This window comes from Epinephelus moara, chromosome 16, assembly GCF_006386435.1.
Source record: "Epinephelus moara isolate mb chromosome 16, YSFRI_EMoa_1.0, whole genome shotgun sequence".
Lineage (NCBI taxonomy): Eukaryota > Metazoa > Chordata > Actinopteri > Perciformes > Serranidae > Epinephelus > Epinephelus moara.
The window spans coordinates 23,471,887-23,543,975 of NC_065521.1; the positions used below are offsets into that span (position 1 = coordinate 23,471,887).

The 72,089-nt window shown below is 40.5% G+C and overlaps 4 protein-coding genes across 4 annotated transcripts in view; 1 reads left to right on the forward strand and 3 right to left on the reverse strand.

Annotated features, from left to right (window-relative positions):
* The window catches only part of ampd2b (adenosine monophosphate deaminase 2b), a 26,580-nt gene extending 20,293 nt beyond the window's left edge, over positions 1–6,287 (reverse strand). Inside the window, exon 1 of the mRNA XM_050065860.1 lies at positions 6,167–6,287. Within this exon, the coding sequence (XP_049921817.1) occupies positions 6,167–6,266 (100 nt within the window). The 5' untranslated portion in view covers positions 6,267–6,287. The remainder of the gene's footprint in view (positions 1–6,166) is intronic.
* A 14,103-nt stretch (positions 6,288–20,390) lies between these two features.
* Positions 20,391–29,667, forward strand: gnat2 (guanine nucleotide binding protein (G protein), alpha transducing activity polypeptide 2). The gene is made up of 9 exons (XM_050065691.1): positions 20,391–20,703; positions 24,206–24,248; positions 25,470–25,611; positions 25,749–25,906; positions 26,034–26,162; positions 26,268–26,397; positions 26,490–26,643; positions 27,070–27,281; positions 28,858–29,667. The coding sequence occupies exons 1-8, from the start codon at positions 20,598–20,600 to the stop codon at positions 27,258–27,260; spliced, it is 1,053 nt and encodes a 350-aa protein (XP_049921648.1). The 5' UTR covers positions 20,391–20,597; the 3' UTR covers positions 27,261–27,281; positions 28,858–29,667.
* A 2,459-nt stretch (positions 29,668–32,126) lies between these two features.
* gnai3 (guanine nucleotide binding protein (G protein), alpha inhibiting activity polypeptide 3) lies at positions 32,127–58,627 on the reverse strand. Its single transcript, XM_050065168.1, has 9 exons — positions 58,012–58,627; positions 45,982–46,024; positions 45,341–45,482; positions 43,766–43,923; positions 41,234–41,362; positions 38,306–38,435; positions 37,651–37,804; positions 35,331–35,538; positions 32,127–33,221 (listed from the first exon to the last, which is right to left on the reverse strand). Exons 1-8 carry the CDS (start codon positions 58,127–58,129, stop codon positions 35,348–35,350), a joined length of 1,065 nt encoding a protein of 354 aa, XP_049921125.1. The 5' UTR covers positions 58,130–58,627; the 3' UTR covers positions 32,127–33,221; positions 35,331–35,347.
* A 4,108-nt stretch (positions 58,628–62,735) lies between these two features.
* On the reverse strand, positions 62,736–69,956 carry gpr61 (G protein-coupled receptor 61). Its single transcript, XM_050066255.1, has 2 exons — positions 69,355–69,956; positions 62,736–67,290 (listed from the first exon to the last, which is right to left on the reverse strand). Exon 2 carries the CDS (start codon positions 67,036–67,038, stop codon positions 65,620–65,622), a length of 1,419 nt encoding a protein of 472 aa, XP_049922212.1. The 5' UTR covers positions 67,039–67,290; positions 69,355–69,956; the 3' UTR covers positions 62,736–65,619.
* Positions 69,957–72,089: the final 2,133 nt, after the last annotated feature.

Sequence of the window (72,089 nt, forward strand, 5' to 3'; positions counted from 1 at the left end):
CCTTACAAGCTTATGGAGAGAGCTGCTTTTTAAACAGGAGCAATCCAGTTTGAAAATCACTGCTGACAAACTGGACAGAAAAAACTATGAGCACCGCAGAGAGTCAAATGCAATTTGGCTATGAGCAAATTACCGCTCTGCCTATCAAGGTGAAATTACTGTGTTTCTTTCCAAGGCACTTAAAGCTCAAGTAGCTTTCAAGAGAACTAATCAAATATATGTGGCCCCGAGAGGAGCACAATAAACGTGACTGCTGTTCACTGATTTATCAGCTGCATTTATTCAGACCAGGCTCCATCTGATGGACGAACGCTGCATCACACACAAATCAACACGAGCTCGTCATGGTGTTAGGGACTCAGTCAATAAAGTAGTTTAGAGTTTAAAGTAGCAACAAATGCAAATACTCACAATATAGGTACAGTACCTAAAAACTTTAGGCGACTTAAAGGGGACCTATTATGCTCATTTTTTGGTTCATAATTGCATTTAAGGTTTCTACTAGAGCACATTAACATGGTTTAATGTTTTTTTAAAAAAAAATGTTTTCCTCATACTCTCTATGCTGAAACAGCTATATTCACATTCTGTCTGAGACGCTCCATTTTTTTTGTGCCTGTCCCTTTAAGGCCCCACTTCCAAAAAAGCCCTGTCTGCTGTTATTGGTCAGTGCTTCTGGGTCTTGCCCACCTCCCCAGCCGGGGAATGACTGTAATGAGAATAGCAGCACTTTTTAGCGTGAGAAATCACCAATAAAGCTTCTAAACACAACCCAACATGTTCTCACAGGAATGTGATGCGAAATTGGGAAGAAATTTATAACATCGGCAACCAAGATTACCTGTTTTCCTAACGTTAGCATGTGGCTTCATGTAGCAGTCTAATCTATGTAATGTAAACTTGCATCACGAGCTGAAGTCAGCTTGTCCCAAAAGTAGAAAAACGTGTAAAAAGAGTATTCAGAATGGTCTGAAACCTGAGGTTTTTGCCCACAGGGATTTCATCTATATACGTTTACCTTACTATTTGAAACTTTGGTCACATTTGATATGAACATCTGACATTATAGTGTTATGGCCTATACTGTATATGTCAGAAAATAAGAAAAGCACAATAGGTCCCATTTAAATGCTGTACTTAAGTAAATGTACCAAGTTACTTTCCCCTACAGATTAAAAGGAGCCGATAGATAAAACACTGCAGTATTTCAATCACTAGATATTTGCTTTAATTTCAGATAATGGCCGTGGCAGCATGCACTCTACCTTTCAAACAAGGCTCTGGCTCTCCACAGTTCAGTGTGTTGCAGCAGCAGCTGGCAGCAGCTTTCTTTGAAACCTCTGCATCACCACACCATAAATATAAGCAACAATACAATCAGAGGTGGTCCCACCCACAGGACACAAGTCCATGAGACCTCTAACAGGCTAGATGTAGGTTCATAGGGGCAGCAGAGACACAGACTACTATACAACAGTACGCAATGCAGATGCACACAAGGAGTGACTCAGCAAAGGTTATCGAAAGAGGGTGTGTTGGGGTGAAAATGCAGGTGCTTGGTCAATCATTATTTGCACAGATTGCATTACTGAGGGGAGTGACAGGAAACCTAATTATTACTGCTGCATTCATGACAAAGACTCCAACATGTGTGGCCACATAATGATGACAAAGAATGACACAAACCAAAGGAGGCGTGAACAAGATGTGGGCGAAGTACAGTGTGTTCAAAGGTCCGTCATCAGCTTCCTGTTCTGTATAAATGATCATTATGAATAACTAATTGAAAGCTATTTCATATTTTATGTTATGACCGTATTGCTTCCTGTAGAGGTGGAAAATACTTCTATTAAATACTGTACTTTTTACTTTACTAGGTTTATCTGACAGCCATAATAACTTCTTACTTTGCAGATTACAACTGATGATCAATCAATACCTTTACTGATACTTTCAGTACTTTATTTATGTTGGTACTTGTGTACTTTTACCTTAGATTTTAAATGCAGGACTTTTACTTGTACCAGTAAAGAGGGGTGTAACGATACATCAGTCTAGATCAATATATCCATTTAATGATCAAGGATTCAATATTATCAATGCACAGTGAGAACATCAGTATATATATTTTGTCATTTTTAAGATAGGACTTTATTTTTAATTTCCCATGGCACATCTGTGTCTCCATTTCTTCTCAAGCACACCGTTTTCCTAAACATTCAAACAGACAATGACAAGCAGCCAAGAAAAACGACAATGAGGATATTTACTGACATCGTCTCTTATCGATCACAAACTGAACTGAATCAAATCAAAATCATATCGCGGCATTTCCTGATATCAGCAAATACTCTATTGTTGTCCAAATAATCAATAGCATATCATGATGAAACTTGTGATTTACACCCCTACTTGTAATGTAGTATGAGTATTTTTCTACATTTATTTAAGTTCAGGATCTGAATACTGCACATTTCTGTTTCAGAAATGAGAGAATCCACATTAAAGTATTAAAGAAACAACAGATGTATTTTAAAAATGTATATATTTTACTCTTGAAAAGAATTTATCGTGTATTTCATGCGCTCTCATGAGCAGTCATTATCTGCTTATGTATCTGTAAAGTACTTTGTAAATTTGTTTGCAAAGTTCTATTTACATTATAAAGTTATTTGTTATAATAACTTTAATAACTATTATATCTTCAAACAGATTGGGTGTTTTTGCTATTGCTGAATCTAATAATGGCTGTTTATGACATTGTACAAAGCTAGCAAAGCAAGCAAATATACTGCTACATAAAGTTGTTCTCACATAAAATAATACATGATCAGTTTATGAAACATGAAGGATTTTTACAGGTTTAACTAATTAACTGCATATAAAGCGATACCATTTTAATGCTGCTTAAGCATTAATGCATCAGTTATAGTAATCTAATAATATAATATCTTATAGTTTAACACTGGAAGGAGCACCACCTCCTGTATAATGAGTATATTTACTTTATTTAAAATCAGGAATATTTGTATTCAATTTTAACAGGATTACACGATTCATAATTACAAAAGGTATCAAACTTAAAGCATATATATGATGGTAACAGCATGAAATCAAATCACAATCCTCCCCATTCCACTAACAGCTCGAATAATGTCCTCCATGTCCTGAATAGTACAAAAAATGTCAGATGAGCTGAGAGTCAGGCTCAATATTAAAAGAGAGAAGGAGAGATGGCTATGTAAAAGGCAGGTTCAGTGACAAAAAGAACCAAGACCAAGACACAAACACAAAATCTTCAGTTTAACTGACAGCTCCAGTTTATGAGTTACAAATTGAGTAGCGTATCTTTTCAAGATTAAGGCAGGACATAATGTCCCTCAGCCACTGGGCATAGGTGGGTGCGGCAGCATCCCTACATCTGATTAGAACTGCCTGTCTGGCCAGCAGAGAGGCAAAAGACAGTGTGCTGCGTTGGATCGGAGTCAGGTGTACATCATCCTCTCACACAATACCAAAGAGGGCAACCAGTGGGTTGGCTTTTGATACTTAAAGCACTTTTTGTGATGGTACTTGTGTACTTTTACTGTAAATTCGGTACTTTTACTTGTAATGGAGTATTATCTATATTTGCCTAGGCAAAGAATCTGAAAGTCACACACTGCTGTGCTAGAAATGAGAGAACACGTATTTTACAAATATCAAGTTTTAAAGAAACAACATATACATTTTTACATCTGTGAATTACTTTGTAAATGTGTTTGCAAAGTGCTAATACAGTTTATAATTATTATGATTATAGACGGTGTTAGTCTTTGATATCACTGAGGGTAATACTGGCTGTGCAAATACACTGCTACATAAAGTTCTTGTCATTTGTCCTGATTTAAGTGGTTCAACAAGTGTAAAACAGCACGATGAACAGAATAGGCTAACTGGTGAGTGGGTGGCGCTCTAATCTGAGAACTACCTTCTCACAGCCAGAGAAGTGATTCACACACTGCCGTTCTCTTCAGAGTTCACTCCACAAAGCCTGCAATAACGTGCTAAATATGGACAACACTGTGCCTCAGCGCTTCACATGAAACCGCACAAGACAGAGAGGAGCTGCAGCAGTATATTATGTGCACCAGGGGTCCATAACCTTTTAAAGAAAGCTGGGAGGGATTCAAACTCATTTAATGTTGATTAGATGCTGCTGTGGCCTTCCACATCTATTCCACTCTGCTGTGCTGTTCGATCGGTTCATTAGACTGGATCGAAAGTTCAGGATTCTTACTGAAACAATCTAATACGATAAAGCTCCTCAGGCGCCCAATTGTCGATTAAGACAATCACAAGGCAGACGAGTGAAATAAAAGTGTCAGACGTTAAATAATTTATGCTCCTGTTATGAGTGATTGCAGCAGAATCAATAATAGCAATCATTTTATTAAATATTCATCGAGCACTTAAAGACATGATACTGGCAATAATTCAGATAGTCCGTCTAATACAATCTGTGTACTGTATCTACAGCCTGTTTTCCCTGCACGTATTACTGTTTACACAGGCCACACTGTATTATCTGTCCAAAACTAGATTAGTGCCCTTTTAAAAAAACAAAACAAAAGACAATGAGTCATCTAAATGTCATCTTTGCCTACTCAGATGGTTCCCTGGATGCTTTAACAACATAAAATACGAATGTTATCTTACTGTGCCTCTGCAGGGACTTTCTAAATCACACCCCGGAGACAGAATCTGTGCACAGTCCTTCATGTCTAGAAAATGGAAAAAGAACTCTGTCTGTCGAATACAATAGCCAAGACTGCCTCTCATTATTCCAGAGACTATTTACTCCTACAGAGCAATCTTTGTAATAACCACCATCAGCTACGGAGCGAGCTATAAATGAGGGTAATCACAGAGAGCATCCAGATCGGAGGGAGGGGGGCTGGTGAATCACTCAGACCTCCAGCTGTTGCATTTATTGTCAGGGTTCAAAATTAATCTCTGAACATCTTGACAGTCACCGTAATGCCACGGCATGTCACTATCGGTCTCCCTAGTGGGAGCATGACCTGGGTGATTTTTAAAGATACAGCATATTTTTAAGGTTTGCATGTGTTATGTAATTATAATATTTAAAAAAAAAACTGCCAATAGAGGGAGATTATATCATCTGCTCCCAACACAAATAGATCCAAGATATGAAGATTTCAAGATATCAAGATTTAAGTGTCACTTCCTTCACACAAGTACACCAATATCTCTCATTAAATGCAGGATATTAATGTAACCTGAATGAACCTGTGAGAAAATGCATTTAGCTTGGGAGATGACACTGAATGAAGGGAGGAGGGGGTATTTAAATGGCTGATATTTCGTCATACGGTCATTCTACGCTCTTTGTAGTTTGGATGAAAGGCTGACCAGTGTGTGCATACATCAGAGTGGAGGCTAATCCTCTCATTCAGTGGGGGATCAAGTCCCTGAGGTACCAACCTACATATTCTCTCCAGGCCACACACTGCCATCAGGCTGAAAGAAAAACACTGTCATCACATTTGTCTAAGCAACACATGGCTGCTCTCAAGGGAAAAGCCCGTGTATATAGCACCCTGCAAAATGTTTTGAAGGGGTGTCACCAGCACATGGATCCTTCAAGTTAAGACATGAAAACTTACAATGTTTGAGTTTTCACCTCACATCAACAAGTTGTGCTACATTCCAGCAACATCAAAATGGTTGCATGCAGCATTGGCTGATCATACTGCAAATCAATATCTGTATGTATGCATGTTTTGTCATTTGTAAAAGTAAGCATGACAATAAGGGATGAAAGTAAAAGCAAAAAGCCAGCACACTGGCATGAAACTGCAGGGTGTGAATCCTCCACAGAGAGCATCTTCTGCTACTCCTCCCCAATCAACAGGTTTTCATTTCCCCAAACTACTTACAGAGAGAAAGTATTGCACCCTCTTCTGATGAGTGTTTTCTTTCACTGATAAATAATCAGTAATATAATGGTTCAAAAAGTCAGAATTCACATAACAACAACAACAACAGTCAAGAGCCACAGCACCCCGGGCTCATTTCATTTTATGTGACATTCCTCCTTCTGTTACAGGACCAACACACTCAAGCCGTCCTTCCTCTTCAACCCCGTACTCCCTCCACTCACCTGTGCTGGCTGCATACTGCAGGCTGCCCCGCTTCCTGAAGGGGGAGAGGGGTTTGCTTTTGGCGCCAGCTGCAGTCCCTGGGGGCAGGTTGGAGGACATGATCCCAGGTTGTGCGGTAAAGCTTGGCACGGATGGCAAAAGGAGAGCTGAGTGAGTCAGATCTGCGGAGGACGGAGCGTCGGAGAGCTACGGAGTGAGAGAGGAGGAGGAGGAGGAGAAATGAGAGGAGAGGGAAGAGATGAAGCACAGATGCTGGCAGCTTGAGGGGCTTCGATTGCAGTCGGCGCGAGTGTGTGTATGGGAGCGTGCGCGTATGTGAGCGTGTATGCTACGTGCCTGTAAGCGGGTATTGGTTGGTCCAGCGTGGGGCTGTGGAGCATCCCTCTGCAGCGAAACAGACCCCGCCCCCTCAGAGAGCCTCTCTCGTGCCTGAGCTGCAACGCTGATGGAGGGGCTCGGCTTCCCCCCTGCCACACACACACACACACACAGTGTATAAAATACACATACACAGCAGCCGCAGTTCTGCTGTTGCCATGACAACCACAAATCTATGTGTGGGCCAGCCAATGGGGAGAAAAGTTGTGATTACAGTAGAAGTGATAGTACAGTTGAATGCTACAAAGAAATTTGGCAAAAATGTTTGTGAGCAATAGACTTATGCAATAAAAAATACAGATAATAATAATCATTATTATAATAATACACAGCAAATAATTGAAGACACCAAAACACTGGAATTTGTAGCCATGCTAGAAGCATTTACTTATGGCAGTGTCAGTCTGTTGGTCGACCACTTTCATCCAGACAAAAAAATCTCAACAACCATTGGTTTACCATGAAATGTTACAGCCTACAGACATTCATTGTGCCAAGAGGATGAATCCAACTGACTTTGGTGATCTGCTGACTTTTCATCTAGCACCACCACAAGGGGAAAATACCTTAAATTAAGAATATGTTACTTCTACTGCCTAGGGCCAATCAATATTTCTGAACTTGAGCTACTCTATCTCAAAGCCAGAAACCAGAAAAGTAAGTCTCAAACTTGTGTCTCAAGGCAATTGAATCGAACGCAACTGGACTTGGTTTTGTCTTAGAAGACGTTTCACCTCTTATCCAAGAGGCTTCATCAGTTCATGCTTGTCTGACTAGGCTGGAACTAGTCTGACAAACTGGTGTGGAAGCACCCAGGTATTTAACCTCTGGGGGTCTTCACAAGGCCAATGATGTCACTGGTTTGTTAGTGCTCCAATGGTGTGTCAACGACAGTCTTTGAAACTCCTGCTGCAACGCTGCAATTGGAGTCGTTAGAGTCACATGAGGCCATTTGTGAACGACCATTGTTTTTAGAGGTTAAGTTGTTAAACCTCCTGGGCAAGGATGAAAGGACAGCATTATAGGTGGGGGATAGGTGGTGTCGCAGACCTCCTCCTCTATTGAGAGATGGCTTTTCCAGTTTCACATAGATGGCTTCTTTTACACCTCTTTCAAACCATCTGTCTTCCCTGTCCAAAATGTGCACATTGCTGTCTTCGAAGGAGTGTACTTTCTCCTTGAGGTGTAGATAGACAGCTGAGTCTTGCCCTGACGAGTTAGCCCTTCTGTGTTGGGCCAACCACTTAACAAACGCATGGCCCACTCCTTCGAAGACAGCAATGACATTTGTCGTTTTGACTTGAGTATCTCAACTACAGTTACTTGATAGATTGCCAATAAATTTAGTACAAACCTTCATGTCCCCCTCAGGAAGAGGTCTGATGATCCTCTGATTGTTCATCAAGCTCCATCATCAGGTCAAAATGTGTTTAATACTTTGATTTATGACCGAAAAACAACTGCAAAACTAACGTTCATGATATTTCCCATCAGCCTCAGCTGTGCTTCTTAAAAGCTAACGGCTAGCCTGACGTTAGCGCTAAGGCGTTTGTATGCTAACACGATAGTTTATAGCATAAAAAATGACGTCCTCCTTAATTAGAAGGACACTCTGTTTTTATAGTTTAAGTTGGTGAACAGGGTAGATATTATATCGGTAACTCCTACAAATTAGCGTGTTATCATGGCCATGGTAAGCAGGATAGCATGCTAATGTTAGCATTTAGCTCAATGTTACTCTGTCCTCAAGTTCAGCCGGTTGCTTATTGTGCCATTCATAAAATAAATAAATAAACCAGAAAATAAACGATTAAAGGGAAAGCCAGCTCACTGACATGAAACTGCAGAGTGTGAATGTCGAAATCCTCCGCAGAGAGCATGATCTTGCTGTGTGTGGCTCTCCTAGTTTCGCTAGGTGATGGAAGAAAAACTAAATGAGGAAGCACTTGGATCTGACAGGAAGGTAGCTAATGAAACACTAAATCTAATATTCTCTTTTCTATTATCATGTGGAAGTGGTGAATTATTAACTGACAAAAGCTAGATTAACGAGACAAATATACATTCAAAATACAATTAAAATTCAAAACTGTCAATCACTGTAAATTCAAGGTTGATAGCATTAAAAATAGCTTGACATAGGCTACATATATTTGTCATTTATGTACTATTTTTTGGTGTGCAACTGACAAAGAATTTCATTAACATTTAATAGTTTGGTCTGCAACATGTCAGAAACAGTAAAATTCTTCACAATCCCAATTTTTATAAATTCTTAACCAACAAAATTACAATATGTAAATCAATTAGTCATGCCATGTTACCTGGAGTTCATGAAGAAAACTTGCTTCCAGGGAAAACAGTGAACATTTAAATTCATTTAGGAGATTGATTGGGGACCACCTTGAACAACAGCAAAACTACATCAAAACATTGGTTTACAAACTCTCAGACAACTCCCCCAGTATAATCCAAGTCTCATTTATCGAGTTGTGTGTTCAGTGTTTCCCAAACACATGCATCTTTGCTAAAAAGCCGTAATATTGGAGTCTGGTTTTGAAGAAGAGAGCATAGATAAGTTGTTCTTTCAGTTCATTTTTAAATAGTAATATTCCAGCAAAAATGTTTGGAAAGTAATGAGCACACCACTGGATAAATTAAACTTGGGTTATATGGCAAGAGTACCTAAGCATCAACCTCCAGGGCTGAAAAATGAAGCCAACACTGAAGTGCCAAAAAATGCAGTTCATTGAAAGGCCACTTGAGGCTGGCTCTAAAATCCAGTCAATCCCCATAGACCACCATGTTAAAATGCCCAACTTTACAGCAGAAATAAACATTTTACAGTCTAGTACCAAAGCGGTTTTGGTCTCTATAGCTAGTTTCAACATTAAGCTTAACAGGGGGGGGGATTTCAATGTAACTCATCCATTTAGATTTTATCAAAGCTTGAAGTTGCGCAAAATAAAGGGTTGGCCACTTTGAGTGACAGGCCGTCTGCTGATAGTGTCCTCAGCTTCGCAGTCAGATCCACCCCTCACTCCTCCACAGGCCAGCCACTTGTCTCATCCAGATTTGGTCACCTCTGGCTCCAAAAAACAAGATGGCGATGGCTGAAATGCTGAACTCAAGGCTTCAAAACAGTCACGGTAGCTGTGTCTTTTATTTTTACAGTCCATACACACTAGTTGTGTGAGAGTTTGCAAACTGATGTTTTGATATAGTTTCCTGTCGTTAAATGTGGTCCCTAATCAATCAATAAATCAATACGCTCCCGTTCACCATTTTTTGTGGAGGTATGTGAGAAAAACAATGTTTTCTTCACAATCCTCAAGGTAACATGGCATCACTGACTGACATACAAATGGTCATTTTGTGGGTAAGGTATTTCTTTAAAGCTACGTTGGGTTTCAAATGTCTTTATATTGCATTTTTGTGCGACTAACAGTCCAAAATTAACAAAATCAACTAAATGATAAATCCACTCATCTCAGCTTCAATAAATGACAGTGTATTATAAAAATCCACTTTGTTCCACCCCTTCTGTGGGGCTCACCCTGAATGATGGCTATTGTGTGAAATGCAGACTCTTTAACATCACAGTCATTCTTATTATTTGATTATTGTGCCTTCTCATAAGCCTGTGAGAGGAGAGACAGTGTGATGAGGGAGGACAGTAGTGACACAGCAGCCTGCGGTGTAAAATATTCTTGGAAAACAACTCAACTGGGCTGAAAAATCTCAGAGGGGGAAAGAGGAATGACGAGAGGGAGAGAGGCTGAGTAGACTTTAAATCATTATAATCAAATTAAATAACACATTTACTAGTGAGCCAAACACCACTGGAGATGTAACAAAACAAATATTTGCTGCAGAATTTAAGGACTCAAGTATTATTAAAATGATGCCAATGCAGGTTGTGTAGAAATGCACTTATTATTCCACAGAGACAATCTGCAGTTGGGAACACAACTCAGTCCAACATCCCTCTTTCCTCTCTGCAGGATTTACAGGCTTTATATCACAATGCCTTTGTGATGCCAGACTAGAAGCTCGCTGAAAAGGATATGACAGGATGATGGAAATTTCATTTCTATTATGATACCTTGAAACATCAAGAAGACAGAGTCACCTCCTGGACAAAAACCCAAACCGAAATATATGCGGAAAACAATGACCACATAAAATCCTCCTCTTTTAAAACTGTAAAAGGAGAAACTGGCAGAAAACTGATGAATAATAATCAGGTGAAAGACTGGCACTTGATAAGAGCATTGCAGCACAGGTGTGTGCAAGACAGTCTATGGTGCACTGTGGTGCCAGTGCCCTCCTGTGGTATTTATGAGGAAGTAGTGAAACTGACTGCAGCACAGCATCATACTGCAGTCTGTAAATCTGAATTTGAGATAAGCTGCTCGGTGACATCATTAAAACAGTAGGGCGTGTTTACATCACCAAACATCAATATCAGTGAGAATGAGACACTTTAAAAGGGCACACAGTACACAGCTATAGAGTTAAAACTTTATTCCAGGAATTAAAAATAGTGTCTGTGATTGATGTTTAAAACAGGTCACAGTGTAATATTCATGATGCTCAGCACAAATGATCCCCTTTGCAGAGGGTAAGATGGTCTGTCTATGCTTGCTCCAAACCTAAATAATATACATATGTCTCACACAATAAAACTACACTGTCAAGCATCAATCATTTATGAAGCTGAATGTAACCTAAAGTCAAAGATCTAAATAAGGCCTTTTGGGCACGTTGACCCACACCAACTAGTTTATATATTTAATTAAAGGAACTAGCTTCAAAAAGCAATTTCATGATTACACAATGCCCTGTTATCTCCAAATGTTCTCATATGAGACCTCGGGTGTAGGTTGATTTTTATCATTTTTTATCATTTACATATTAAGTGAGGGGTTTGGGGGTTCTTCCCTAAGAAATTTTGAGCATCAAACATTCCTGGTGAATTTTTATGCACCAATTTGTGCCTTTCTGCATTAATTTACAGTGGAGATGTCATAGTACTTCCTGCAGACTGTGTGTAAAAGCCTGCCACTGACTGGCTACTTTAGCCGGCATTCTCCTCCCCTTCTGTTATCTGCATGCTACCATTTTGCAAGGACACTTTGCTGCATCCTGGGTTCAGTGCCACCCAAAATGATTGTGATTGGTTTAAAGAAATACAAAAAACCCACTGCATTTTTCCCTATGTCAGAATGATAATGGCGACTTCCAGACCTTTCTCGAGCACTGACACAGATGGGACTACACAAGACTAGTAGCTTCACATGTGCATAGTTGCCTCATCTGATTTCTGTTTTATGGCAGCAACCATTGCTTATGAGGTTGCATACTGCCCCCATTTCTTCAAAATACAAGTCCTTTGCTAAATTTTTTTATTGAGAGGGACAAATGCTTGTGTTCTAAATACTGAGGAGGATGTGTACCCTGTGTCCCCCCCCCAAAATCTGCACCTATGCATAAGAGAATTCAACCAGAAACAATGAGCGACTGATGTCGACATCACAGTATTCATGGAGTTGACAGAGTCCTGTTTCATTAACACTGCGAAGATGATTCATTCAGACTTCTCCATATCACAAGAGGTACTTGTTCATTTCTGACAGAAAAAGGACAGAAAAGAAAAAAAACACTGAGGTCTCTTGAGATTCTCCAACCTGAGATTTGTCATGATACAGACTCAACAGCAGGGGGAACTCTGGGATACATGATTGCCTTTGAACAGGGAGAAACTGATTTTCCAGAAAATAAATAGATCTAAGAAGGTTGTGTGACAGAACTTGCTGCTGTTCTGAAGGTATTTCCATATTCCTCAAAGACTATTTTAACCATCTGGATAGAAAACTATTCCATCTGTTGCACAAGATTTTTAATCTGTTAATTTATCTGTTTCCCATGCATGAAGTAACATATGTCCTTACTTATTTGGGAAGACACAAGAAAAATCTTGAGGTGTTATTTTGTTTGAAAGTGTAAAAAAAATGAAAATAAAATGAATACCCATCTATATAAACAGTGAAAGTTCTTGCTTGATTCAGATTATATGAATTGAGCAAGGACACGCCATTTCCAGCTACCATCTTTGTTTGGATCAAGGGTCTTCAGCAGGGGGTCCATGACCCCAAGTGGGTCTTCTGAGTTACTGAAAGGGGGGCGCCATATTATTATTTTGGGACTTTTTTTTTTTCAAAAATTAATATTATTAGCAAAGATAAATCAGCCTATTTATAAAAAAGAAAATATAAAAACTAATAATGATTTACAGTGCTCAACATTAATGATGGGCTAACTGTTACTCATGAATCCTCCTGCAATCTATGTGAGCCAATCTACACTAGATCACTGAGCTCTCCGAAATTTACATTCAACATTAAAACATGATGTATAAATAAATAAATATGTCAGTAACTATTATTTTAATAGCTTAGTATTGTATGCATCAAGGTATGCTTATATGTGGCACTTTGGACCACCCTTTAGGGTACTGTAGGCCCAGTAATATGCAACTCAGTTTCATACAATATAGCGGGGCCCCTGCTCTGTCCCAGGCCTCAAAGACTTTGACGAAGACCCCTGCTATAGATTAAAAAACAGCAAACAGGCTGAAAATTGTGCAGCTGACAGAATATTTTTTCATCCAGATGGTTTAAAGAGTCTTAAAAGAGGCTGGAATTACCTTCGTAAGTGTTTAGTGTAGCTGAACAACCTTCTGGTGTTTATCTTTCCCAAAATCAGATGTTCAGTTCACAAACAGGGGTGATACGGAAGCTTTATCATATCAGCAGGGAACAGCACTGACCAGGTGACACAAGATGTCTTGCAAAAAGGCCAGTATTGATCCAGTATACAAGTCTAATGTTTGTAAAAAAAATATATACAGTATATATATAGATCATGGTCAGTGAGAGTAAATAGGTCCAAAGTAAACACTTGTAGTGAACGAAGTTGATGAAGTTAATGTGGTGTTTTTCAGGAGGGATGGAGCTGATGACCCGACGGGTCATTTGTAATGTGACATCTTCTGCCCTGTGGACATTTTGAGAGCACAGTGAGATAGTTGGATGTGTGTGTGAACAGAACAGGTGCTTTGAATGTCACTGTAGTTTCATACAGTCAGTGATAAAGAGCTGTACACAGTTGTTGCTATATCAGACGTTAGCAGAGGAGTGAGCGGATGAATGAGGATAGAGTCTGATGTACTGTATCCATGAACAAAATCACCTTAACTCCACTCTGTGCACTCTGACTTATTTTCACTTGTTGCCTCCGAAGTTAATCTGTCTGTGGTTAATCCCTCTTCAACTGCGGGAGAATATACGTTGACCTTGGACTCACAGCTTCCTCCCACAGCAAAGACACATCTATACATGCAGGTACTGACGAGAGTATATGAGAGAATTTGGATTATGTTGTTTTTTTACTGAGTATCCCAGCATGCACTGTGCAGGCAGCAGGGAAACATTTTGCATATATTAGGGGGCCAGACACATTTGACTGAGATGTTTTTTTTGGTTGTTGGACGAACCTGGAGGAACAAAGGTGGATGAAAACAGTACGAGGAGAGAAAGTTCCATCAACATTTAGCTGAATTTCTATGTTATGCACAAGGCGACAGAATAAAAAAAAATCCACCTTAAAAGTTTCTTTTACAGCCAATTTTTGGGAGCTTTTATAGCCAAATTTCAGGGGTTTTGTATTTGCAATTTGTCCAGGGGCGTAACTATAGACAGTGCAGGCAGTGCAATTGCACTGGGGCCCCTGGGGTGAAGGGTCCCATAGAGAGACTGGGCCCTTGCAAAGGATTCAGATTGCAACCTTGGAAATATACAGTATGTATGTTCAAAGATAAATGATAAAAAAAAGAACATTTATTTCAAAATGGTGCCATTTGCTACATATATATATATATATATATATATACATATATATATAGCATATATATATATAGCCATCCATAATTCTACAGAGTAAATGATAGCCATATGATGGAGTTCTGTAAGAGGATTAACGGGGAGTATCACAACATTTTGCTACAGTAGGGCGTCACTAAGTTCACCCTCTGCGTCATCACAGGGAGTACACTTAACTTATTTTGCAGACTTGTACAATGGCTTGGAGAGTAAAAGCACATGAGCTCATCAGTGAGTGTGGACCGCCTGTAATGGAGTCTGCAGAGGATTTACAAAGTGGTATCACCACACGTCACACTCAGGAGAGTAAAGAGGATTCATCAAACACGAGTTACCCTTCTGTTAGTTTGACGCTGACAGGGGGATGATTGGATTTTACCAGAGTTTTGGGGGAGTATTGTTGATTTAGCAGAGACCCTTGATTATCTATCTGCATATTTATGTGCCTAATTGGTTCAGAGAGACTCTGCAGCATGACTGAAGACATTGAAGTTGCAAATTTAAGCAGGAGAATCAGCTCTTGTGTATTAATGGATGACAGAGGTGATTAATCAACCAGTAAAAGGCTCCTGAAAAAAGCAAGTGTTGGTGTTTTATTACTGACATGGATCAAGTGTCACTGAGCCTCATGCTTGACCTACTTTGACAAACAAATGTGAGGAAAATCTGCATCCTAATTCATTCTCTCTGCACTGAGATGTTAAGTAGTACGTTGCTAAAAACGTAAAGTCCTACATGTTCAGTTTCCCTGCACCCACCGCCCAAAAAGACGACGTGTTAAGCCCCTGCCTCTCGGGTTGATCTGAGGCTCTGCGGGTAATCTTGTCAACAGATCAGAGACGCAGGGACTGAGCACAAAGCAGGGCTACGCCATCCACCTCCTAATGGGATTGGCCGCCATCACTAGATGTGCTGCTGCGATTAGCCTGCTTGGAAGCGTTTGGGGATTTAGACCTGAAGCACCCTGCCCTGGGCAATTAGCACTACATCCTTAGGAAGAGTGACGTGTGTGTAATACTCCATATCTCAGCAGAGAACTGTACTCTGACATGGTGCGAGAGAGGCAGTATGAAAGGGAAAGTGCTGGTTTTTGATGCATTGATTGTGGACACAGTGTGTGCACCTGTTCAGCAAAATTTGTTGGGCTGTAAACTCTGGAGGTACACAAGAATTTTTTTTCAACCAGATGGGATTTAATGCTTGTAAGACTGAAATTACTCTACAGTCAGATAACATTTTCACCTTTTAAAAGCAGGAAACAAAGACTTTATGGAGAACGATCTTTTGAGGCCACTGTTAAACTTTCTGAAATCATGGTTTTTGTTTTCACCTTCATTCACGTGTCACACTTTTTCTTCTTCAGAGATCCCAGTCTGTCAATCCTTTAGCTGCCTGCTGAGCCTATTTGACCCTGACGTCACTAAACTGGATCTCGCACTGTCTGACCCAAGTTCTGTTTAACCCGCTCCTCCTACAATACACTTAGAGAGGAATTTAGAAACATGTGGGAACAAAAAGCAGTTTAGGTTGAGCCATCACAGCCTCTTATGCTACTTGATAAAACAGATCTATGAGGTGATGTAGACGACTGTGCAGTTAAACAACCACTGGGTGCATATCCAAAAAGTGAAATCTGATTAAAAGATGCTGTCCTGCTGCGGATGTACTGCTGAAGTTAAACATAACAAACAAAACACAGATGCCTAGGTTTTACATCAATTGCATCAATTAAAGTAATGAATGATAAGCAGATGTTTCTGTATCAACACACATCACACAGGTAGAATTAATGAGGTATTTATGAGTTCCTGAATTCATGAGTAACCACATTTTATTCACTGTTTGCTGCTATGTACAGAGAATGGCAATAAACTGAAATCCAATATTATTCCTATATGTTGAAGCAATAAAGTTGCCGTAAATGCAAACATGAATAACGTTCCCGATTGATATGCCAGTTTATGCACCAACATGTTGAAGAGTTGTGACACACAATATAACTCTTGAACCAGAGTAAATGTTGGCATTGTGTTTCTGCAAACCATGGATATGTTAAATTTGTACATTTCATATGTAATAGATATGTTGAGACTTGACATTTCTTTACCATTATGTTTTCAATGTTATGTTATGACAGCACTGTGGTTAGGTTTAGGCACAAAACCACTTGCATAGGATTAGAGAAATATCATGTTTTCTTCAAATACACAGTTCTGCAGCCACAAACACGTCTGGAAATGTCCCAACATGAAGTTAAAAAATACTGCATTTGTTGTCTGTTGGTCTCAAACAGTGGTCTGCTGATGTCTGCTGCTTGGCAGCCATCTCGCCCAGGTATCACATCATCCACAAACCCCTCCTCCTCCTCCTCCTCCTCCTCCTCCTCCTCCTGATGAGAGACTCAGCTCATACACATGTACTCTGAACTACATCATATGTAAAGGAGAGGTACAAATATAACACATCTGTGGTTTGCAGAAACAAACAATACCAATATTTTAATGAAGCGACGGGGCTGCACAATCAGACACGCTGACAAAAATCTACTGCAGATGTCATCACAAAGAAAGATGACCATCTATCAAGCTGGTAATACCGGCTGCATTAAAGGAGGTTTTAATGAGTATTCAGGACCAGGACCCTGGTTTAAAACACCCTTACTCCTTATGCTACATACATGTCATATAGGCATTTTGCTCATATATTAAAAATAAGTGAATAGTTCGCAAAATTTGAAGAAGAAACTTTCAGTCTTAATACAGCCTCAACTTTTGGGGGAGTTACTGAACTTTAGCTGAGCTCATAGAAATTATTTCTAAAGTTCAGCTGAAATTAATATTTATATTTATCTAATTCAGCAGTCTGAGTAAATCAAGCAGAGTAGGTATCAATCATTTTAGTCTGAAATTTCCTGTGTTTTCTGTTTACCAGACTTCTTCGCTGAACTTTACAATACATTTTTACACCCAACGGGCACTGTGGATTTTGAGATGATATTACAACGACCAATAACCCTTTCAATGTACTGTACATATGGGCATGTGAGTATTGTTTTAAGATAAATTTCAAACATGTACACCTATCCTTTTACATACAACAAATGTTTCCATAGCAGTGTCAGTACATCAGTAATTGACATTCAGCTATGCTGTGAATTGGGATGCTTCTGTCTCAAATACAAATGCTTAAAGGTACACCATGCAGGAAATGTCAACTATTTGTGAACAGCATCACAAGCCAAAGTAAAAGTAAAAGCAAACCATAGATTAATTAAATTTGCTTTTTTTTCTCTCATCTCTGGTATGTGGGCTGTTTATGGTGCGCCAGCTGGTTGCTACCTTTTTAGAAAGTTCCAGCCTCACAAATGTGCTGTGCCCAGAAATGCCCCAAAGACAGCAAAATAAGAAGAAAATAAAGGCAGAGGGCAGCATCTCTGCAGATTAATACATCATCACACACACTTCTAGTGGGTCATAAGGGATGATTGAGAAGGGTTGCTTTATAAAACTATATTTTTAGGAAAACCCTGCAGAGTTTACCTTTAAAAATTCATGGAGACTTTGCCTTGGAATAAATGGGTACTATCTGTGGAGTGCCACAAGGTTCATTACATGGACCACTACTATTTGATCTCTATATGCTCATGTGACATGTTCTACACAAAATAAATTACCATAATTATTCAGATGATTCTCAACTGTACATATTCCTATCTCTTGACAACCCTGTCTCTAAAATTACGTTGTCCTGGCAACATAATCACTGCCTGGATTACGTTCAGAAATGTTTCTTTCAGGTAACAAAACACTGAATTCATGTACCAAATAGGCTTGTCAAGGAGGATGGTGGGTATACATAGTACAGGACCAAATTTAATTTGGTTAAATTTAAGGTATGATGTTATTTAAAAAGGGAACAACAAGATAATGCTGAAGTTAATTAGTTTACCAATTACCATTACGTTTCCCAGTTGTATATATAAACATAATAACTAGGGGACAGGGCTGCTCCTGATGACCTAGATCCCATACATTCCCTAACTCAGTGTGGTGATAATATCAATCTGTGGATGTCAGAGAGCTTTTTGCAGTTGAACAAAATAGAAATACCCATCTTTGGTGAAAAGCCGAGAGACAGATAATTACAGGTCATCTTAAAGAGCAAAAGTGAAGCTTGCAATCTGTGTGTAATGATAGACATTAATCTAATTTTCAAGAGCCACATTAATCATCTCACAAGATCAGCCTTCTTCCATTTAAAAAACATTTTAAATGAAGGCACTTTCTATCAAACTCAAAATGAGAAATTAATCCATTCATTTATAATGAGCAGACTACTGTAATTGTCCTGAGCTGTGCAGCGATTACAGTTGATTCAAAATGAAGCTTTGTCTGTTCTTACCAGAACTAAAAAGCATGTTCTTAGATCTCTGCATTGAAATTCTGCTACTCATATGCAAAGCTCTGAATGACCTTGCCAGCAGAAACCCTCGGGTCCACATGCAGGTCTTTTAACGAGGAGAGGCTGCCATCAGTAGTTATGCCCTGAATAGATGGGACACCCTGCCTGAGGACCTGAGATCTGTCTCATATATTTTGGCATGTGTATATTCTGCACTGATTTTTTCTGCACTTGCACACGTTTTTTTTTTTTTTTAAATGATGTCATTTCGGTGTAAAGCACACTGTGTTGCATTTTATTATGTATAAAATATGCTTTGTAACTAAAGCTGACTTGACATTTAGTCACCAAGAGTAATTAATGCTTTGATCACACTTTTAAAATGCAAAGTCAAAAGCATGTAAAGCAAAAGACAAATTAAAAAGCGTAACTTAAAAGTTTGGAAGGTTATTAAACTAAACCAAACAAACACTTTGTAAACACTCCTCTGGTTTCTGACGCACTTTGTTGAGTAAAAATACACATTATCAACCCGTCTTCCATCTGATTTAGTAACTTCAGATATAGTATCTTGGTGTAAGTCCTGTAACACGCAGAGCAGTAACAGCCCTAAAGACCAGGCCCACTGACCTCCACCTATCAGCCCTCACAGCGCTAACCTGCTCACAGATCAGCTGCTCCAATCCTGCAACAACACGTTTACTGCATGTAACATCTCACTTCCTGTCTTAAAAACTTCAGCTCCCACTGAAAGAAAACATACATATTTTTTAGTTAAATTCTGTAGGATGCAACTTGGGAAACATATTTGGGTCATGTTATTAGTGAGACCCCAGTGAACAGCACAGTGCAGTGACAGTTGCTTTATTTAGCAGGCACCACACCACCTGGGATTTAAACGTCTTAACTATAAGTAGTTTATGAGAGGTTAATGCCTCCCTGCTTCATCCATGTGACTGACACTGAAGTCAAGAGTCCAGCAGGCAGGAAAATACAGTATGGATCAAAAGTGCAACGTTTGCACGCTGACTGCAAACCACACTTTTATTGAAATGGACACACTTCTTGATCCCAGTCAGACCTTTGCCAGGTGTCAGTGTTTAAAATGGATACTACAGCCCTAGACAGTATTTACTGTGTCTACCAGCCTGATGGTTGTATGATGACAGAAAATACAGTGTGCATTGTTTTCCTAATGTATATACCACAGATGGAGAGGCATTCATAGTGTTCTTCCTCAGTATACATGCACACACATCATAAATGATACTGTTTATAGTATATGGACAGATGAAACCAATGACTGATGACAACAATGACTCTCATTGAACCCAATTATGTGAGTGAGTTTATTTTCTCCTTTTCTTTACATCAGTCACTATTGCCCTTATTACCCTAATTGGATTGACTGGCCAATCAGGAAGAGGCACCTCCTAAGTCAGAGGTTTAAGCAGAGGGAATTAAAGGGTGGATCTCTGCTGGACAGAGCTGCTGAATTGATTTGATCCTTGAGAGGGTCCCATCTGATCATCTAATCGAAAGAGGCCAGAAGCCAGGTTGGCTCAAGCACCTCCTTCCCAATCCCCTTCCGCTCGGAAATCGCCTTTCAGCACGATTAGTGTTGCAACCAGATTCTCTGCTGTGCTGCTCACAGAGAACCGTCAAAATTTCCATCCTTGAGGATCTTGAGTTTGCGGAGGAAGAAAGCATGGGTGCGGGAGCAAGCGCCGAGGACAAAAAGTCAAAGGAGTTGGAAAAGCAACTCCAAGAAGATGCTGATAAGGACTCTAAAACAGTCAAGCTATTACTGCTTGGTAAGTGCACTTAATGGAATAGTCTTGTTAGGCCAAGTTTTCCTTTTTGTCCCAGACTGCAGGTGATGCAAAGTGCTCAGACTGTCAGACAACACTTTATAAACTCTTCATTTTTATCTTTCCTTTTAATGTTTGGTTAAACAAAACTTTGTGTGAAGACTCGGGTCTGTGGAGGAGATCAGGGGTCTTGCAGTCAGCCAACACTCAACAGGTGTAAGTGCTGAATTAGAAAATGCACAGGTAAAAAACATGACTATGTTTAGGAAAAATGTTTCAGTCAGCTTTTGCAGAACCGTGAAAGGTAAACAACTGCTTCCAGATTTAAGGATGAGAGTTGATCCATGTTATAGATCATTGAATTCACAATACTATATATACAGTATATATATATTCACAATAGTATATATACTATATACTATATATTCATACTTTACTGATGGATGCTTTATTCTGAGCATGTTGACTGATTTGCTGCATATCCTTCACATCTTGGATGTGAGCCATCTGAGGTGTGTTTACCTGCTCTGACAGCTGCTCACTGCTTAGTTAGATGTTAAGATATGCTCAGAGGATTTACAGGCTGTGCAGATGATTTGTTTCTGGATAAAACCCTACATTAGTTTATTAGAAAGAGGGGAGGACTGCTTAAGCTTGTGCAAAACTGGAAGGACATTAGTGGCGGTAAAGTAGAGGGAGATAAGAGAGATAAGTTTGCAGGTTGAGCAGTCAACACGGGGATCTGAGATGAAGCTAAAAAAAGAAGAATATAGAAGGGATTTACAATATTGAACAGTGAAATAATGAACAGCCTCATTTTAAAGCATAAAACCAAACATAACGAACAGATTTCCTCAATGACTACTTATGCTTATACGCACAAATACTGCAGAGACTTGCACTTGTTCTGCTGTTTTAAGTTGATTATGGTGAGTTGTTTTAAAGAATTTACAGAACTTAAATTGCTCAAAAGCTTCAGCCATGAAATCACTGGAAACATTTTCAGTAACTGCTTGGTGCACTTATAATAAATTAAAAAAATAGTGGCAAACTCTACTCAGATTTTCTTGTCCGTCTTGCCTTAAACTAAAGAGTGACTTTTCACTTCTAATGGAAGGACATTGGTGCTTAAAACAATCTCAGCCTTTGGTCTAAATGAATCACTGCCCAGCAGCGGTATGTCAAGCCAATTAGCTAACTGGTTTAGTGTAGATCCACTTGCTGAGGTTGATCCCTCGACTTGCACAGAAAGCATAAAATAAGACAATAAAACACCAATTTTCACAGCGTCAAAATACCAACATTTCTATGAGAATCTAAGAGACAATGCGAAACAAAAAAAGATTTACAAAAATATGTCGATTATTGTTTACCCCATGACAGAGTTGGTTTGTGACATCACAAAAACAAAATTGAAAACAGGAATCAAATAAAAGTCAGATGGAATTTTTTTTTTTTTAAATAATCAGTCTCTGCAAGGCATCAACGTCTTTGCTGTTTTGAATAAATGCTTTTACTATTTACTATAAAACCTGAAATTTTATGTCTCACATTGCATAACTCTTTCAAAGTGTAATCTGTGTGTCTGAAACATTATTCAGAGACTTGCATCCTCTCTACTGGATTCACAAAGCTGCTTCTCCAGCAGTGCAATATCAGAGATGAGACAGGAAGAACTGAGACAATAAAAATGAAAAGAGTGCCATCTTGTGGGCTCTGATGGACATTGTCAAAGGAGCCATATAAATTATTTCAACTAAATGTTTGCTGTTAGCTCCTTGTGTACAGGTGTGCTAAAGTTTTACAAGTCTTAACAAACTCAAAACCACCTGAATATATAGGATACATAAAAAATAAGCTTTGCAAAGACTTGCATGAAGAGGATATAGCAAAGAAACCTACATGTAGTTAGTTACAGGGAACTTCCAGAACTGTTACGATGCACCTCTGCTCCCTGAGAGACATTAAATCTCATTGAGTCAATTAAATTAAAAACATCTATCCGCTGCAGGACACACATGGACACAGAGCTGCTCTTTACAGCCCAGATTTAAAGTCACCGCAAAGCCTAAAGACACGTTTCTTAATGGGCACGAGGCGAAAGAATGACTCTCAGAGAGCATAAAGGCACTCTTCATCACATCATCACAGCTGAGGAAAACCAGTCTTGGCACCACCATGGTGCCACCTACACTTCCTCATCAAAAATAAGCTAAACAAGCTTATTATTGTCTTGCTAATGGCCTCTATTGGGGAAAACCCAATATGCTTCTCCGTGGTTTGGAGTGAAATGCTCCAGCAGCAGTAAATCTGTGCACAAAATTTAACGCTGCTTCAGTGAGAGCAGGACAGACAGCTTTGGTTGCTCTGTGATAAACTCCCTCTGGTCTGAGTTAACATACAGTGCTGCAGAGAGTCTGATCTGCCTGCAAGCTGTTCTTCAGCCAGCACGTTCAACTGTGACTTAAATTGCACATAACTGCACAGTCTGCATTATGCATCAATGTATGCACAGTACAGGCACATTTAATTCAAAGAAGCTGTTCTTCTCCTCTTGTTTGGATTTAGTTTCAGCATGATTTTCAAAAGATGTCTGCAAACACACTGGAGCTCAGCATGAGGTGCTTATCGGACAAAAATCTGCTGAAAATCTGACATGAATTGCTGAAGGAACACCAAATTAGACCATATTATAGCTCAGCAAGACAAAAACCCCAAGAGCTTTGTTGCTGTGCCGCAAGGAGATTATGTTGTTGATGTTAGCGGAGCCTTCAGCCAGTTTAGTTTCCTCTTTTAAACCCTCACAAGGCTTCACATGAAGCTGAGAGCCAGAACACCACAGACACTTTCATGATCGCCATAATTTCACAGACAGAAATGAATGTACACATTCATTAAAATCCCTCCTTTCCACCACCAGAGACGACTCTGCCTTGTTTCGTTTTATCACCTCCACATGCATTTTTCTTGACTCCAGCTGATGATGTTTGTTGCATGCGTCATATATAAATTTTGCCTATTTGCTCTGCCTACTTCAATGTGCAGGCTATAGAGGATCTTTCTGTGCTTCTGTTTAATGGAAATTGTGTGTTATTATTTTATGAAGTTTACATGGCTTCCTTTGCTGGGACAAGTGAAAATATCGTTTTTAAAAATTACTCAGGCTCACGTGAAGCTCTACTTTTGATTAAAATTCTCATGCTGACACATCTCTATGTGCATGGAGATAGACAAGTGGTTCAGATTTCCAAAAAGAGACTTCTAAGTTATAACTCTCTACAAACCAAATCTCACTGAGCTTTGTTCCCAAGTGATGAAGGCAAATCTTCCTTAACTATCCAAACAGCACTTTGGGTCAAAGTCACAGCATTTTTATCTCCTCTGGCTTCATCAAAGCACATTTCTCAGCTGTTTATGGCTCACAGTGTGTTTGTACTCATTGCATGAGAAGAGAAACACAGCACATATGTGTGTTTTTGTTGCTAACCTTTTTATTATCTTCCAGGCGCTGGTGAATCAGGAAAAAGCACCATCGTAAAACAAATGAAGTGAGTATTAAAATAAGTTTTAAAGTTTGTTTTTTGTGTCATCCACACCATGTCAGTGTTTTTTTTTGTTTTTTTTTTACCTCATGGGTCGGGCACACAGCCAGCAGGCCAAAGCTCCCTTAGCTCTGTCTGTTTCACTTGCAGTAAAGCCTTTAAACAAAAGGTCAACAGGGCAAACATCCGCTTACTCTGGTTCGTCAGCACTTGTATTGTGCAGTTAGTTTAACTCTGGCAGTGGGAGCGGAGTGAGGTCCGAAACACACCACAGGGTGGCGCTGTGAGCAACAGCTCCAGTGGACATCCAGTGGGTTGTTGCTATAACACATGAACTTGACTTTTTCGTGTTGAAATCCAAAACAAGCAGATCCCTTTAATGTCCTCACCAAGGAAACAGCAATGGATTTTTTTCTATGCAGTATCTTTCCTTGAGGCAAGAACAATAATAATTTGTTGTTGTTTCTGTTTTTCTATCATCAGAGTCAAGGCTCTACCAAACAGTTGAGAGTGTATTTGTAAAACAGAAAGAAAATTAATCAAAAGTACAAACCATGTACTGTTATAATGCTTTTAATATGTTAGTATACCAACATATATCAATGTATTACTATGGAACCAGTAGTAGTAGTTTATTATCGTCGACGATGTTTAGTTTTTTATACTTATCAGGTCCTACTAATCCAAAATAGCTGTGAGAAATTAAAAGTACATAACAAAAAAAGTTTGGGTCTCAGGAGAATATTTGCTTAGCTTCACTACCTTTACCATAAAAAGACAAATGATTAAGGCATTATGTGACCCTTACTCGACTTTTATATTTTGTATTAAGTTTCATAAATAGGTTAAGTAAGACCTCTGAAACTATGATGTGTTAAAAAAAATGTGCCCACCTTTGAAAGTCCCACTGAACAGAGCCCTCATGTCTGGAGTGAGTTTTTTGTGGGTGGCAAACTGAGCAGGCATACTATTCAAAGACACAGCAACATATAGCAAATTTTTTAGCATAATATCTACAGTGAATATTAGACATAGCTCATTTAGGTTGAGTTCAACATATTGTCAGATATATCGTCTCAAAAAGTGAGCAGGACGTTAAAGGGATATACCTGCAAGGTTATTTCATTGTAATGGTTTCCACAGATTACCTTTTGTGTAACAATTTTCTAGCAGAGGATTAATGTAGCAAACTTTGACACTTTTTTTTTTTTTTTTACCTGTGTACAGGATTCTGCATCAAGGTGGTTACACAAAAGAGGAACAATTGGAGTTCAGAGCTGTCATCTATGGCAACATCTTGCAGTCTGCTCTGGCTATCATCAGAGGCATGGAGATGCTGAGCATTGATTTCGGCTCGCCCGGTGCCCAGGTCTCATATGACACTTTAACCATGTACACCAGACATGATTAACTTGTAGAGTTCATTTTCACTGACATAAAATCGTGCTATAAATAGCTCAGTGTCGGTGCTGATGGATCTTTGTTCTGTGTGTGATGAAACCACAGGAGCTTGCACAGAAGCTGCAGAACTTGTCAGACTCCATTGAAGAAGGCACAATGCCTGCTGAGCTGGCTGATGTTATCCAGAAGCTGTGGAAAGACTCTGGCGTGCAGGCCGGCTTTGAAAGAGCCGCTGAGTACCAACTGAACGACTCTGCTGGCTAGTAAGTCCACACTGGGATTGATCCAGTCGAGGAGTTATATGTAAAACTAAAGAGGCAGCTGGCTTAGTGTTTGTAGATAAAGATGATTTCATATCTGAAGCCTGACTGCTGTGTTGTTTGCTCTCAGCTACCTCAATGAAATGGACAGAATCTGCAAGCCAGACTACCTCCCCACTGAGCAGGACGTGCTGCGATCTCGAGTCAAAACAACTGGTATCATTGAAGAACAGTTCTCCTGCAAAGAGTTGCACTTCAGGTAAGTCACCAAACAAAAGTCCTCATGATAGCAAAAACTGACTGAACCACACAGCACCGCCACATCCAGGGCTGACTTTGTTGTGACTCTCTCTGTGGTGAACAGGATGTTTGATGTGGGTGGCCAGAGGTCAGAGAGAAAGAAGTGGATCCATTGTTTCGAGGGTGTGACCTGCATCATCTTCTGCGGAGCTCTCAGCGCATACGACATGGTGCTGGTAGAGGACGACGAAGTGGTGAGTCAAGACTTCACCTCCTGATCGTTTAGCATGAGAAGAAAGACACGACAGCCAGTAAACTCACCCTGTTTCTCTCTGACCTTTTTCAGAACCGCATGCACGAGTCCCTCCATCTATTCAACAGTATCTGCAACCACAGATTCTTTGCACTGACCTCCATCGTGCTTTTCCTCAACAAGAAGGATCTCTTTGAAGAGAAGATCAAGAAAGTCCATCTGAGTATCTGCTTCCCAGACTACGATGGTAAGACTGATTGGTGCTGTTTAATGGTTCTTGAGTTGTACCTGCTGCACACTGTGCTAAGTTTATTGTGGCAGCGAGAATATCAAGCTAGATGGAGGGTCAGGGATATAGTGAGACGACATCTGTCAGGCATGCAGTGACCAAGTGAACCACAGACATGACTAATAAGAGACAGGAGTATGTTTGAAGAGTACACCAGTTACTAAATAGTGCTAGAGTGCAGATTAACAGACTGAAATTCACTTGCAACAAGACAAATGATAAAGGAAAATAAACATGATCCAGTATGAAATCCTGAAATGAAACCTGCAGACAGCGAGAGCCTCAGTGTTGCTCCCTAAATTGAATTACATGATGCAAGTGATTATAATAAATCTACGTCATGTCAGCTGAAACTCTCATCTTCACAACCTTCATGTCTTTCAGGCCCCAACACGTATGACGACGCCAGCGACTACATCAAGAAGCAGTTCCTGGACCTGAACATGAAGAAGGGCGTGAAAGAAATCTACTCTCACCTGACCTGTGCCACAGACACAAAGAACGTCGAGATTGTGTTCAACGCTGTGACAGACATCATCATCAAAGAAAACCTTAAAGATTGCGGTCTCTTCTAAGCAGCTCCAGGGTGAAAAGAGGTGCGCGGTGACCACATCACATCACTCCCGGGGACTTTGTTGATACAGAGTAATAGGGTCCAGATGAGGCAGACCCCTGACAATTCAATTTAGCCCTCGTACAGCGAATCATATTTGGCAATCCTGTGTTGCCAGGCAACATCTTCTGACCATAACATGAACCAACACTCAAACTCAAACCACACAGACAACTCAGGCCCTTGGAGACCGCTGAGGATGAGGAAGATAATGAGAAGCGCAAAGCAATCCCCGTAGTCATTTGTTTTTAAAACCAGTTCCTCCCAAAGCTGCAGAGGAAGTTTACTTTTCATTTTAGTAAACATATTGAACCTTGTAGAGTACGTAGTCCTGAGGCTATGAATGTGGCAAAATGTTTCCCTTTAAAGGGAAATTTCACCCCCCCCAAAAAAATGCAAAAATACTCTTACCTGTTGTGGTCTTTATCAATCTAGATTGTGTTGGTGTCAGATATTGGCCGTAGAGATGTCTGCCTTCCCTCAAATATAATGGACTAGATGGCACTTACCTTGTGGTGCACAAAGTGCCAAAAAAAAAGCATTTGAAAAACTCAGCGGCAACATCTCTTTCCAAAAATCATGACACAATTACTCAAGATAATCCACGGAGCTCATTGTGAGCAGTTTCATGTAGGAACTATTTTCTTTCTACTGAACTACACCTGCCAACCACATCACTGCACAGATAGAAGAGTGCATCTACTGCTAGCTCACCTAGCACCACTGAGCTAGCTAACGCCATTAATGTTCACATCCTGCGCAGCCACGAGCACAAGCCTCTCGTCCATGTGTAGATGCACACTTCCTGCTGTGCAGTGATACAGTTGGTGGGTGTAGTTCAATAGAAAGAAAATAGTCCCTACACAGGGTTTCTACAGCTTAAGACAAGTTGGTTTAAAGAATTTTTTAATGCCACGTCTTATTAAATTGAAGACAGCAACCAGAATTGAAGAAATAAGCATGAACCGACATCAAATATTGCCCAAATATTTTTTGTGAAACAAGTGTTTTGGTGCTGTTAATTCAAGAGTCACTCGGTAAATTATATATACATATGTATATATATATATGTATATATATATATATATACATATGTATATATAAAAAGAAGATTATTTTGAGATTTTACGATGCAAAGTCAGAGTACTTTTAAGACCTCTGGAATAATTATTTAAGACACTTGTCAGCAATTATGGTCTTATTTTTGACTCTGATACTCTTTGGTTGAGCTGTAACGTTAGCTAGCTCAGAGGTGCTAGGTGAGCTAGCAGTAGATGCACACTTCTACCTGTGCAGCTAGCGGGTGTCGTTCAGGGGTCATGATTTCTGGAAAGAGACATTGCTGTTGAGTTTTTCAAATATTTTTTGGCACTTTGAGCACCACAAGCTGAGTGACATCTAGTTCCATTATATTCAAGAGAGGGCAGACATCTCTACGGCTGATATCTCCAACACTCAACAACTCACTAAGGAAATTTTTTGAAAAGACAGTAGCAAAATATTTCATACATGAATTAAGGTGATTTCAACATGTCTGATTTTTTTCCTCTTCTTTGCAGAACTTCCTTTCCTACCTTAACCCCTCACACATTGGCTTTAACTGAGAAGTGTACTGTTGGAGCGCAGAGGATCCTCAGTTTGTTGTGTTCACGCCATCGCTTCCATGCCAAGTCCCGGTCCTTGACTGCTCCTAGCACATCACCGCCTCCAACAGTACATCCCTGCAACACAATGCACGCCCAGCTGGGTTGAAACAACTATCGAGTCACCATATTGTTGTTGTGGACATACAGCTTTCGACAAGGTTTTCTAAAGTACAGTATTTGTCTCACGCCAGAAGCTGCTGGTTTGAAGGTATGAAGATGAAATAGTTGCTCATTTGATCCTCGTTGCTCCCTTTTGACCACTGTGTTGTGAGTTATATAACTATTAAAACCAAGCTCGGTAAAAAATAAATAAGACAAATAAATTTGGGGGAAAATATTAATATTTTGAATAGCAACATTGCAACCTTGTTTTTGTTTTTGAGTACAGTAGTCTCTGTGGTCTTGATATTTAAACTGTAAAAACTTGCTGAGCAAATATTTCAGATATTACCAGTGCTTGCAGTGTATCCAGATTACAACCCAAATTGTACATGTATCTAATCTAAATAGTGTTATGTATTCAATTCACTTAACATTTTAATGTGATGTGAGAGAAACTTTGTACATAAGAGTAGGTAATTCAATATATTTTGAAAGATAAATCTATTTGAGAGAGAGTGAAACACTAGAGGGATGATGCTTTATTATGAAAAGGGAATGAAAACCTACTGAGTTTGTCCTTTCTTATGAAATGTAGAGGCATGAAATAAAGATGCATTAACTTCATCTGTGTCTCTGTTTCTTTGCTGCTGAATCACGCTGTCAATCACCGAAGAAAGTATATCAAATCAGAGAAACCAGGCTGTCGACACTGAAGGAAAGCTTCAGGCTGTTACTTGTTGAAGACAATGCTGCTGTTACATAAGTTCCCCATTCTCGTCAGAGGGGAAATGGAAGCGTATGGAAGTTCGTTAACAATAAACCTATTGAGAGAGCAAAACAAATTAAAGCAATAATTAATCTGCACGTAGAGATTTACTGTAAGATTGTGAAGGGACAGATTTGTGAGATTTGAGAGCAAGCAAGGACAAATCTGAGTTTAATCAGTGTTGGTAGCTGACAAGAGGAACTACATCGCAGGATTTGAGCGAGCAGTGGAGTCTCTTTTGCTCCCATATTTATGTTGCATGCTCTCAGTTTTCGTACTTTGTATCTCACTCAAACTCCAGGGCAAAGTAGTGCAAAATTCATTAGATCTGTTGGGCCTCTTCCCAGTGTGGGTCATTAGTGTTTCTGTCTGTCCATCAAGGTTTTAACAGCGGGAAGATGCAGCACCACCCCAACAAGACGACATGGACATGTACTGTTGAGGCCAGAAATTACATTTTGAAATTGTCAAGCCATCTTCTAAAACAGATGGATAAAAGCAGATCGTAAAGGATGAGTCTGATGATATTCTATATTTCTTACCCCTGCAAGGGGGTTACATTTTAGTCAAGTCTGTCTGTTTGTCAGCAGGATTACATAAAAGCTACTATCCTAGTTTTCATATAATTTGGTGGAAGGGTGCAGCATGGGCCAAGGAAGAATCCATTACATTTTGGAACAGATCCAAACCACAGGGCAGACACACAAATTATTTTTCCCTTATGGACAGACCAAAATCAACAATCAATTTATCCAACAATTATTCCTCTGAGCCATAAACCTCCATTATTGTCCAAAAACTATTAAAGGAACATCAACTGAACGGCCACTGTAGTTTATTTTTGATTCACCCCACATAAACCATCCTGCAGCTATGAATACTCACTGGAATTCCAAACATTTATCCGTAGCAGAAAACAGTCACTACTTTTTTCTCCTTTTTAGGAACCTTTGCTTTACAGTACCCAGCTGTTTTAGGATTTTTTTTGCCTTCTCTTAAAAATTGAACTGTGCATTTTTGACTTGTTATTAAAGAGGACCTTTTATTCTTTCCTTATTTTCTGTCATTAATCTATAATGTTAAAATTTTGGATTCATTCATTCGTTTTCCATAACCACTTATCCTGTTGGGAGTCGCTGAGGGGCCTAGAGTCTATCCCAGCTGACATTGGGGAGAGGTGGGGTACACCCTGGACAGGTCGTCAGACTATTGCAGGGCTGACACATAGAGACAGACAACCATTCACACTCACACCTACGGGCAATTTAGAGTCACCAGTTAACCTAACCTGCATGTCTTTGGACTGTGGGAGGAAGCTGGAGTACCCAGAGAAAACCCACACTGACATGAGGAGAACCATTCCTACCATTCTGAATACTGTTTCCAATGGTTTTCTTTTCTACTTTAGAGACAAGGTGACATGACACGTGACATGTGACTGATTTAAAATCTGCTCTAGGCACTGCTACATGTAGCTACATGCTAACATTCCTGCTGGAACATGTCAGATTGTGAAGATTTTGGTTTAGAAGCTTTTGTTGGTGATTTTTTACGATACAGTGTGCCACTATTCTCTGTTAGGGCTGCAATGACGGTGCAGAGATGCCTAGAGCACACACATGGAAAACCAGAAATGATGACCAATTAGAGCAGACTAGGCTTTTTCAGGAGGAGGGAAAAATAAAGTTTTTTTTAAATGATGGTAGACACCTTCATGAACCTGAAAATGAGCATAATAAGTCCCCTTTAAATATTTACATCTTCAGTAGAAACTAATGGCCTTGGGGCTCAGTGCTACAGGCAGAAAACGGAAGCAGAAAGTTCTGAGAGAAGGAATAACACATCAGTTTTAGTCTTTTTATGGGATTTGTTGAGAAAAATAAAAATACAGAATACCTCAAGCCTCATCTTTTAAACTGAACATGCAAAAATGTAGGATTTGGAACTCAAAATATTATTAAATTCTCTGCCATGTTGACTTGATTAATTACAGTTTGAATTTATGTTGTGATGATATGAATAGAATTCCACGGAGAGTTATATACCAGAGAGACAACACACAAGGTAGGACAATGAGAACATACTGTTGTGCTGTGGTGTGTGTGCAGCAGCTGGAACAAACTGAGCCCTCGGCTCGAGCATACAGATGTGTCTAAAGTCTAAAAATAGTGTTTCCAATTTGCATGACCTCCTTCCCAGCTTGGTTTAGGTGAGACTAGGCCTCTACAAATCTTCACAGGGGATAATATCTGATTGTTGTTGCCTGTGGTGAGATGTTGGTTTCAGCTTTAAGAATAGAAGGAAAGGAAGACAATGTTGTGCCATCATTTAATGATGTTGAAATGAAACAATACAACTGCAGCAATGTACAGAAAGCTAGATTTGAAACTCAGGAATGTTTTCTAGCAGGATTTCTCTGTGCAGGAAGTGACTGACCCAAACTGTGCTCCACTACAGTATTTTGTATATCAGCAAATGACTTTCTCAGTATTATGTGATGGCTGCGGCCAAGGAAAACAAATACAGCCTCTGGCTACACCAAACTACCCCACTTTTTATGTTTGATGAGTTTATATATATCATTGATATCTACATGATTTAAAAAAATACCTTATTAGTCATATTCAAACTCCTATGAAAAAAAACACAGGAAGTCAAGATCTCCCTTCACAAACTGATTTGCAGTGATGGGTCTCATGTATAAAAATATTGTTCAATACAATGTTGTCTAGTTAATAATTAACTACACAGACAGCCGCATCGCTACTGAGTTCGTTACACCCTTGCTAACTATTCCCAGACCCAAAATGTTATGTTTTATATATATATACAAAAACTGCTCACACAAAATGCTTCTCCATACATAAGTTATTGCATTCACACATCCAAAAGTGGAAATACTAAATAATAGCAACTCCAAAATCAAAATAAAACGTAACAAATATTCAATAAAAGCAATGTGGTACAGACTCAAGCTAAGAGAAGATGCAACAGAAAAAAAGTGAACAAAATTTACATTATCAGCTGTGAAACAGTGAAATTCAGTGATGGATTTTATCAACAGGCTGTTTTGGTCCTTGTACATATGACAGACAAACTACAAACGTGTCAGAGAGGTCAGCAGGGCTTTGCCTGACAGCCCCCGACTAATGCAAAGGTCTTAAATATGACAGGACAGATCTCACAGTCATCATTTCACAAGCCTCTCCCACATTTCACTTCCTCCCAGTATGCTCAGCATCGTAACATCTATTAAGACAAACGTAATCATAGTATCAAGTCCCCAAATTGTGGACTTTAAGTCCTAAATGCAGCGTGGCCACCAGCTCAGTCCATAACACCTACTTTCCAAATCGCCCTCTGCAGATAAGACATACCAGCCCAGAAGTCCTGATTCTGCTCCTGACACCTGCAAGGAAAGGAAAAATAATCATTAATATCTATGACTACAGGAAATAATGAATATGAATACAATACCCCTAAACAATTTCCATTCATCAGCTGCCTGGTAATAATGAGACACATTTTATAGACATGCTTTTTTGGGCTCTTTTTCTTTGAAAAACATCCATGTATACATGGCTATATGTCAGACTGGGCACAGCTTTCATCAGTCATAGCTGTACTTTTCAGCCTCTCTACTTTGAGCTGACTGCTAATGTTAATATGCTAAAATACACACAGGTGGCGACAGATAAAAGACGTGAAACATGCTGATGTTTGGGCTTAACATTTAGCTTTAGTATTTTAAAGATTAGCATGTTAGGGACACCCGTGGCTTAGTGGTAGAGCAGGCGCCCCATGTACAAGGCTGTTGCTACAGCAGCCTGGGTTCGACTCCGCCCTATGGCCCTTTGCTGCATGTCACTCCCTCTCTCTCTCTCTCTCCCCCCTTCACGCTTCAAAAGCTAAAAAGCCCCCCAAAAAATCTAAAAAAAATAAATAAAAAAAAATAAAAAAGATTAGCATGTTAGCTGGTAAGCATTACATTTGGCATCATGTTAGCATTTTTGCATCGACACACAAATATATATTGCTATATTAACCCCCTTTAGCTTGTTAGCATAATGTTAAGCATGTTAGCATTTTGACATCCACACACACACACACACACACACACACGTATATATCTTTCCCTTATCTATGTTAGCTCCGTTAGCATAACATTAAGCATGTTAGCATTTTTACATCAGCCTTATTTATCTATGTTAGCTTTGTGAGCTCTGTTAGCATAATGTTAAGAAGCATGTTAGCATTTTTTTTTTTACGTCTACAGTCTGCCTTATGTATCTCTGTTAGCCCTGTTAATTTGTTAGCATAATGTTAAGAAGCATGTTAGCATTTTGACATCCACATACGTAAACATATCTTTCCCCTTATTTATCTGTTAGCTCTGTTAGCTGTTAGCATAACATTAAGCATGTTAGCATTTTTACATCAGCCTTATTTGTTAGCTCTGTTAGCATAATGTTAAGAAGCATGTTAGCATTTTTTACATCTACAGTCTGCCTTATGTATTTCTGTTAGCCCTGTTAGTTTGTTAGCATAATGTTAAGAAGCATGTTAGCATTTTGACATCCACATACATAAACATATCATTCACTTATTTATCTATGTTAGCTCTGTTAGCTAGCTAGCATATTTAACATGTTAGCATTTTTACATCAACACACAAACGTATATCTCTATATAAGCCCCTTTAGCTTGTTAGCATAATTCTAAACATGTTAGCATTTTTACCTCAACACACAAATGCATATCTGCCTTATTTATCTATGTTAGCTTTGTCAGCTCTGTTAGCATAATGTTAAGCAGCATGTTAGCATTATTACATATAAACACAAATATCTCTTTCTTAACTTGTGTTATATCAGATCTTATTTAACGTTAAACAAAGTAATTTCAATTTAGAGTAAACTTTCTGTGCACACAAGAGTAAAAAGCTAAACAGTGTTTATTATATTTAGCCTTAGTTTTATTAGCACTCTTGACACTGTTTTATTCACAAAAAAATAGTTACCTGAACTTGGTGTTGCCAACACTTTGTCATTAATTTGAGCTGATATATAGTTCCCTTATTTACTTTTGCCTGGGGACATCCTCCATGTAAAAGATGCAGCTGGAAGGCTAGCTAGTAACTTGAAAACATGGGCGTACCTGGGTGATACCAACTGCCATTCGCAACACGGGGGTGTGTGGAAGGGAACACTTGTATTTAAATAATTTAAAGGTTCATAGAGTAAATATATTGTGCCGTTAATTTCCTAGTTCAAATGAAGTATAAGCACTGCATAAAATATCAGTTGATTACCAGAGTAATTAGGACTGATCTTCTGATGGTAAATTTCCTTGCAGTTCATTCGACAGTTATAAATGAGATCACAGAAGAGACCTGTCACTCTGCGGTGATGCAACAGTCTAACATTTTTAACTGTTGGCTTTGACAACAGCACCCTGTTGCCACATCTCTGCAGCGTTCTGCATGAACTGTGGTGCAGGTGAAAGTCGGTGTGCTGACCTGCAGGGCCTGAAGCCTTAGTAGAGCCCGATCTCACTCAGGTTGATCTTTATGATGATGTCGGTGACGGCATCAAACACGAACTGCACATTCTTGGTGTCTGTGGCACAAGTGAAGTGGGTGTAGATCTCCTTGGTGTCCTTTCGTTTGTTTAAGTCTTCAAACTGGCACTGGATATAAGCTGCAGTCTCCTCGTATGAGTTTCCACCTGCAGAACAGAAGGTCATTCATAAAAAGAAGCTGGTTTTAATTTATATGAAACAGCTCAACTCATCTTAATTTTCAACAATGTGGGTTAAACACACCAAAGAAAAACAAAGATGCCACCAGCCTGTAACCAGTTGTGGCTGTGATTTAATGTCGGTGAACTGCTTGTTGGTTCTTTACTTTTCACTAAGCTTTGTCGTGTTTTTATTTGATGCAAGTTTTTGTTCACTTGGCTGTGGGGTACATGATGAGCTCATGTTTTGATTAAATGTGGAAAAACTGTCAGTAAAACATTTGAAATGCAGGGAAGCTCCTAATTATTGATGATCTTTACTGCAAGTGGCTAAATTGTGTGCGTGACTGCTGTGCAGAAACACATTCAGTGATGCTCACTATTAAGAAGTTAAGAACGATGCACCATGACACTCCTGTGTTGCAGATCTATAAATAGATACAACTGTCAAAGTCCATCATGGACATTAGAACGACTTGGGTTAATAAAACTGACAAGCAAAATGGGCTTCAGTGAATTATTCAGTTAAACTTGAAATGCCGGGATGGTGATGACGTTCACATGTGATAAAACAGCTCAACAGTAAAAACACAGAGCCTTTGTCTGACTGGTAAAAATGTCACCAATTCAAGCACATAATAAAAAAGACATTTTATATTCAAGGCTTATTTAACACACACTGAGCCAGAAAATTGGCTTTTGCCACAGAATCTCAAGCTTTCAGAATCCGCTAACAGCATGACATTCAATGTTTTTTATTCTCTTGGCAAGGTAAAATAAACTGAGACAACACTTTCTCACACCCAATTTGTCAAATACTGACACTTTGTGAGTGGCCCTAAACGTTAAAACTGTGGTGCTTTAGGTAACCCTCCAGCATCGGTTTTGGACATTCAAGATGGCGTGTCGATTTACTTTCATTGCGTGCATTGTGTCTTTTCAAAATAGACTTATGTTGTCACAGGAAATGTATAGTTTCTGCGCGTTAAATACATACAGTCTGTTTTTTTGAAAATAAACTTGTTGTTTCGACTTACTTAGGTTTAGGCAACAAAATCATGTGCACATCATCATGAACATCATGGTTTACCAACATAATGCATCTTCACATTACATACCTCACATATGTCACCTGACATATATCACTAGCGTAGCATGCTACACATACTAGCACACTACGTTGTTATTAAATTAATTTGATTGACTTTTGGTTTCACACATGGAATGAACAGTAGTCTCTTGTGTGAACGTCCAGAGTTTGTTTGACCCATCCACCTCCCCTCCAGCCCAACTGTGGACTGTCTTGCTCTTTATACTACCGCACTTGCCCAGAACGTCAAAAAATGCCGCCACCTGGTGCATCTCATACCCCTGCTAATGTGTGCCTCTGTTCCTCGGTATGTGACACAGACGACCACTGACCTGGCGTCGTCTTTTGACTAATTGCAAGTGTGATTGTGTTGATTGAGAGCTCGCATTTAGGAAGTTAAAGGGACAGTTAACCCAAAAATCAAAAATACATATTTTCCTCTTTCCTGTAGTGTTGTTTATCAGATATCAGCTGCAGAGATCTAATATCATGGAACTAGATGGCATTTAGCTTGTGGTCCTAAGAGCACTACAAAAATACGACAGCAATGTCTCTTTCAGGAAGTCATGACCAGATTACTCAAGATAATCCACAGACTTTGTTGTGATTCATGTAGGAACTACAATCTTATTTATAAACTACATCTGGCAACCGTATCACCACACAGAAGGAAGTGCGCATCTACTGCTAGCTCACCTTGCACCGCTGATTTTTTTGGTGCTTTGACCACCACAAGCCGAGTGCCTGGTTCCATTATATTTAAAAGAAGGCAGACATCTGTACAGCCGATATCTCCAACACTCAGCAACTCACACCAGAACAATATAGACTGATAAACAGCTCTGAAGGTAAGAGGAAAAACATATATTTTTGATTTAGGGGTGGACTGTCCCTTTAAGGCTCAGAAATAAATATTCCTCTGATCGAAAACACTAAAGGAGCAGCCACACACCATCTGATAATATCATGTAAAAACTTAAATCTATTGCAAAAAGGCAGGTGTCCCTCACCAGCATACTCAGGGTAGCAGATAGTGAGCGGACTCCTGCCGATCTTCTCTTCAAACAGGTCCTTCTTGTTGAGGAAGAGGATGATGGAGGTGAGCGTGAACCACTTGTTGTTGCAGATGGAATCGAAAAGCTTCATGCTCTCATGCATGCGGTTCTGAGGAGAGAGCAGATGTGAATTTACCCATATTAGGACTTTTTCCACAGAAGACATTTTGTCACAGGTGTTAATAATAAAATTAATGATGACTGAATTCCATCGAGCTGCTTTGGTTTCAGGGTCTTGGGTTGCGCTCCAAAACCTGTCCTGCACTGTGCCTGTTAGGCGTGGGGCCCACTCCAACCTGAGCTAAAGGCTCTGTAAATGAAATACCATGTGCACCAAGAAGGATAATAAACAATACAGACCAATAAAAACATGATTTACATGGCTTTTAGTGGCTGAATCCAAATGAAAAAAGGTACAGATGTGTCTTTGCCAGCACTTACAAGCTATAAAAGCTGGCTTACTGTCACACTGTCATTACATACTGAGCATCTGAATAGAATGGAGCATCATTAATGTTATTAATAACACCTGTGCTTTTCTTCTTATGATTTCCCAGTATCAACTATACGTTAAAAGGTGACCCTAACCCACAGTGTATGCATCATTTACCATCTCCTCATCCTCAGCCAAGACGAGGTCGTAGTCACTGAGCGCTACGCAGAAAATGATAGATGTGACTCCCTCGAAACAATGGATCCACTTCTTCCTCTCCGAGCGCTGACCACCGACGTCAAACATCCTGCGGGAACATACAGACATGAACTGCATCAATAAATGTACAGTGAATGTGCTCCTTTTAGTCCTACTTTCGTTTTAATTCAGTGTTTTATGAGGACAAGTGTCCACGTAAATCCAGGGCAAGAGCACGAACACAAACACAAACACACTCAAACATGTTTGCTGCCTGCATCTCCACCTGAGGCCCTCAGAGAGTTGTTTCTGACACAGAAACGAAATGAGAGAACGCCGTGTGCTTCAACACCAATTCAGTGATTGCACATCTCCAGATCCAGAGTGTTTGTTTTTTCATGGGGTTACAAAGGCAGGCCAGGGAGGCTATTACAGTTAATGTTTCACCAATATTTATAAGTACAGGAGCTAGACAAAATAACGTAAAAGGACTGAAGCCACGTAATCACATTTACTGCTACAGAGGTGGGTCACATTAGGTTGCATACCAGTCAGCAGCATGTGTGAGTAATAAAAGAGGCTTGAACATCAACCGTGACCAGGTGCATCAGTCAAATAAATACTACAAAATGATTTAACATGATGAGGGCAGCATTATGACAACGCATGATAAACACAGACAGCTGGAGGATGACCAACATGGATACGAGTAAGATACTGCAACTTAATGCATGTGAAATCAAGATTTAGTTATTTCAAAGTCATTTTCCATAAAGTGTTCGTGACTGCAATGATCCTAAGCTGTTAGATAATAAAAGGCCTTTCTTTCTCATGACCCCTCATCACATTTTGCATATGAAGAGGTAAAACTATCTAGTACTTCACAAGAAAAACAGCAAAGACTGTAGACAAAATAAACACTGTGTTCAGAACGTTTTCAGCCTGGACCCTATTTTTTCCATCTGTCTGTATCTATGTGAAAAATGGAGACAACACTTTTTAAACATGGTCAAGTACTGAGCGAAAGCACTGCAGCTGGCAGCTCTGAAACAGGCTGCAATGTAGCCGATTGGGGCCAATTAAGCACCATCAATTTGTCCATCTCCCCTCGCTTGGGGGAGATGGACATGGAGCAAGGAAGTGAGGGAGTTAAATTATCTTGGGGTCTTGTTCACGAGTGAGGGTAGAATGGAGCGTGAGACCGTCGTGGTGCGGAGACAGCTGAGTTGGGAGGCAAAGTTTTCGATTTACTGGTCCATCTACGTCCCAACCCTCACCTATGATCATGAGCTACGGGTAATGACCGAAAGAATAAGGTCGCAGACACAAGCAGCCTAAATGAGTTTCCTCCCTGGGGTGGCTGTGCTCAGCCTTAAAGATAGGGTAAGGAGCTCGGACATCCGGAGGGAGCTCGGAGTAGAGCCGCTGCTCTTTCGCATCGAGAGGGGTCAGTTGAGGTGGCTGGGGCATCTGATCAGGATGCCTCTCGTGCAACTCTCATTGGAGGTGGAGGCCCCAGGGCAGACCCAGACTACACTGTAGGGATTACATATCTCGTCTGCCCTGGGAACGCCCTCAGGAGGAGCTTGAAAGCATTGCCAGGAAGGAAGACATCTGGAAAACTTTGCACAGTCTGCTGCCCCTGCGACCCAGCTTCAGATAAGCAGTTGAAAATGGCTGGATGGATGGATAGAATTTACGTCCATTAATAGTGCTTGTTTTTGCCACAGACAGGCTCAGATTATTATTATACTGTGAGTGTCTGACAACATTATGGAAAGGATCCCGACAGAGGTTGACCTTTTTGTTAAGGAGAAGGATCCCTTTCTTTAACCCAATGACGTGTTTCCACTTCTTCCTACTGTACAAATATAAAGCCAAAGTATTCCAGCTACTGCCGCTGTCATCTTACGCTGGTGATGTCATTTGAATTCCCACCAATACACAAATCCGACCAATTACAAGCAGTGCCATGATCGCAAGCATGCCGACTGGCACACATAGCTGTCAATCAAACCCCTTTTTTGTAGCATCAATAACTAAATAAAACCAAACTTATTGGAAAAACACTTGAACACATGTCAGCATAAGAACTACCTAAAATGACAAAAAAAAAACATCTTTGGGAAAAATGTATTTGACGTGTACTTTAACATTTTAGTTTGGCCCATGTCCTATCCACTAGCATGACGAATGCTGGGTTTGTGACCTATACTGCAGCCAAACACCAGGGGGCTATCAAGATGTTTTGGCTTCACATTTGGGGAGCTGTCATGTCATCCATCCTGAAGTACAGTCTGAACAGCCCTGAAGTTACTACTGCCAAAGCCATGAGACTCCATTTAAATAAACAGTAATCTTATTAATGTAAAATACACTTGGTTCAAAGTCAACAAAATGCTTGCTCTATGCAAGCTAAAATTACTGTTCATTTAAAAGGAGTCTGGTGGGTTTGCCGATAGCAATGTCGGGGCTGTTTCTGGTTAAACAAAAAGATCTTACTTTTCTGTAATGTTGTCAGACACTTAGAATAATGATAGGAGCCTGTCAGTGGTAAAAACCAGCACTCTTGGCCGGCGTGAATTGATGGTGCACAAATGCCCCAAGTGGTTACATTGCAGCCTGTTTCATGGCTTCAGCTCTCTCACTCAATACTGGACTATTTTCAAAAACTGTTGTTCCCATCAGTCACTTAAACATGGAAAATTATAGGGTTGACACTGAAAAATACCAAAGCTACCTTCAAGTTAATCAAGTCAGGTTATTGAGGACATCTACTGTAAATGCTGAACGATACAGTAAACCAGCTCAGGCTCTAACTGCCTCTAAAGCTTAATAAGTTATCTTTATGGCACAAGCAGCCCACCTGAGGCCCGTCATGAGCGGATAAATCACAGCTATACTAACTTGAAGTAGAGATCTTTGAAGGTGAAGTGAGTTTCCACGATGCCAGTGGTCTTCACACGTGTACGTAGTACGTCCTGCTGAGTCGGGATGTAGTTCGGCTGACAAATCCTGTCCAAGTCGTTCAGGTAGCTGAGAGACAGAAAATATGTGTATATGAAGATGATCCCAGAGGCAATTAAGTGTGGCAGCATCTGCACTGTGGGCAGCTCCCAATAAGTGCTCATAAAAACAGATTAAAAAAATTAGGTTATCCATTTTTTCCAATCAAAAAGACAACCTAATGCAAAGTGATATAAACGTTTTTTGTGGTAAAGTGGGGGGTTTGCTCTGCAGACAGACATCCAAGGACTCCACAGAATGATACTAAATATGGGCTCATATTTTGGTGCTTGATAAACACTGGCTCCTTGTGGGTTGAGTAAAAACAGACCAACTCCACTGGTTCCTCTTGTCTCACAGTGTGCACCAAAGTGCACCATGACAGCTTGGCTGTTTTCAAAACAAAGAAAGTGTCCTTGAGCTCCTTTCTTTCAGGGCGACAGTGACGATAAACGCTACAGAAACAGAAAACCTTGAACTTTATCCATGTCTGATTGGTAATAAAAAGGCCAAACTATATTTAGCTCTAAGTGCTTTGGTTGTAATTCTGAACTTTTAAACACTGAACTTAATCCGACAACTGTTTCCAGTGTTTGACTATCATAATAATCTGAAACCATTTTATCAAATTAAGTGATATACTGTATAAACAGCTGTGAGTGAACAGAAACATTTTCCCGTTGTCAGTTTCTCCTTCGTGTTTCTCCTTTTTCAGGAATGCAATCAGCTGAACAACAAGCTGACACAAGACCGCGAAGAACAAGACACATCTTGCCTCCCTGTTTGTTCCAGTGGAAATGTTACAGACATGAAGGAGCAGAACTACTCTGAGTCAAACCCGTCCCGCTTCTCGGGAAGAGGGAAACGCCTTGAGAACGTACGGCAGGATATAAATGCCTTACTGTATGTGAGTTTGAAAGCAAGAAGATGGATGATGCAATTTCAAACTTCCCTATTTATCGTCAAAGTAGTTTCACTTCTATCTGGAATTTTCAGACGGCGTCAGTAAGTTGCGTAATATTGAGAAAATTACACTTAACTCATTGGAAATTTTTTTTTACAATTAAGTAGAGCTGCAATTGAGGGGTGTTTTCATTATCCACTAATCTACAGTCAATTGATCAGCTGTTAGAGCTATACAGTGTCAGAAAATGGAAAAAAACAAACAAACTATAATTTCCAAAGACCCGATGTCGTGTCATAAAATGACTGTTTTGTCCGACCAGCAGCCAAAAACCTAAGGACACTCAGTTTATTACCACGTAAGATATATAAAGAGCCAGTCCTCAAAACAGAGAAGCAACAGAGAAGATCTTGCTTATTTTTCTGTTGACTGACTGATTAACCTGAGCAAATTGCCTTGATTTCTTTTGAAAACATTGACAGAAGGCAATGACCAATGGAAGAAGATATGAGCCAAGAAGGAGAAATTAGTAAAAAGAGGAAATTAAAAACAAGAAAATTAGTATAAAAGAAAAAAAGAAAGACAGAAAACAAACACGAAAATGACCTGGAAAGACTGCTCTTAAAGTGTAAAATATAAAATAAAATAATAATGATCATTATTATTATAGGTTTTTTTTGTGGCATTTTTAAGTACATTTCTTACCAAGTTGCTCATTGCCTTCTTTCACATGTTTTTGGAAAAAAATCCCACCAATTTGCTCAGAGTTCAAAAAGTTTAAATACTTGGGAAAGATGTCTGAAAGCAGCACAAGAAAAGTGACAAAGTGACTTATCTTTTCTGCTGTACGATCAAGTTCGGGGCGGGAATCTTTAGGTACCTCACGATTAAATTCCAATTTTTTTGCCATTAATCTGTCAATGACAGCATAGTTTTTGAAGTGTGAAAGATAGAAAGAGGGGGAATGACATGCAGCAAGGGGCCACAAGCTGGAACTGTACCCGTAGCCAGTGTGGCAAGGACAGATGCCTTTGTACATGAGGTGCAGGGCCCTACCCACTGAGCCACTGGGCACCTCTACTTACTACTTTTTAAACACAGTGTATTTGTAATGATCCATTAATAGACAGATTAATTTGGCACGACAGACATTTACGTTCTCTTACTTTTCACCATCCAATTAGTTCAGCTGTCAGAAACATACAGCTGATCTCACTAGATTGTTACAGGTGATCATAATGTTGAGAATTGGGTTTTAAATTTCCAATTATCGACTTTTCTGCATCAAGACATAATATTTGAAGAGAGAGAATTGCGATGCATTTAAAAATCAATATTTTTCCGCACCCCTAGAAAAATAAAATCATCCATTGATGGACTGTTTAACTTCTTTTAAGACAAAATAATTGAAGGATGAATGCCAGATTAAATTATTTGTTTTCGTAGTTTCTTTCCTTGAATCACAGTCATCAAGGTTGCAGTTGGCGCTTGGTGAGTCTGTATGTAAAGAAAAAAACAAAGTTCCTCACTATGACGCAGAGTCGTTGAGCTGATACTCTCGTGATCGATCGAAGCACGTCTGAACTCCTTCATCTGCCCACAGCCTCTGAATCACGCCTGTTAGCTCTGGCGACATCACCCCTTCCTCTGCTGAGCCCGCCAGGACAAACAGCTGGCGGGCATCGTCCTGGGGATGAAGACAATAATTGCTGTCATTGTAAACTTGTTCATGTGGTGATGAGGACATTAAATGCAGACTGAACGTGGCTGTATTTTTCAATCCCTTTGGGCAATTGTGCACCATCAATTTATGTCCTTTTAAAGTGCTTGTTTTTGCCCCTGACAGGCTCAGATTATTACAAGTGTCCGATAACATTACAGGAAGGACCCTACACAGAAATGAAACGTCATTTTGTTCCTTTCACTGGTCTGTTTGTTATTGTGACCTTCTCTCCCTCAAGGAGATTCATTCTAAAATCTTACGAGAGGTGGCTTGTTGCAGGAAAAACAACGGTGGAAATGTTGGTGAGAGCTAGAGAGAGGAGTGCCGGGAAGAGTTTGTTGTGTTTGTGTCACGAAAGTGTATGTTAGGTGCTTTCAACAATGTGGAAAATCTGTGAGATTGCAGGAGGAGACTTCTCCTTGAGCAAGACGTGGTCAAACTAACAAACAGACCAGATCTGTGAAAGGTTGAAAGGTAGGGGAAAAAGTTTCATTTTTCTGCACAGTCTTTTTTGTGATGATGTCAGACACTTCTACTGTACTTCAATCTGAGCTTGTCAGTGGCAAAAAGAAGCACATTTAATGGACACAAATTGACAGTGCATAATTGCCTGTACGGGTTACACTGCAGTGTGTTTCGCTGCTGTAGCTGCAGCAGTCTGTCTGTTTACTCTCCATTTAGACACAAAAAACATGGGAAAATGGGGTCCAGGTTCAAAAGTACCAATTTACAGTAATTCACTTCCATTAAAAGGGCTTGTTTTTGCCACTGACGGGCTCAGATTGTTATTTAAGTGTTTGACAACATAACAGAAAACCTTTACTGAGACATGAAACATTTTTCCTTACCTTTCACAGATCTGGTCTGATTGTTAGTGTGTGTAATCATGTCTAGCTCAGGGAGAAGTCCCGTTCTGAAATCTTGCGGATTTTTCCACATTGTTGAAATCAGCTAAATATGCAGCTATGACACAGAATTTCTTTTAGATAACACTGAGATACACTCTCTGTACTCCAACACAATAAACCGGCACTCCTCTCTCCGACTCTCACTAACGTTTTCATTATTGTTTTCCACTCTTGTGAGATTTCAGAATGAGACTTCTCCTTGGGCGAAACTTGGTCACGATAACAAACAAACCAATGAAAAGTACAGAAAAACATTTCACTTCTCTGTAGAGTCCTTTCCATAGTGTTCAAAAACAAGCACATTTATTGGATGGAAAGTGACGGAGCACAAATGGCCATTGGGATTACACTGCTGCCTGCTTCTCTCAATACTGGACCAATTTAAAAACCTGTTGTCTCCATTAGTCACTTAGACACAAAAGAATGGGAAAACATGGTCCAGGTTTAAAAATACCAGAGTTCCTTTAACTTACCGCTCGAGCAGCATCCCCAAAATCTATCTTTAACCGCCCCATTGCCCTGATGATGGCCATGATGGACTGGATGGTGTTGCTGTACACCACCACTTTGTACTGTTTGCACTCCTCTTCTGAGTAGCCATCTTCATGAATGATTCTGACACAGAAACAAAATCCAAACAGGCTTTTAGCAGAGTTCGAATAACAATTTGACAGTGTGAACAATGACTTGAACAAATGTGGGACAGCTTACAGATTTGAAACATTTCATGCAACACTGTCATTAGTGCTGGAATTTGAGCTCCAGTGAGCATGCAGCATGCCTAATGTGGGAACTGGGGGAGTCTATTCAGGTCCTGCCAGGCTACGGCTGGCCTCTGTGGCCATTGTTTAACATGTTATGCAAAAGGGAGCTTCCTACACTGCCTGAGCGCAGTGAAATGAGGGTCCCACTTTGCTTCCACAGTTTTTCCGCAGAGATGAGCCCTGTTTGTAACCACAGCTCTCCCACATTATTAACCTCTAACAACAAGGCTGCAGCTGAAAGTGGGAGTGAGGGACTGTCTTTCGTCAGCGTGATACAAAAAAAAGTGTCATTTTTTTCACAGGATGTAGGAGTTTGTGTTATCAGGACTGTGTTGCAAGCTGTAACTTACTTCATCTGCTTTACTATTGTGCTTTTCCCAGATTCCCCAGCACCTGCAAAAAAAAAAGAGACAGTTAAATGAGAGCAGCCACAAAAAAAACCACCACCACATAATATCAGACAGATTCAGACCCCTCTCACATGGACGATGGATCAAACTAGCTTTTCATAGCGATTGAACTTAATCTGATTTCATGTTATCACACATCACAGTGTGCAGTGTGTTTGCGTCAAAAACCCCAGAGGAAAAGCAGCCTTGTGATGCACTTAAAGTGCAGGCATTAATGTCGGGCCCGAGGGAACATCTAGGGTCATGACGTACTTTTAATGATGCACAAAACCTTTTTTTAATTTTGTATTGACGCAAAATAGCCATTTTCCCATAAACAAGTACACACGAGAAAGATGAAATGAGTATGAGGTCATAATATGTGTTAACAAAGTGTGTATTGCAATGTTATGTAGAGATAAGAGCACAGAAGGACGAGTTTCCATACTGATATATGTCAATGCATATATCACCAGCCAAGGAGGTGTAACAGAGGTGGGAAACAGGGCGGCTTTAGTGACATTTTGGGTAAAAATCAGTCATATATATATATATATATATATATCAAATGAAAGCTCCCAGTGAGCTCTTTCTACTGCCAAAGAATTCCTTGTGAACTGAACACTGAACGGACTGAACTATTTGGGGGAAAAAGGGCATGGGGCTTACACTTAATTTAGTTTCTTTTAATGAAAGTTTTAATATTAAAGATTTAAATCAATAAAGTCAGGACAAAGTATGGTCATTTTTAGTGGGCTAGATACCACAGAAGTAAACACGGAGGCTAGAAACTCTTTTTGGTGTGATACATCTATGCGTCCATACGTCTATACATCAGATCCACCCCTCACTCCCCCACAGCTCCACCCCCTTGTCCAAATATGGTCACTTCTGGCTCCAAAAAAACAAGATGGCGACAGCCAAAACTCAAGGTTTCAAAATAAAAGTCCACAAACCAATGGGTGACATCACAGAGGCTATGTCCATCATTTTTATAGTGTGGGCTCCATACACTGTCCAAGATCTTCTCAGGTTTTCTCACTAAAGAATGTTAATTAGTTTAACCACGGCCTCTGTGAAGGAGGAAGTTCAGATTTCCACTTTTGTAGAATACACTTTTTTCCCCAGCTGTGGCCATGAGTGAATTATTTTTTTTTAAATGATTCGCATGAAGTCTTTCTATGTCTCCCATGACCCAGATCCTGGGGTCAGATTAAATCTCTGTTTTTATAATGTCTGAAGTCATTCTAATGATGTGTTTCCTTTCAGATAAGAGCAGTGATGAACAATCTGATGCACCAGTCAGAGCGTACGAGCACATCTGCTGTTTGTCATTAGCGAGAGAAAGACACAGACAACAGTGTCACAAGGAGGAGTGAGTTGCTAACTGCTTCTAACAAATGTGTATTACACAGCCTGGAGCTTCAGAGGTGCAGAGACACAGAGAGGATCATGGGAAGTAGTGAAATAGTGTGATGAGCTGGGGCGCCTCTTTAGGAAGTGAGAGCTTTCACAATATTGTCCATCTGTGACAAATGATGAACTGATAACCAGGACAGTTGATAGTGCTTCCATTTCAACAAAGGCCACTGTGATAATGATGAGCGGGAAAATAATTACACACAAGGAACTTTTACAATATTTCTACAACAATCTGCCACACAGGAAACAGTTGTCACGCTTCTGGCTGTGCCAGTGTTTTTCCACTGGAGAGACAATCCCAGATATCGTCCTGTTTTGGGCGTAGGAGAGCAGAGGGGCCATAAAAACACCACATATGATTAAGAGTCTGTGTACATGCTTAAAATAACAAACATCAACTTGTTCTCTCACTTTATAGTATAATTGATACTTAACCCCAAATCTGAACAGCGTCATCACAACGTGTAGTGTCAACGTGTAGCATAGTGTTTCTCATGATCTCTTATCTCTTGATGATTGAACATATTTAATGACTAATGATCTGATCAATTCGATTTCTCATCATTATGTTAGCAGACACTTTTTTTTACCAGCTGGCAAGGAGTTTCCCTGGGATTGTTCGCACTATCCCAGCCCTCTGTGACGATGGCTCCAACAGCAACATCTCCCTAACTATGTTTATTGGAATCATACAGCAGACACAGGGCTGCAAGAAACAGTTATTTTCAGTATAATTTAATCTGCATGTTATTTTCTCGATTTATCCTGGTCTATAAAATGTGAACAACTCCTGTGTATTTCCTAAATCTCACAGTGACGTTTCACATTTTTTGTTTTGTCCAACCAACAGTTCAAAACCTTAAAAAAAAAAAAGGTAAAGCATGAATAGACAGAGCACAACTCCTGACATTCTGAAAACCAGTCAGTGTCACAATATGCAACCAAGGGCTGAAACACTAACAAAATGCCTGTAGCAAGCTAAAAACATTAGATTTAAGCATTTAAAGGATTATTTTAGTCCACCAGAGAGAAAAGGTTACACCGACAAACTTATTATTGTTGATTTATCTCAGTCCCCCTTCTGCTTACCTTGTTTATCTTGGAGAAATTATCCCACTGAGTGGCCAGAAGTGAAATACTTTGATATTTACAACTATTTGATAATTTAAAGCTAATAAAGATCAAAACCAGGCATTATAGTGTACTTAGTTTCAACCTCTACAGCTTGTCTGGCCAAATTAGCAAAGTAACTCTTCTTTTATTCATATCTTGCTGCTGATGCCTCAGCAGAGTCGCCTTTAAGCCGGCATGGGAGGTTTCATCAATGCCGAATTAACATCTGTGTAAAAGGAGAGCTGGCAGGACAGGACCATGGACAGAACGGGTGTGACATTTTGACGACGTGTTAGGTGTGCTACACAACACCGGGAGATTCAAAAAGTAGCAATTAGCAGCTCAAAGAAGAGGAACTGACCGATTTGTCCGCAAATTGGAGAGACAATTATGTCCGAGAGCTCCTTACCCTCCGAGCGGACAAGATCATCCATCATATAACAGGGACAATAAATGATTGTTACTGCCTTGTTGTGCTATTGTTATTGTTTAGAAAAGCGCTGCTGACATGTATGTTATATGACACACCAGAGGCTGTTGTTTGGTTCTGTGTAAAAATGCAAAGGTAGTATGTCATGTATTGCGAAATTGGGGACTGGAGCGAGTCCTTATGAGGAGTTGGGCATGAGATAGTTGAGTCACGAGCACAATGGCAGATGGACAAAGTTTGGAGACAAGTGAAGAGCAAAAAGGAGAGTGATAAAAGAAGAGGAAAAACAAGAGTAAACCTCAGTCAGGCGTTCAAGAGATGGAGAGAGCTCCGTGACCAAAGAGGCTTCAAAACCGATGTCCAGCTAGCTTTCTTTCTAATGGATCAGTAAGTAACACGGCTAAATGTTAGCTAGCCGAGAGAGGACTGTACTGTACTGGCTGCTAGTAGTGGCTGGCCAGCACTGCAAATCGCTGCAACCAGGGACCGGGTAGCGAGTGTTGGTCGGCTGACATCCTCGTTGCCATTCTATGGCAGCGCTTGGACAGTGATACCCCCCTCCCTTCCTTCTGTTCTCTTCTCACGGAGGCAGCTATCAACGGACATCGCCCAGCTAAGTTACGCCCAGCTAAGTGAACACTGAACTTTGTTTCCTATTCAATTTGAGCTCCAACCGGCCGCATCGTTTCCATACGGTACCGTTTATTCTAGAATCGAGACTGTTTACATGTGCATATTGGTATAATTCCACTGTGTCTACTGTTGTTTGTACTGATACTGTACATATTGGTATCATTTACAGTGAGCTGTTTGTACTGATACTGTACATTCTGGTATAATTATTTGCATTACTATTTGTTTTTTCTTCAGATAGTATAATTATTTGCATTACTATTTGTTTTTTCTTCAGATAAATCTGATAATTGTTGCTCGGTGTCTTTACTCATTTATTTAGTAGAGTGTCCACACACTCATTCTACATATACAGAGAGGTATAACGGTGGCTTTACAGCCTACATTTTATTTAATTTAGAGAGTCTAAGAGAGTCATATTATTGATTATCTCTGATCCCCACGGTCAATTTGGTTGTTGTGACAGTGCAACACAACACCGAGGACTCTAGGCCAAGCTAAAAAAAAAAAAAAAGTGAATCCTTTCTGTTGCCTCTTTAAACAAAGCAGATACTGCGTGTTAATCAGTGAGCTTTAGAGGTGCTGGTAGCCAGATTTTGATACCTTTGGACAGAGCCAGGCTAACTGTTTCCCCTGTTTCAAGTCTTTATGCTAAGCTAGGTTAAATGTCTTCTGATTCCAGGTTCATATTTATGGCTGCAGTACCATATTTGGCCTCTGGGACAAATTAACAGCCCAACTGATTGGCCAATGCCAATGAGATCTGAACTCAGGTGTCTGTGGAGGCAATTCAGTGCTTGATGTCTGTGCCACACAATGACTCACTCTACAATCAGCAATTTTTCACAGTTGAAGTTTAATTAAAGAGGCATGAGAACATGTGTGCACATGACAGACAAACTCACGCAACCAGTGAGAAATTATTTCCATAAACGTCTGGGGGGGAGTTTACACTGGCAGAAGAGCCTCCTTTTGCATTATATAACTGCAATAATTATCGTAACTGCAGGATGAAGGAGGTGTCGGGAACTGGGAAATAAAATATGGATACTTGCCTATTTTTTTAAAGCAGCCAAGAACAAGTCTGAATATGAGAAGAATTTTTAAATAAAGATATTCATTGTTTTAATACTGTTATTTCACTAAAAGGTGGTTGAAACACATTCCTGCTGCCAGCTAGGAATCCTTAGCAGATGAATTTTGTCAAGGAGGCTTACAGTAGAGTAATATGTTTAGATGGCTGGCCAACAAGAATTAAATCCACAAATTCTTTGGTTAAGCTGTCACCAGCAAAAGAGATTTACGCCCGCTCACACAGACGGGGAGGGGAGGACAAATTGTGTTGATCCCTTTCCTCAGTTCTGTCAGTCACCAATTCTCTCATTCATGGCATTTTTTGGCTGATCATCAGCTGTGGCCTCCTGCCAGTTCATGAACCAACTTTACACAGACATTTACTGAGTCGTCCAAACCCATGCAGACTCCAAACCAAGCCTCATTTAACAAGAATCTGAAATGCAGATTTTTTATGAATTACCATTCGTGGTCAAATGGGAAACCATTTTCACTGGAGGGGTGCGTCGGCTCTCCAGCTTTGTGGTTTTGTACAAAGAGCAGCAGCCGAACTCTGCTTTGTTTTTCCCCTACAACTCTCTTGTTCCTGCACAGACAGGGGGTGGAGGGCACTGCATGGAAAAATCGCTTCCCCCTCAACCCTGTGGTCAGAACTTTAAAAACGTCCATACGATGAGATTTTAGTCTGCATCGTGATGTTGAACCACCACCACACGTATCAGCCTTACGTTAGATCAGTCAGCTGCAGGTGGGATTCATCTGTATCCCTGACAACCTGATCCAGCAACCACATCTATGTGACTTCAGGTTTTACTTCAGTCAGGACTCGACTACCCAAAATAGCTTTTCTTCCACACAACAAAATGACGTGATCAGCCTGTAATCTATCAACAAAACAGTGGAAACAGTCTGATAAATTTCACCTCACAGTTGTGGCTCTAAAATGGAGGGAAGCAGATTTACTGGCATAGTTTTGTTCTGCCATATCTTTTAGATGAAAGAGCAAGAAAAATCACTGTAAACATAAAACTGCCTTTCTTTGTGAGAATAATGCTACTACCAGGAATGTAGTCTGACTCACAGGATGTAGACTGTGTGTATAAGCCTGCCATTGGTCATCTATTTCAGACAGTCCTCCTCCCTTCTCACTATCTCCCAGTACTATTTTGCAAACGCACTGGACTGCTTCCTGGGCTTAGCGCCGCCCCAGATGACTGTGATTGGTTTAGAGAAATACAAACAACCCAGAGTGTTTTTACAGTCTTAGTGCAGAATTATGATGGGTTCAGCCAGACCTTTATTCAGTGCTAGATATGTCTGGCTATGCGAGACTATCAGGAATGTGACCCAGAACACAATCAATAAGGAAAAAAGCTAGACAGGTCTGATTGCAGCCCCGGTGTGATGTTCTGTTGCGCTAATCAGGAACGTAGGACAGGAAGATCCTGGCTGGTGGGGCGTATGAATGGCCCATGTCGACGTTCATGGTTGCAGTTCAGGCACACATATTCAAAATGTTAGGATGCATGGTGGCTGGTTCTGCATGCAGAGAAAGCCAGGTTGAAATTTCCATCAAGCAGGACTCCACGTCTACTGTGTAAATATATGTGTTTGGGGATGCATCCTGTAAGCTAGCTAGCAAGCTAGCACTAAACATTTTGCTACCAGCACTATAGGGGTGGGCGATATATTGATTATACTTGATGTATCGCAGCTTGTTCCACGTGGGATGTATGAAATGACTATATCCCTAACATCAAGTAAATTGTCATGTCATTTTTTAAGCCACCAGCATGAGACTTTTCGGCGTTTGAGGTCTCTCACTCTCTCCTATGGCTCCCTCCCTCTTACAGACATGAAAAGACGAAAAAAGGACTCACAAACACGATACGTCACACACCCTCCCAGAAAGACCACTCTCTCCTGGGGGATAGTGTGTAAGCTGGCGAGGCGTGTGTTTTTGTATCTGCAGGGCTCCAAACCACGACCACTTAGTCGAATTTTGCGACTATGGAGCACCATTGCGACTTCCAAATATCATTAATATATGAACTAGAGAGCTGCTCCTTTTTCCCCCAGCTCACAGTGAATAAAATGTCACATTTAATGGCACCACAGTAACAGTGTGTGAGCAGGCAAGGTGTGTGTTTTTTGTACCTGCAGGCCTCCAGACTATGACTACATTGTCATATTTTGCGACCATGGAGCACCAGTGCAACTTGGAAATATTATTGATACATATCCTGGAGAGTGGTTAGTTTGTTTCCCTCTCACAGAAAATAAATTCTCGCATTTAACAGTGCATTAGTAAAAGTTTAACTTCCTGGTAACTAACATCTAACTGTTGACCAGAGGTTCAAGTTCACAGCAAAAACAACAACGCGTCCCTCCAGAGACGAGTCGGGTGCTTCAGAATAAAAGCACCAGTGGTTTTGCTTTGATTTATTTCATTATAAAAATACTTTATTTAACTTCATTATAACAGTAGGCTTCTGTTTTAGTGTTAATATAAAAGAACCTTATTAAATTTTGTTATATGACAGCAGCTGATTTATTTAACTTTATTGTAACTGTAGACCATTTACCCCACTTGTTTCATCTAAGTCACAAATAATAATATAATTTATAATTTAAAAATCTGACAAGAAGTGAGTCACCAACAACAAAGAACCACTGATTTCACAGAGAGGCCGATACAGCAGCAGTCGGTAAAGTTACTGGACCAAAGAAGAAAAAAAGGGGGTCAGTAGCTGCGTGGGTGTTTTGTAATGTGCGCTGCAATCAGATTGTTCTGAAAAAAGCAGGAAAAGACTTTTAGAATAGATAAAATGATCACATCTAGAAATGTGCAAAGCGTGGAAAGTGTGCAGTCTTGATCACTAACTGTCAGTGCTGACACACAGTAGTTCCTGTTACAGTGATTATTGTTGAGACATGAATGAGTGGGATTTCTTTGGAAGAATAGTATGTAATCTCTTTATGGAATTTCAAACTTTACTAAGATTTGCAACATGACAGGTCATGATCTTGTGTTTCTCTGAAGCTATTTCAGGGGCTTGCCTTATTCTTTCGACTTGTCCGTCCAGAACAAAGCACAGATGATATCATTAATATCTGTGGCAATTGATTTGTCCGTTGAACATCCCAGAACATATTGTTTTAAAAATATTTAGTTTAAAGTTAAGAAAAAAACATCCATTGATAGCAAACAAGTCTGTCATAGGGAGTTTTTTTCAAGATCAATAAAATTATGAAACTTGTTGAGACGCAGCTCTCTGTGGGGGGTGGGGGGGGGGGGGTTGTAATGTCTTCAGGAAGTCTGGCTGCATGAATGAATGTAGTGATGATTTCATTTCAGTGTCTAATTTAATAGCTTTCCTCAGAATAATCCATTTAATTAAATACTCGGTACTCTCAGTTATTCTGGTAACATGAGATCATGTTACAGGAAAGATAAAAACACCTAGTGGGGACTCCACACACGGAAACGCTCTGGTGACCTATCTCTTAAAAATATATCACAGTATATAGCACAGTTTCTGTTTTATTCATCTCTTCATTCTTCTGATATGAATTGTTAAGTGTCTTGCGCAACATTTCCTGAGTAAAAAGTACAGTCTCAATCAAAAGGTCAAAAGCATTGCGTCACGATTTCATCAGTACAATCAGCTCGTGTCCTGCACACTTCTTTTCAATGCAAAACATTTTGGAGTCAACAAGTAGGTGGTGGTGTATGTTTAACTGTATTATTTTTTTGTACGTCAGTGTAGTTTCAGCTGATATGTGTCACAAACATGCTCAGAGAGTGGCTTTATATAAAGCTGCTCTAATAAATATCTTTATATTAACAATGTTTAAAGTGACTTTGTATATAAAAGAGGTTGCTTGTCGTGACTTCTTTTAAATCACTTATTAAAACCAGTTTTTATAGACTTGATTTTATGTCATGTCATCTTTTTATTAATGTTATTTCCTTTTCATTCTGTTGTTTTGTTGCTTTTGTTGTTTTTGGTCTTTTTATCTGTATTCATTTATACATACATTTATACATTTAGACATTTTGCATTTGCATTTCCTGACTTGACCCTAGTTTTATCTCTCTTATGTTTGGAGGGATTGTTTGGCTTCCTGTTGTTATATTGCCTTCTGAGTATCATGTTTCTGCTTTTGCTTTGCTTGTTAAAGCACTTTGTAAACTTTGTTTTTATAGGTGCTGTTATGTCATTATTATTATTACTGGTACTATTATTAACCCACGGAGCATTATCACCAAATTCTGCAGTTCCCCTCAACTCTACTAAGAGTTATAAAGTATTTCAGCTCTGTTTTGGTTTTATAGGCCACTCTCCGCTCTCATCAGCGCTATTTCCATCTGCAGCAAGTGGCTATTTTCCAACCTGGTCTCACTCACTCCCAAAACACGCTTCTTGGTCAGCGTCCCCTTTCCACCAACTCCAATATAAATCCACCTGTGTCATTATCACACATTTAAAGTAACAGATAAAGTATACAGAGTGCAAAAGTCCACTTAAGGCAGGTGTAAGGGGAGGTGGATGAGTCCAACAAGCACAGGACTTTGACCTAGGAAACCGTTGTTTGTATCACGTTAAATTAAAAGTCAACGTTGAGTTATTTTGCCACGTCACTAACAACATCCATGAATAATTTCCTAACACTAAACAATCGGTTTAGTTGCCTAAACCTAACTGCCAAGGCCTTCTGCATCAAGATACAGTGCAAAAGGCTGCCGACAGGGGGTTCTACCTGAGCATCAAACAAGTGTGACAAGAAGGAATAAGATTATGTTGTGTTTTAAGTGAAAAAAGCTAAAAAAAAACCCAAAACAAAACACCAGACAAAGTAAGTGACTAGCTGGTGAACACAGGAAGTATTGGAGAACAAACGGAGGTAAAAGAGATCAGGGACAATTAAGCTGTTTGATAAATTGTGGTGAGCATTTGTCATTACTTTTATGATTATATAAAAATTATTATTAACTCCTGTGATGGCATATAAAGTGTAGTGGACAGCTGTCTCTCAAACAGCTGTTCCTCTAACAAGGTGTGATTTGGGTTTCAAGATAAATCTGAGGGGTCGTCACATGATTAAGAGGAGTAAGGCTGTTTCAGAAAATAGTTTTTTTTCTTATTTTCCTCAAATATTTCCTTTTTTCATATGACATATTGGACACTTTCACTTCTCCAGGCCTCTAAATGTTCTCCTGACGCCAAAACCCATGATGACTAGGGTCAAAAGTGACACCGCTTCATTTGAAGGGGTCACAAGCTCATCAGCGCCGGTAGAGAGGAAATATTTGTAGCTAGGAAATGGGATGTGGCGTTAAATGACTTTCTGAAAACTGGCACAGGACAGGGGTTACTGCTAGAGGGCACAGAGCATGAAAATGTTGAGTGCTGCTGGACTGGGGGGGGGATTTAATCCCCCTGGCACGTCTGTGCAGTCCACACCCACAGTGTGAGGACCACCGAGTGTGTGTCAGTTATATAGACCAGGACATAGTGCAGTTACATACAGTCAGTGGTCAGTACGGTGTAGAAGTCACTATTAACATGCACCTACAGTTTTGTTCCAGTGAATTTAACTGTACCAGCCCAGTGAACTGTTTCTAGAATAATTCAATGACTACAGACAGTGCCAAGTAAGATGGAGAAGAATGAATATCACCTTAAATCACTAAATATCAATGGAGCTGAAATGACTGGTTTGTTAATCCATGAGACAATCAATAGAAAATTAATTGGCAAGAATTTTGATGTGTCAATCAGTGCTTTAGGTATTTTATCTAGCAAAAAAATGTATGTAATATGTAAGTATCTCCCATATCTAGCTTCTTCATCTCTTGATCTGATGCTGTTCTTTGTCTTATATGATGGTAAACTGAATAATGTTGAGTTTTGAAGATGTTGTTTGGACAAATTAAAAGAATACGTCTCCCACAAAATCATCATGTCTATCAGTTAGTTATCCCATGTTACGTTGAATTCGTGAAGAAAACTGTTTTCCTCTCATGTCTCCACAGTGAACAAAGAATCCAAAAACTTGATCAATGAAAATGAAACAGCAGCGAAACTACATCAAAATGTCCGTTTACAAAATCTCACACAATTCCTGCAGTAAAATCCAGCTGTCATTTATCTAGTTGTATGCTCTCTTCTTCCTACCATATTCACTTTTACTTAAACTTTTAAAACACTATTAAAAAACACTTTCACCAACAAGTAGCGGGCCTGGGCAAGCACGAACATTTGAACTCTGCTCGTGCATTCCATTGCGTTGCCAAGGGGCGTTACTCGTCCGTGCAGTGTATGCAGAAGTGGTTTTAATAGTAACATCTATGCGAAAATACATGTGTTTGAGTGACTGCATAAATGAGACTTGGATTACACTGCGGAAGTTGCGTGAGAGTTTGTAGAAGGATGATTTGATATAGTTTCGCTGTTTTTAAACATGGCCCCCAAATGACTTCAATTGATAAAGAATTTTTTGCTATTTTTAGATTCTTCGTTCACTGTGAAGGCATGCAGGAGAAGCAAAGTTTTCTTTATGAATTCAACACACTATGGGATGAGTCATTCATATACAAATGGTCATTTTGTGGGTGAGGTATTCCTTTAAGAAATCTGAAGACATCAACTTGAGCTTCAGGAAACTAAACCTAAAAATCAGTCAGGCTGTATCATAATGTACAGTATGTAGAAATACAGCGAGAAAACAAAGCATGTTAAGGTATTTGGTTTATACTTCTCACATTAACTTGTGATAACATGAAGCTCAACTGTTTCAGAAGTAATTATGGGACAATCCTAAATCAGAAGCTGCTTTGTGTTATTAGTTTAGACACCAAAATTATTACCACAATTAAAGAAAATGAAACACAGCAATAAGTATCTGAGCTGATAATCTCCAACACAGATAAAACCATCTCCTTGTCACTTCTTGGTGCTTACAGGTCAACAGTCTGCCCAGGGTCAGCTGTGAAGTTTTGTTTACAGGCCCACAAGAGTCACAACGTGTTATGTGACAAGTGACAACACTTAATCAACAAACAGTGTCCTCTGACTGCGACTCAGAAAGCTCCGAGTTAACCCACCAACATCTGGTTTACTTTTACAAGTTCTGTCAGTGGAGTCGTGATGAGCCACAGCTGCATTGAACCAACACAGGCAGGAGGAAGAGGAGGAGGAGGAGGAGGAGAGTTTGGAGTCATAAACTAAAGACTGCAGTGAAAAGTGAACATTAAAAGTACCCAAGCATTACAGCGATTTCATGCATTATAACAAAAGTAAGACAGTTCCTACCGAGCAGGAGCAGTTTGACTTCTTTGGAGGATTTCTCTCTGTCTTCCCGCAGGTTTCTATCAATCATTTTACTCCTCTCCACCGCAGCTTTGTCCTCGGCGCTGATCGTGCAGCCCATTTTCACTCTCAAACTACTTCTTTAGCGTCGGACTGATTTCAGTTTCAGCTGCTCATGAGTTGAAGGGGAAACGCCGTCAAACGACCCCGGACTCGGTGCGAGCTGAAGTTTCCCAGCCGAGGAGAAGCGGAGCCAGAGAAGAGAAGAGGGGAAAGGCGTTGGCACCGGAGACTCGTCTGTCTGTCCAACTCAAACCACTGTAGTCTGACACTGAGCGCACACTGCTCCACTCCACACACTCCTGTCTGTACAGGTGATTAAACACGAGGGTTCAAGCCAAAAAAACTCCCCAAATAATGTTTTAAAATATTTTTATCCAATTAATCCGAAGTTAAGAATACAAAACTAGAAAAAGAAGAAATCAAAACACAAACTTAAATTAAAAATCAAGCCTGTTTCCAACGTTTTAAAAGAAAAACTCGCATTAAAAATCACCAGGTTTTCCCCTCAAGACTTTTGCTGCTGCGCAGTCGCGCGTTCACCCAGCTGATCCAGCTGCAAACCAAGAAAACGGCACTGAAAAAGGAAAATTGATGCGGCCCCAGGGGCTGATGGGAAATGTAGTCGCCTCTAAACTACCACATATGTTCATTTGTGCCTGTGTGGCTTAAATATAACTTATAGTCGGACACAAACCGACATGCTCCACACAAGCCCTCCTGAATTTAGATATAATGTCGTTTAAACCGGGCTGAACATACACATGTGCAGGTTTTATGTTCATTTACAGTCAGCAGAGTGCAGCAGCAGCTTTGTGTGGTGTGAGAGCGCCCCCAGTGGAGCCACAGCTGAACTGCATGTGTGATTAATCTGCCCAATCTGCTCTTTGCTGCTAAATGACAGGAAAAGACACACTTCTCCGGTCAACAGGTCAAATTCACCGTCAGGATTTTGTCTTAATTTTAAACCTCTGTTGTTCCTGGTCGCCTTATTAGAAACCTGCAACTTTTATTGGACCTATGTGGCAACTTTGAGTCGATCATCAAACATGTGGCAACATGAACAAACAAGGTACTGGATGTCATGACATCACACACTATGAGTAGCTCACATTGAATTTAGCTCATCAGTAACTGTAGTTTAATTACATATTTTTTCTTGGTTACTGAAACTGACTCCAATTGCATTTATTTTTTAATTTAATTGCATGTAACTCACAGGTGTCAAACATATGGCCCGGGGGCCAGAACCGGCCTGCCAAAGAGTCCAATCCGGCCCTCTTGATGACCTTGCACACCTAATAGTGATGCACTTGTGAAGGCTAAGAGGTGCCAGGTTTCAGGTGAGTAGCTTTCTTCATGTAAAATACAGCTTCAGAGGCTTTTCCAACCCGACCAAAATACAATTCTTTCCTTTCAGTTTAGTTTGGTGTGGTGACATCAGGATTACTACACAGGAGTGGCATTGTAAGGAAAAATACACTGTGAGTAGTAAACTGAATGTGGAAAAACTGAGAAATATTGAAATTGCATTCATTCTTCTGAAGACATCACAGGGTGTTTGTCATCTGTTTTGTAAATGGAGTAGTGCTTTTTAAAATGTACTTCTTTAAACAAAAAATAAGGGAAAAATTTGGAGGTGTCTGCTATTTATAGGATATTGGACAATGGTATCACTGCTCGGGCCCACCTGCGATCAAATCGGACTGCGTATCGCCCGTGAACTAAAATGAGTTTAACACTCCTGATGTAACTAGGCACTCCCCAACACCAATCATTATTAAAGCTGTCAGTTATAACATACTGTAAAGCTTCAATTAAACACCCACTCTCTTTTACTAGCCTGGTGTGGCTACACATTTTGACAAATAAAGGCCTGTCTCAGTTAGACGCCTGGTCTGGTTGCCAAGCACTTCATTTTTACAGAAGTTCTTTGGATGTATAAAACTGGATAATTGACGACCCACTTGAGCTAACATTTGTTAGCTGTTGAGATCACACATGCAAATATATGTTTAAACTTTTGTCAATATGGAGATGCTACACACTGTTAGCTCGGTTCATTTTACTGAAACCAAGTGGTGACTCTCTTCCTCTGAAGCTGTCATTTAATCAGAATATGTGTCCGTTCCTCGATTACTCAGTAAACTATTCATATTCCTTTAGTCTGTAAGGGTCCACCAATCAAAAGAATCTAGTTTTGAATATTGTTTTAACAGGATAAAGTTGTGTTATGTGAGTATGCCGGGTGCCAAAACCCTTCAGTGCTGGGAAACAAGTGTCATAACACATCAATGATATTTTATTCAAAGCCTAAATTTTATATAAGTAATATTCAAGCTAGTTTAAATAAACAATTTGATTGTGTTTCCCATCTTTGTTGAGCAACAGTTTCATGTTAAAGGATTTCCCATCTTTGTTGAGCAACAGTTTCATGTTAAAGGAATTAAAGGCCTGTCCAAAATATAAGCCTGTTGAGTTCAGTGATTTAAGCAAATAATAGCCTGGGCTATTAATTGAAATTTTACAGTATAAACCCTTGATTAGAAAGTGTTGTGTGATACCATTCACAGGGTAAATGTAGAAAAGGAAAGACTCTAATATCCAATGTGTAGATTTAGAAATTTAATTCCAAAACCAGTGAAGTTTTAAAAGAAATCTGCATTACTAATAGTGACTGGCTGTTTAATTCATAGACTAATCAAATCCTCTTCAAGGTCTCCAAACATCACTTTTGGAACAAGTATACAGCATGTCTTTATTTATAACTTTATGTCTTTAACAATGATATCTAACTTTCTTTGCTCCAGTCTGCTGCTCCTCCTGCCAAAGCTGCTGTCATCAGCAGGTTACCGAGGCAACAGCTGATTTCACACACGTCACAATTTGGAGGTAAGTGATAGAGAGTTTTCACTACCTCCATACTCACACATAGACATGTTTTCTCGCTCTATAGGAGCTTCAAACCTGTTGCTCATACAATCCCAGCTGTCTGTTTAGCTGTTAAGTTTATAAGAAACATACCCGACTGATCCGCTGAATGACTGAGCTCTGCACCCAGTGGGTGGCCCCCTACAGTGACACCATGGTGGCATCTGTCCTTGAGCACTTTCACTGGGCGTGTTGTAGCCCGTCACAAAGGTCAGGCTGTTTGAACTATTTCTCTGCGCTGCGGGAGGCGCCCTACACGGCTCGACATGAAAGCTATGAGTCACTCAGTCGGATGGGGAGCAGCACAGGAGAGGGCAAGAAAATTAGGATAATCATAAAATAGAGGAAGAGCCCCGGGTGCTGCTGGGTGCATGGTGGAGTCTGTGTGTGGATTGTTTTCTGGGAAAAAACAACTGGAACTAACCCAAAAAAGGTATCATAACCTAAAAATATTGAACATACAAAAGGCTGAGGGGAACTTTATGGCATTTATTTACACAGTCCACATCTAGATAATCTTATATTCTTTTATATTATCTCACCTCTCTATCACTATAGAGTAAAAGTAGCAACACTACAATGGAAAAATACTCTATTACAAGTAAAAGTCCTGCACTCAAATCTTGCTTAAGTAAGAAAAAAAATGTATTTGCATCATAATATATTTAAAGTACCAAAAGTAAAAGTACTGATTATGCAAAATGGCCCTTTCATAATAATATATATTAGGCATATATAAGTGGATTATACAGTTATTAGTGATGCATTCATATGTAAGTGTTACTAATGTTGCAGCCAGTAAAGGTGGAGCTCATTTCAGCTGAGTAGCTTAATCTATACAATATATTTATTCAATTTATTAGTTGATACATATTTTTTAATATTAATCTTAGTCTGTAAAGTAACTAAAGCTATCAAAGAAATGTAGTGGAGTAAAATGTGGCTACAATACTTCAGGGATAATGGCTTCAATTCACTCATTACTGCACTTATTGAAAAGAGTAAGCGTCCCTCATGTTTTGTGCATTTAACACGAGTTATGGGTGTTAATTACATTATGTCGGACCTGATGTTGTGGTAGAAGGTGGTCAGTGTCTCTGGGTGTCAGTCCAGTTATCAGGAATAACAGTGTTGTCCCCAACGTTCCCCCACTGACGAGCCGCAGCATCCTGCCTTCCTCCAAATGTCACTCCTCTTTCATCCTGTTCTCAGTGCTTCGTTTCACCTCTGTGACGCTGCACCCCCTGCCTGCGGCACGCACATGGACACACACACACACACACACACACACACCCACACCCACACACACACACACACACACACAGGCAGCTTCACGCAGAAAAACATTGGCTCCTCAGCGGTTCTTTGGTGTGTGTTGAGGTCTTTATAGCACCGCATTTTAACATTTTAAGCCCTTTTGTTGTTCTTTAGAGGTTCCCAACTTGTTCTTCAGTTAAGTTTAGTTTAGCTTAGTTAACTGGGCTAAGAGATTAAAATATTAAAATATATTTCCAGGGGATAACACACTTTTTTGCCCCCATCTGCACAGATATATTCCAGTTTTGAAAAGGTAAAGTTTAGAGTTTCTCAGTAAGCATTTAGTACAAGATTCTCAGTCTTTAAACATTTTGTAAAAAAAATAAAATAAATATGCGATATTATATAAGATGCGACTATTAATCTGAAGATGTGAGGTAACTACAACAACAACCACGACACTCAAGTTCATCTTCTTGCTGTGTCTTTAATCATTTCAACTGATGGGTTTAACCAGTACACAAGGAAATCTTAACAAGGGGAAAACAAACCCTAATATTGAAGAATCCAAACAGTCTTTTCAGCTCACGTACAAAAAAAGAAAAAGAGAGAAAAAAAAAAAGGGAAACGAACATATCGAACGTACTGATGATTTACCACCAACAAAACTCTAGCTGGCAATGTCCATGAATATTCCTGACGCTGGGAATATTATCTGCCATTCACCTTCAGAGCCGCTTACGTCTCCGTCCTCGTAATCAACAGATGGTGGCAGAAATAGAGCTTAAAGCATTTAATCAGATTGGTCGGGGGCAATTTTCGCTGCTATAGTAACGGAAATCCAGCTGATTGAATGGTGGATTCAATCAGCATAAGGGGCTTTGTAATGACCCCCAGACTGTGTGAGATATCACTGAATTTATTACAACACTGTATCGTAAAGAGGAGTTGATCAATAATGCTCAGTGAGGAAGATCTCAGATTACTTTAACAGGTTAAACTCTTGTTCTTGTACGCTGGTGGAATCATCCAATTTTGTTGCATAAAGTTCAATATTGATGATGTATTCTGTGGTTTTAATAATACTAATGAAAAAAATGCACACATACTGTTGAGCATTGAGGATTATGGCAGTGAATTGGTCGTGTGCTCACTGATTAAATTTGGGCCTGCACCATCTTTCTGACACAAAAGACACACTTTAAAAGAAGATGACATGACGACCCCATCTGGAAAACGGCAACAAAGTCATATCTCAAGAAAATTAAGAACATTATGTCTCCCCCTGACAAAGGGGCCTTTTTTTTGTTCTGACTCCCAGCAAAATATTCCCTGTTCGCCTTGTGTTGGGTGTCTTGTGATCATGCCAACAGTCCGGTATGAGGCAGTCCAAAATAGATGAAGGCAGCAAAAAACAGCGAGTATAAAAAGAGACAAAAAAAAAGTGTTTAGTCAGAGATTTGTGCCTTTGTAGTTTTCTTTGGAACATTTGTCACTGCTCGTGTGACTTGTGCAAACTGTTTGTATTCCACCTGAGATCAGAGAAAGTATCACCAGTGTCTTCCATTTGTTGCTAAATGAGGCCAAAGGCGAAGCTTGCCATGTGTAAGCATAGTCTCACCTGTGTGCTGCTGTGTAGCCACAACAAGCCTGCTTGTTTAGAGCACAAACACAAGCGCGCTCACACTGCTCCTGTGTTTACCTGTAAACAGCACAGACATCACAGTGTAGCAGGGACTGGTCGCGATGTCCGAATCTGTCCATGTGCCAGCCTCGTCTCGTCAAACTGACAGTTGATCTGTGCTGTTAGCCGCTGTTTTCACAAAAGCTTAAATCCTTAACACCATCACTGTCATACAAATTAGACCAGTCACAATGTTTTTCTTTGAGTGGAGGGGGGGTGAAATCACGAGTCTGCCGATGTGAGATGATTTTGGTGAGGAGGTGATAATCACAAGACCGAGAACAGATAAACATGATAATAATGTTCCTGAAAAAAGGCTTAAAATACGCTGCTGTGTCAGCCTGTTTATTATAAATACCAGCAGCAGCACCAGCTGTGAAATGATCCCATTCAACACACTGAATATTTTAAACGGAAAGACAGTTTTTAAAATGGCTCTGAATATTCACTGCTTTGTGCTGGGAAAACAACTACATTTCTGCCTTCATTTTTCGGTGTTATGAGGAATAAATACACTTTGATGGAAACGGATTCTGAACAGTGGCAGCTAACTTACAACCTGTACTGTGCCTCCTGCTCATTTCTTTAGTGTTTCTTCCAAAAGACATAATATGTTGTTGGAGATGGTGTCCAAATAGAGGTGCAGCAGGGTGGTTTTATGGTTAGACCATTAGTTAAATCAATAATAAACACCTGCTTGTTCATAGACAACAGGCTGTGTCAATTTGAACCAATTGTCAAGGGGCCTCTTCAGTTCTTAAAAAACAAAAATGTGATGTGTGATGTGTGACTAATTTCATACTGTACGTTATATTATAATGTCTGATGGTGAACCCCACTTTTAATGAGGAATGGACAAAGGAATGCACATTAAGACTAACATTTCACTGAGCATTTGTCTCAAAATTGTTCACTTAATGGTCCAGTGTGTACGATCTAAGGGCACCCATTGACAGAAATGGTTTATAATATTCACAACTATGTTTTCATTGGTGTATAATCACCTAGAAATAAGAATCTTTGTGTTTCTGTTACCTTAGAATGAGCTGTTTATATCTACATGCAGGGTGGGTCCTCTCCAACAGAGCTGCTATGTTGTTCCTACAGTAGCCCAACACAGACAAACCAAACTCCAGCTCTAGATAAGGCCGTTGGCTACCGTAGTTCTCCTACACGCTTGGCACCCAGGAAAAGTTTCAGTTCTGCAACCTCACGGCTAGATGCTACTAAATCTGACACACTGGACCCTTAATGGCTCATATAGTTTTCCATAAATTGTGAAAACTGTGTTACCCCTGAAGTTTTTGCTCTCAGCTCATCTTTACATTAATGTGATGTTTGTCACACCGCTGACCTGTGATCAACACAACAAGAGTTTAGTGTCCATCTGCTAACATCACAAAGAAAACAGCCTGACCACTTTATGGCCCTCAAAACATGTAATGCTCCGTGACTGTTGGAGGGTACGAGTGAGATGATGCACACAATATTTCCGGCTTTGTCTTTCTCTGAAAAGCTTAAATTCTTCATGTTTTGCAGTTCACTGGATTTTTTAGCTTAAAAGCACTGTAGTAGCATAAACACAAGATGTATTTTCAACATATCTTTAGAAAATAGGAATGAAACTATGTATATTTATTGGACTATAGATGGCAGAAGAGACAGTACATGAGAGGCAGCTACAGCTCTGGTACAGTTTTGCAGCAGTTCTCTGAGACATGTAGCTCATTGTTCAGCTGTTGCCGCTGTATGAACTCTGAGGTTTCCTCAAGGATCTGCCCTGGGATGTGGAAGTCAGCTGGCGTGTTCTGCTGAACAGCTGATTCCTGAAGGCCCTCAGTCTCTGGCTCCTCTGGGCTGGCTCTGCTGTGAGAGTTGCAGGGCTCCAGATTGCATCCAGTGCCCTGAAGGAACTGCAAAAAGTTCTCCTCAATAGAGGCCTCGCGGCTGGGCAGCTGCTCCCCTTCGCCGGGCCCAGCCCGCTTGAAGAGACAAGCCAGGTGGCGGCCCAGCTCCTCACGAATCTGCCGGTTCAGGCAGCCGTAGAAGAAGGGGTTGGAGGTGAAGCAGAAATAGCCAATCCATGTGACTACGTCCTCCAGCTGGGCCAGCGAGGTGGGAGAGGTAGACGCCACAGCCGAGTAAAGGTGGAAGGAGAAATATGGCAGCCAGCAGCAGAGGAACTGGCCTCCCACCGCCACCAGGACCACCGCAGCCTTCCCGCCGCTGAAGGTCCTCTGAGGGGTGGTGCGGGCACCAGTTCCACCGAGGCTGGCCGCCATGGTGGAGTGACTACTGATGGACTCAGACCGTTGTCGCGGCGTGTCCATCCAAGTGGGAAGGGGGCCGTGCTGCATGGCTGCTACCCGCGCCACCTTGAACATGTTGCAGTAGACGACCAGAATGATCAGCATGGGGCACAGAAAATAGATGAATGTAAAGAAGACCATGAAAAGCAGCCGTGTGGTCCTGCCTCCCGTCCAGTGTAGAGAGCAGTGTCTCTGACCCTGAACGAGGAGTGAAGGAGTCCCTCCACCTTGGCTCCCCTGGAGCAGCCACCCCAGGAGAGGCAGCACTGACATAACAACAGCTTTAATCCAGATTCCCACTAGTACCATCACCACCACCCTCACCGTCATCTTCACCTCGTGACGCATGGGGTGGACAATGTAGTAGTAGCGCTCCACATTGATGGCACAGATGGTGAGGATGGCAGCGCTAACTAGACACACACTCAAGCAGAGGTAGCTCCGACACAGCGCCTCGTCCACCAGGATTCGGTCTGACAGCATCCCCAGAGGCATCAACACCAGCGCTGCCAGCAGGTCCACCAGACACAGGTGGAACACGAAGGCAAACTTGCGCAGCTGCGGCGTTTTGGTGATGACAATCATCACAGCCAAGTTCCCCACCACTGCCAGCACATCAATGATGAGCATGGCACACAGCGCCAAGGACTGGTTCACATCTATCCCACCTCGGCTGCTTAAGACCGGCTTGGTCACGTTAGAGATGTTCGAGTGCAGCGAGTCTGGAAACACGGGTAGGCCCTGGAGAGACGTGTTCCAGGAGGGGCTCGGTGTGACAGGACGCTCCATGAGAGGATGGGATAAGAAGGAGAGAGTCTGCTGAACTTCACGGGCCCATCACCCATCCTCCCCTGTTATAGGGTGTCACTGAGAAGCTCAGGCGGTGGTGTCTGTCATGGCAGCTGGAGCTGTGCAGGCCCTGACCCCCAGTAGACTTTAGCCTGGAGCTCAGCAGACGATCACAGGAGTTCTCACTCAGTTCCTCGTAACTTTTAGTGAAGCTGTCTTTCTCTCTCCAATATGACCTTCAGATGGAAAGATCTGAAATGAAAGAGAACGTCCTGGTTAAAAGTAGGCACAGGTGAAGGTTTATGTGTCAGTTTGATGATGCATTCAAGTGTATTTCATGAATTATTACACCGGAGGTCACTAATAGATGGAAATCTACTAAGAAATTATATATTTTTAAGAATATTATGTGACCAGAACATTGATAAAATATAGGGCAGCAGGTTGTCTAAAATATTTGACAGCTTGATAGATTTGCCATATAAAAAAACACCTAAATCATTTTTTTCTCAGAGTACAAATACACCATGCAAACATTAGAGAGAAAATCCCTTAAAACCATCAGTCTAATCTACTGTTAATACAAATACTGACACTATAATCCTCTTTTTTTTAGTCCACCCATAAAAAGACAAATCAAAGCAGATAAATTCTAAAGCAATCTAATATTTGTCACTTATATCACAATTCAGAAAATGGCTTTAATTGCACTCCTTTGTAAAAACATGACATTATTTCTGTCGCTGTTGCTTTTGTGCTGTAGCTGTGAAGCTGTCAGACTTGATGCAGTCTGCACTCACTTGTAGCCTGGGTCATAATTCACTACATATTTGACATCTGCATCCTCAGATGTGTGTTTTCAGGGCAGCCGGTGCCCGGGGGAGAAGCTAACAGCACAGAGTGGACCATATGTTGCCCTTAACAGAGTCAAGAAGCAAACTGGACGGGCGAATAAACTGCGAAACTCAGCACTACAGAGCTCCCTGCTGTCTGACATGAGAAGATCAATAAATCATATTACTGTAATCATGACATGAAAAATATAAATTGTTTAGCTTCCTACTAAGTTATGGGAAAATACATTCTGAAAGGCTGAATACTCTTCTGGATAAAACAACTGTAGCTACATTAAATTATAATCTAAAATGAATGTAAATAGTGTCAGAGTGCCTTCAGCAGTGAGTGTTTGTGTGGCCAGTGGAGAAGTCGAGAGGCCCTGCGCTGTGTTTACTGTCACAACCTCACCCGGACACAACCCCACACACTGTAAAAGCCGTGGAACGAGCACTGACGCTTTTGGTACATTTCCATATGCTGCACACCTGCATGTGCAAGTTTTCCGTTTCACAAGTGTGACAGGCTTCATCCCTGCGAGGCGCCTGTTGTTTTGCTGCCCACATACACACGCCGCGCACGACAATCACCAGGCAGACGCAGGCGTACGTAGGTGGCCTTTGCCGAATAGGTCAAAGGGTTACAGTCACCTTCAGCCCAATAAAACAACCAATAAACAACAACATCTCGGCTGTGATGCAGCAATAAGCAGCTCTCTGGAGATTTAAGTCTAATCAGCACTGATGGTTTTATTGCTCTCTGGTGTCCAGGGTCACTTTGGTGCTCCCTGCTTAAGATATTATCACCACAACTCTGCATGGCCTTGTATTACACAAAAAAAAAATCCCATTAAGAAGCATCCAAATTGGAGAATTGTGCCTGTTATCTGTTTTAAAGTTGATTTTATCAAGTCAAAACCGCACAAACAGAACTATTTGAAATGATAAAAGGGAAAAATAGAGGCTCACATGCAGCACAGCCTCCCATTTGATTTGATGTAATCAAATCAAATGGGAGAAGTACAATTTAAAGTCAAACTCTGCCTCAGAAGCAACGAAATTCGCACAAAAGCTAGAAATTAAGATTGCAGCAGAATCTCACCAGATGCCGACTGGAAACCATATGACCCAATAACATGCACATGACACAGTGTTTACTGTGAGAGAACTAGCCTGTTGTTCAAGTGTCCCTTTTTCTTTACAAAGCACTTTCACTCCTCAGCAGCAGCACACAAAGGACAACCAGGAGTTTAAATTAACATACGAGATCTCTCCTCAGAAATGTCCTTTGACACAGATACACAAAGAGAACATGATGAAATTAAAGGCTGGCTCTATTATCGTCCTCTTGAGTCAGATGTTGCTCTTTACACCTTCCCAGCATCCTCACATCCACGCATTAAAACCCACACACCTCCCCACACACTCCGATAATAGGGCAGGTGTGTGTGGAGATGTGTGTGATGATAGGTTGGTGACATACCTCAGTCTGGAGAGGGCTGCTTCCTCCTGTGCAGGTTCACAGTCTACTGAAGGAGAGCCGACCTGTTTCGCTTTCTCTCCCCCCCAACACACACACACACACACACACACACACACACAGCAAACAGACACACACCACGTCACAGAGAGAGAGAGAGGAGAGGGGCGCTCCTGTGTCTCCTCCTCACCTGGCCCCTTTCATCTCGTCATCACCTCCCATCCAGCCAAGCTGACCGCCCCCCTCCCCATCCCTTCAAACACACACCTCCCTCTCATCAGCTCTCCTCCAGACAGGTCTTCGTATCAGGTGGGAGAGCAGGAAGAAGAGGTGGCACCCAAAAAATATGAGGAGAGGGCTCCTGTCTTCCAGCCTGTGGGGACACACACACACACACACACACACACACACACTTTCATACACACATGTACTGTCTCCGGCACGCGCCCAGGGCAACTGCAGAGCCGTGCAGAGCAGACAGGCAGGCGGCGGGTGGGCAGGCAGCACCCAGCCTCCCCTGCTCTCCACTGGGTCTTAGTGCCTCACTTCCTCTGGGCTCCTCATGGAGGTATGGCTCTGATTTTCAACCCCTGCATCTGATCTCCCTGCAGGTCACACCAGGTCCCACTAACGCAGAAGTTGCCAACAATTACGAAAGAAAATCACCTTTATCCTCTGGATCAGCATTTCTCTGATTCTCTGTCTCCTTATATGCTCAGCTGGCCAAGATCTCCCTCCATGTACAATCCGGCAAAAGCCCTCTCACGAGGCTGGATTATTGATTCACACAGAGGAAAAGAATCCCAGTGGTTAATGTTAATGAGCTGAGATTAACATTTACAAAAGCCCGGCCCACACAACATACATATTATTATGTTTACTCAACTATTTCCTGCCCTGAGGACTGACTTTGTTTACCACTGGAGTGTGAGGTGTAGGATTGAGCAATTCATGTGTTGATCTCAACAATATCTCAACTCCATCTGAGAATTGTTAACACACATGGAGAAATATTAGTATTCAGTTTGTTATTATTAGGTAGACTCAGAAAATTACAATTACAGAAAATTGATCAGAATCGTTTTAAAGAACTTAGTCTGTCTTTGGAATCATATACTAACACCTTGGTCATAAAATGCATGGTGTAAAATTGAGAATGTCGCACATTCACACTGGATAGTATGTGGATTTTGTGTACGCGAGAAATGCCCGGATGTATATGACACTAGCAAGGATTTCTGAGCATGAGACATGAGCTTACTGGACATACTCAACTGAGGGAAATAGGTTTTGTCTCCACACTGAGACACATATGAAACAGGGGGTTTGGGGATCCTTCGCCAGAAAATTGTGAGCATGAAAGACTTTATTTTCTGCACTCAGGCGAATTTTTATGCACCAACTTGTGCCTTTTTTTGCATAAATTTGTGGTGTGAATGTCTTTGCTAAAATGCACATGTTTTAACTATTGAGGGGAACATGTCCTGTACGTCCCTCTGGAATTCTACACGTATGTATTCAACTATCCATGAGTGCATTGTGCTTCTTCAAATGGTGTAACGGCAGGCAACGGCTGAGATTCTGAGCCCGCCTACAAGCTTTGAAGAGTATTTGAAGATGTGAGAGCCGCTGGCCGGGTCAGATCAGCCTTCAGTCGTGATACAGTCATGTTGCTTGAGTATACTTCAGTTTCAACAGTCTATTGGTAATAACATACCGAATTTTAGGCAGTATGCAGTACATATACACTAAGTATGTAGTATATTAGTATGTGGTTATGCAAACAGGTGGTTTTGGGACTAAAGCATTGATCAAAAATAATTATTGATAATGGAAAGGAGTCTTAAGTGCAGCCGGCGTGGCGCTGTGGCCGTCAAGTGCCGCCCCCCAGCACACATTGGCAGCAGTGCGCAGCCGACACTAAAGTGTATTTCCCACCCCAGCCCACTAGGTGGCTGTACCTACACTAGTTGCCAACTGCTAGTAACGGAAGAAGAAGAGGAAAAACTTTGAGGCAACAACAACTTGGATTTCACGGGTGAGTTTCTTATCAAAATCGTCTTATTAAAAATTTGAAAACCTTAATAACGTTAAGCATCCAGATACCCCTTTGAAAGCTGCCAAAAAAAACCAACAACCCACAATTGACTAGCTTAAAACGTTTAGCTAACGTTTTTTATTCTCCTAGCAACCGGAGTTGATACTACGGCGGCCGAGACGTACATAAAAGGCTTTTCTCGCAGCGCCGGCTGCGCTGGAAATAGAGCAGCGGGCTGAAGCATAACGGCGTGGTGCGGCGCGTCGGCCGGCGCTGGTGTGGGTTTGTTCATAGAATATAATGGAAGCGGGCATTTTGACGCGCGGCGTATGGCGGCGGTGTGTGTTGCACTTGAGTTGGAGCCCTTGTGAGAGCAAGCGGCGATCTCTGGGGCTTAAAAAATGAAGCCAACATGTAAATGTCAAGAAGTGCAGTTTCTTGAATGGCCACTTGAGGCTGGCTCCAAAACAGAGTCAGTCCTCATAGACAATGTAGCCTGGAAGACCAGACATAAGCTCAACAGTCTGTTTCGCTCTCTGTATCAGTCTGGACTCAGTTCTGCCCCAAACGCTTTTAGCAGGCAAGAGAATTCGCCTCGACAGACAAACTCCTTCAGCCAGTCAGTGTAATAAAACACTGGGGAACATCTTTATCATAAATGGAACCAATTGATAAATCAAGCTTTTGCTAAATCCAGTAG

Bases quoted from the DNA above. Each gene is read 5' to 3' on its own strand.
- gnat2 (XM_050065691.1), top strand. From the start codon at position 20,598: ATGGGTGCGGGAGCAAGCGCCGAGGACAAAAAGTCAAAGGAGTTGGAA. The intron at 20,704-24,205 runs GTAAGTGCACTT...ATTATCTTCCAG, and splicing joins AGTCAAGCTATTACTGCTTG to GCGCTGGTGAATCAGGAAAA. The intron at 25,612-25,748 runs GTCTCATATGAC...ATGAAACCACAG, and splicing joins TCGGCTCGCCCGGTGCCCAG to GAGCTTGCACAGAAGCTGCA.
- gnai3 (XM_050065168.1), bottom strand. From the start codon at position 58,129: ATGGGCTGCACGATCAGCGCCGAGGACAAAGCTGCGGTGGAGAGGAGT. The intron at 45,483-45,981 runs GTAAGTTACAGC...TTTCTGTGTCAG, and splicing joins ACAATAGTAAAGCAGATGAA to AATCATTCATGAAGATGGCT. The intron at 41,363-43,765 runs GTGAGGAACTTT...TCTGTCTCTCAG, and splicing joins CTCAACGACTCTGCGTCATA to CTACCTGAACGACTTGGACA.
- gpr61 (XM_050066255.1), bottom strand. From the start codon at position 67,038: ATGGAGCGTCCTGTCACACCGAGCCCCTCCTGGAACACGTCTCTCCAG.